The 72,089-nt window shown below is 47.0% G+C and overlaps 1 protein-coding gene and 1 long non-coding RNA gene across 2 annotated transcripts in view; both read right to left on the minus strand.

The window, feature by feature from the left end:
• Positions 1-5,287: 5,287 nt before the first annotated feature.
• On the minus strand, positions 5,288-33,021 carry LOC138371357 (uncharacterized). Its single transcript, XM_069336142.1, has 3 exons — positions 32,879-33,021; positions 6,404-6,619; positions 5,288-6,287 (listed from the first exon to the last, which is right to left on the minus strand). Exons 1-3 carry the CDS (start codon positions 32,993-32,995, stop codon positions 5,901-5,903), a joined length of 720 nt encoding a protein of 239 aa, XP_069192243.1. The 5' UTR covers positions 32,996-33,021; the 3' UTR covers positions 5,288-5,900.
• A 13,822-nt stretch (positions 33,022-46,843) lies between these two features.
• Positions 46,844-72,089, minus strand: part of LOC138371358 (uncharacterized) — a 50,342-nt gene continuing 25,096 nt past the window's right edge. Inside the window, exons 2-3 of the long non-coding RNA XR_011230411.1 lie at positions 65,859-65,928; positions 46,844-47,924 (exon numbers count right to left, since the gene is read on the minus strand). This is a non-coding gene — a long non-coding RNA (uncharacterized lncRNA). The remainder of the gene's footprint in view (positions 47,925-65,858; positions 65,929-72,089) is intronic.

The following is a 72,089-nucleotide window of genomic DNA, read 5'->3' on the forward strand; positions in this document are numbered from 1 at the left end:
TGTAGAGGAGACGGGTGTAGAGGAGGAGGGTGTAGGTGTGGAAGAGACAGGTGTAGGTGAAGAAGAGAGAGGTGTAGGTGTAGAAGAGACAGGTGGTGTAGAGGAGGGTGTAGGTGTAGAGGAGACGGGTGTAGGTGTAGAGGAGGAAGGTGTAGGTGTAGAGGAGACGGGTGTAGGTGTAGAGGAGACGGGTGTTGGTTTAGAGGAGACGGGTGTAGGTGTAGAGGAGACAGGTGTAGGTGTAGAGGAGACGGGTGTAGGTGTAGAGGAGACGGGTGTAGGTGTAGAGGAGACGGGTGTAGGTGTAGAGGAGACGGGTGTAGGTGTAGAGGAGACGGGTGTAGGTGTAGAGGAGACGGGTGTAGGTGTAGAGGAGACGGGTGTAGGTGTAGAGGAGACTGGTGTAGGTGTTGAGGAGGTGGGTGTAGGTGTTGAGGAGACGGGTGTAGGTGTAGAGGAGACGGGTGTAGGTGTAGAGGAGACGGTAGTAGGTGTAGAGGAGACGGGTGTAGGTGTAGAGGAGGTGGGTGTAGATGTAGAGGAGGAGGGAGTAGATGTAGAGGAGACTGGTGTAGGTGTAGAGGAGACGGGTGAAGGTGTAGAGGAGGAGAGTGTAGGTGTAGAGGAGATGGGTGTAGGTGTAGAGGAGGAGGGTATAGGTGTAGAAGATAAAGGTGTAGGTGTGGAAGAGACAGGTGTAGGTGTAGAGGAGATGGGTGTAGGTGTAGAGGAGGAGGATGTAGGTGTAGATTGGTGTAGGTGTAGAGGAGACGGGTGAAGGTGTAGAGGAGGAGGGGTGTAGGTGTAGAGGAGACGGGTGTAGAGGAGGAGGGTGTAGGTGTTGAGGAGACGGGTGTAAGTGTGGAAGAGACAGGTGTAGGTGTAGAAGAGACAGGTGTAGGTGTAGAGGTGGGTGTAGGTGAAGAGGGTATAGGTGTAGAAGAGACAGGTGTAGGTGTAGAGGAGATGGGTGAAGGTGTAGAGGAGGAGAGTGTAGGTGTAGAGGAGATGGGTGTAGGTGTAGAGGAGGGTATAGGTGTAGAAGAGACAGGTGTAGGTGTGGAAGAGACAGGTGTAGGTGTAGAGGAGACGGGTATAGGTGTAGAGGAGGAGGGTGTAGGTGTTGAGGAGACTGGTGTAGGTGTAGAGGAGACAGGTGAAAGTGTAGAGGAAGAGGGTGTAGGTGTAGAGGAGACGGGTGTAGAGGAGACGGGTGTAGAGGAGGAGGGTGTAGGTGTGGAAGAGACAGGTGCAGGTGTAGAAGAGACAGGTGTAGGTGTAGAAGAGACAGGTGTAGGTGTAGAAGAGACAGGTGTAGGTGTAGAAGAGACAGGTGTAGGTGTAGAGGAGGGTGTAGGTGTAGAGGAGACGGGTGTAGGTGTAGAGGAGACGGGTGTAGGTGTAGAGGAGACGGGTGTAGGTGTAGAGGAGACGGGTGTAGGTGTAGAGGAGACGGGTGTAGGTGTAGAGGAGACGGGTGTACGTGTAGAGAAGACGGGTGTAGGTGTAGAGGAGACGGGTGTAGGTGTTGAGGAGCTGGGTGTAGGTGGTGTAGGTGTAGAGGAGACGGGTGTAGGTGTAGAGGAGACGGGTGTAGGTGTAGAAGAGAAGGTTGTAGGTGTAGAGGAGACGGGTGTAGGTGTAGAGGAGACGGGTGTGGGTGTAGAGAAGGGTGTAGATGTAGAGGAGGAGGGTGTTGGTGTAGAGGAGGAGGGTGTAGGTGTAGGAGACGGGTGTAGGTGTAGGGGAGACGGGTGTAGGTGTAGAGGAGGTGGGTGTAGGTGGAGAGGAGACAGGTGAAGGTGTAGAGCAGGAGGGTGTAGGTGTAGAGGAGAAATGTGTAGGTGTTGTGGAGACGTGTAGGTGTAGAAGAGACAGGTGTAGAGGTGGGTGTAGGTGGTGAGGAGGAGGGTGTAGGTGTAGAAGAGACAGGTGTAGGTGTAGAAGAGACAGGTGTAGGTGTAGAGGTGGGTGTAGGTGGTGAAGAGGGTGTAGGTGTAGAAGAGACAGGTGTAGGTGTAGAGGTGGGTGTAGCTGTAGAAGAGACAGGTGTAGGTGTAGAGGAGATGGGTGTAGGTGTGGAGGAGACGGGTGTAGGTGTGGAGGAGACGGGTGTAGGTGTGGAGGAGACGGGTGTAGGTGTAGAGACGGGTGTAGGTGTAGAGGAGACGGGTGTAGGTGTAGAGGAGACGGGTGTAGGTGTAGAGACGGATGTAGGTGTAGACGAGACGGGTGTAGGTGTAGAGGAGGTGGGTGTAGGTGTAGAGGAGGAGGGTGTAGGTGTAGAGGAGATGGGTGTAGGTGTAGAGGAGGAGGGTGTAGGTGTAGAGGAGGTGGGTGTAGGTGTAGGGGAGACGGGTGTAGGTGTAGAGGAGACAGGTGTAGGTGTGGAGGAGACGGGTGTAGGTGTAGAGGAGACGGGTGTAGGTGTGGAGACGGGTGTAGGTGTAGAGGAGACGGGTGTAGGTGTAGAGACGGGTGTAGGTGTAGAGTAGGTGGGTGTAGGTGTAGAGGAGGAGGGTGTAGGTGTAGAGGAGATGGGTGTAGAGGAGGAGGGTGTAGGTGTAAAGGAGGTGGGTGTAGGTGTAGAGAAGATAGGTGTAGGTGTGGAGGAGACGGGTGTGGGTGTAGAGGAGACGGGTGTGGGTGTAGAGGAGGCGGGTGCATGTGTAGAGAAGACGGGTGTAGGTGTAGAGGAGACGGGTGTAGGTGTAGAGGAGACGGGTGTAGGTGGACAGGGAGGCAAGGAAGGGCCTTCAGGCCATTATACATAAGTATACATGAATACAATATAAAGTATATATATATACAACATGTGTATCAAAACTATGTCTATGTGGTATACATCTCACAATCCCATAATCTAATTTAATGTTAGAGGACAATGTAATGAACAATAATGAAAGGGAAATTATACAGTATACATGACAGTAATACATCTGAGACCTAAATTTATACATTCTCCATCATAGTTCACATAATATTTCCTATACAGCATTATGTAGCATTCCATAATATAAGCATATACAGATGTTTTTCGAGCTACATGACATTAGGCTACTGCTATTCACTAGACTTCTAATATATATCCACAAATACATGGCAAGGACTTATGGTACAGATATATAATATACATAGATATATGTGGAATACATTGGCAATACACAATTATTTCTAGTGTGTTGACGAAAAAAGAATAACTACATAAATTAATATTCGTGATACTAGGCTAATCAGCCAAGACATCACTATACAGTTTGAGCACATCATACACCAGCTACAGTATGATCATACTGGTGTATGTGTGGTCATAACACCACCTCACACCCATATGGTAATATCACAACACACCATGGACCAGTATGGTAATATCACAACACACCATGGACCAGTATGGTAATATCACAACACACCATGGACCAGTATGGTAATATCACAACACACCATGGTCCAGTATGGTAATATCACAACACATCAGGGTCCAGTATGGTAATATCACAACACACCATGGACCAGTATGGTAATATCACAACACACCATGGACCAGTATGGTAATATCACAACACACCATGGTCCAGTATGGTAATATCACAACACACCATGGTCCAGTATGGTAATATCACAACACACCATGGTCCAGTATGGTAATATCACAACACACCATGGTCCAGTATGGTAATATCACAACACACCATGGTCCAGTATGGTAATATCACAACACACCATGGACCAGTATGGTAATATCACAACACACCATGGACCAGTATGGTAATATCACAACACACCATGGTCCAGTATGGTAATATCACAACACACCATGGTCCAGTATGGTAATATCACAACACACCATGGACCAGTATGGTAATATCACAACACACCATGGACCAGTATGGTAATATCACAACACACCATGGACCAGTATGGTAATATCACAACACACCATGGTCCAGTATGGTAATATCACAACACACAATGGACCAGTATGGTAATATCACAACACGCCATGGACCAGTATGGTAATATCACAACACACCATGGTCCAGTATGGTGATATATATGAGCAGTGATAGTGATATATCAGTAAATGTAAGGAGGAAAAATATCAGTGAGGTGATAATGCAGTAAAAGTGAAATGATGTTGGTGTAGCAGTGATAGTGTTATGTGATAGTGAGCTGTTGGTGATATAACAGTGACAACAGCTGTCATATAGTGACACCAACAATTTGTTACTCAACATGGTCAGTATATGACCCCAAGTGTGGGGCCTGAGGTGATGGTGATATATAGAGGTGATAGTGAAGCTATAGTGATACAGCAATGATAGGTTACAGTACTGAGAAGATATAGCATTGATGGTGATACAGCCGTGATTGTCAGGTATATGATACCAAAGAATAAATATCAAAGATAGTGATGTTATGATGATATAGTGATAAAAGTCTGTCCTTAAATTACATTGGAATCAAAACACGCAGTCCATGGTGACGCAAGAGTGATGGTGGTGTTGTTACAGTGAACTAGAGTGGTAGCACAACACCACAGTAGTGATGGTGGTGGTACAGTGAACTAGAGTGGCAGCACAACACCACAGTAGTGATGGTGATGGTACAGGGAACTAGAGTGGCAGCACAACACCACAGTAGTGATGGTGGTGGTACAGTGAACTAGAGTGGCAGCACAACACCACAGTAGTGATGGTGATGGTACAGTGAACTAGAGTGGCAACACTATAGTAGTGATGGTGATGGTACAGTGAACTAGAGTGGCAACACAACACCACAGTAGTGATGGTGGTGGTACAGTGAACTAGAGTGGCAGCACAACACCACAGTAGTGATGGTGGAGGTACAGTGAACTAGAGTGGCAGCACAACACCACAGTAGTGATGGTGGTGGTACAGTGAACTAGAGTGGCAGCACAACACCACAGTAGTGATGGTGGTGGTACAGTGAACTAGAGTGGCAGCACAACACCACAGTAGTGATGGTGATGGTACAGTGAACTAGAGTGGCAGCACAACACCACAGTAGTGATGGTTATGGTACAGTGAACTAGAGTGGCAGCATAACACCACAGCAGTGATAGTGATGGTACAGTGAACTAGAGTGGCAGCATAACACCACAGTAGTGATGGTGGTGGTACAGTGAACTAGAGAGGCAGCACAACACCACAGTAGTGGTGGTACAGTGAACTAGAGTGGCAGCACAACACCACAGTAGTGATGGTGGTGGTACAGTGAACTAGAGTGGCAGCACAACACCACAGTAGTGATGGTGGTGGTACAGTGAACTAGAGTGGCAGCACAACACCACAGTAGTGATGGTGATGGTACAGTGAACTAGAGTGGCAACACTATAGTAGTGATGGTGATGGTACAGTGAACTAGAGTGGCAACACAACACCACAGTAGTGATGGTGGTGGTACAGTGAACTAGAGTGGCAGCACAACACCACAGTAGTGATGGTGCTGGTACAGTGAACTAGAGTGGCAGCACAACACCACCGTTGTGATGGTGATGGTACAGTGAACTAGAGTGGCAGCACAACACCACAGTAGTGATGGTACAGTGAACTAGAGTGGCAGCACAACACCACAGTGATGATGGTGATGGTACAGTGAACTAGAGTGGCAGCACAACACCACAGTAGTAATGGTGGTGGTACAGTGAACTAGAGTGGCAGCACAACACCACAGTGATGATGGTGATGGTACAGTGAACTAGAGTGGCAGCACAACACCACAGTAGTGGTGATAGTGAACTAGAGTGGCAGCACAACACCACAGTAGTGATGGTGGTGGTACAGTGAACTAGAGTGGCAGCACAACACCACAGTCCACCACAGTCACCTCCGTAATGTCACTGTGGTTGACTGCTGCCCTCACCACATCCAGGCCGCTCACCACGTCACCGAAGACATGTGACCACAGGTAACCATCCTGGCGGTCCCTGGTGGTGATGAAGAACTGACAGCTCCTGCCCGGCGTGACCCCCGGTACTGCCCCTGGAGGTCAGGCAGCAGTGGGGCTCCTCCCGCACCATCATTACTCTCGTAGTCTCCGCCCTTCACCCACTCCCCCGGCTGACCCTTGCCCCCCACCCACAACAGTTTAGTGTTGCGGTAGGTGTGGCCCCGCTGGCCCGTACACAACAACACAAACTGTCTGGCCAGCGGAGTGTCAGGGGTCAGCCGGATGGTGACCCGCCCTCTTGTTGACCCCGCCCACCCGAGGTCAAGGAACGCCAGGGTGCAGGAGGGCTCCAGCACGCCCACAACCTCACTCTCCTGCAGGAAATCAAATAAATCATGCTGATAACTGTATATCAAAATGTTATCATATTAGTTATCAAAACTTAGTAAGTCAGTAATGTCAGTAAGACTAGTGGGTGAAATAAAGTTACCTGGAGGGTATGGGCGTGGGCGGGCGTGGGCTGACGCAGGAGTGGGTGGAGGTACAGCTGTCCGTCTTGTAGAATTATCCTGGCGGAGCGGCGGCCATCTTGGTCTTCCTGGACGGCCAACACCCGGCCAGCCTCCACCAGCCTCTTGACGGCCAACACCCGGCCAGCCTCCACCAGCCTCTTGACGGGCTCACTAATCCTGCGGACGTCCTCAACCTGTGGACAGTGTCAGCCCCATTATCATCTGTTGTCAGTGTCAGCCCCATTATCACCTGTGGTCAGTGTCAGTCCCATTATCACCTGTGGTCAGTGTCAGCCCCATTATCATCTGTAGACAATGTCAGCCCCATTATCACCTTTAGTCAGTGAGAGACCCATTATCAGTCAATCACACCTACAAAATTCACCACAATCAGCACATTACACTACACATAAACTGAAGCCAGTCAAGGAAAGCACCTACTGGCAAAGGGTTGTTGCTGGACCTGTAGCTCCAGCCCCCCCCCCCTCTACTGGCAGGGGGTTGTTGCTGGACCTGTAGATCCAGCCCCCCCCTCTACTGGCAGGGGGTTGTTGCTGGACCTGTAGCTCCAGCCCCCCTCTACTGGCAGGGGGTTGGTGCTGGACCTGTAGCTCCAGCCCCCCTCTACTGGCAGGGGGTTGGTGCTGGACCTGTAGCTCCAGTCCCCCTCTACTGGCAGGGAGTTGGTACTGGACTAGTAGCCCCGCCCCCCCCCCTCTACTGGCAGGAAGTTGGTGCTAGAAATGTAGCAACAGCACCCCCTCTACTGGCAAAGGGTTGGTGTTGGACCTGTAGCTGCAGCCCCCCCCCCCTCCACCTCTACTGGCAGGGGGTTAGTGCTGGACCTGTAGCTCCAGCCCCCTCTACTGGCAGAGGGTAGGTGCTGGACCTGTAGCTCCAGCCCCCTCTACTGGCAGGGGGTTGATGCTGGACCTGTAGCTCCAGCCCTCTCTACTGGCAGGGGGTTGATGCTGGACCTGTAGCTCCAGCCCCCCTTCTACTGGCAGGGGGTTGGTGCTGGACCAGTAGTTCCAGACCCCCCTCTACTGGCAGGGGGTTGGTGCTGGACCTGTAGCCCCAGCCCCCCCTCTACTGGCATGGGGTTGGTGCTGGATCTGTAGCTCCAGCCCCCCTTCTACTGGCAGGGGGTTGGTGCTGGACCAGTAGTTCCAGACCCCCCTCTACTGGCAGGGGGTTGGTGCTGGACCTGTAGCTCCAGCCCCCCCTCTACTGGCATAGGGTTGGTGCTGGACCTGTAGCTCCAGCCCCCCTCTATTGGCAGGGGGTTGGTGCTGGACCTGTAGTTCCAGCCCCCTCTACTGGCAGGTGGCTAGTGCTGGACCTGTAGCTCCAGCCCCCCTCTATTGGCAGGGGGTTGGTGCTGGACCTGTAGTTCCAGCCCCCTCTACTGGCAGGTGGTTAGTGCTGGACCTGTAGCTCCAGCCCCCCTCTACTGGCAGGGGGTTGGTGCTGGACCTGTAGCTCCAGCGCTCCTCTACTGGCAGAGGGTAGGTGGTAGGCCTGTAGCTCCAGCCCCCCTCTACTGGCAGGGGGTTGGTGCTGGACCTGTAGCTCCAGCCCCCTCTAATGGCATGGGGGGGGGGGGGGGTGCTGGACCTGTAGCTCCAGCTCGCCTCTACTGGCAGGGGGTTGGTGCTGTATCTGTAGCTCCAGCCCACCTCTACTTACAGGGGGTTGGTGCTGGAAATGTAGCTCCAGCCCCCCTCTACTGGCAGGGGGTTGGTCCTGGACCTGTATCTCCAGCCCCCTCTACTGGCAAGGGGTTGGTGCTGGAAATGTAGCTCCAGCGCCCCCTCTTCTGGCAGGGAGGTTGGTGCTGGACCTATAGCTTCAGCCCTCCTATACTGGCAGGGGGTTGGTGCTGGACCTTTAGCTCCAGCCCACCTCTACTGGCAGGGGGTTGGTGCTGGACCTGTAGCTCATGCCCACCTCTACTGGAAGAGGGTTGGTTCTGTACCTGTAGCTCCTGCCCACCTCTACTGGAAGGGGGTTGGTGCTGGATCTGTAGCTCCAGCTGTAACAAACTAGGCTGTTGTAAGAATTATTCCAGAAGGTTCCAGAAGTTCGAGTAGGGACCTGACCTCTCAACAACGCCCAGTCCCCTGGGAATTAGCAGGTCTGAGTCACAAATGGCGGGCATCTTTGTTCATAGCTGCGTATAATGAATCATCCTATAGTATTCAGTAATTTAGAGAAAATTAGCCTTTATTCATTTTGCATTAAAATTGTATTGTATAATAGTACTGGATACAATATCAAGAGTATTCTAATTATTGAGTTTAAGTCACCATCAGTGACGTCACGAATCAGATCTAACTTTTAAGGCGGAGTGACCGGCGGTCATAGGTCAGCAGGGTTGACATGTCTAGTATTTCTCAAAGTTCAATTAACCATTTTGGGGATCGGGAACAGCTTTGCCGTTAGATGTTTGTGTAACTTAATTTAAGTAAAATAATTCAACCAGTCTGGATCAATTCAGTACAAACAGAGGTTAATTGTTATAACTTAACCTTGCTAAAGTAACTGGGTAAGCGATGCGGAACAATACAATGTTCTAGTCTGGGCGAGATCAGACGAGGACAGATCAGTGTGAATACGGGAGCAGCTGGGAGAGGTCAACCATCTTACCTCTCCCCAAGACCAGCACAACAGCTAGAGCTGGTCGCCCAAGGTATAGTTGCTATTGTTAATTATAGGGATAGTCTTCTCATTTGCCATTCAGGTCAAGTAGGGAGTGTTAAAGTGATAGGGAGTGAACATATTTAGATTTTGTTTTAGTTTTCTTTTAATAAATTAAATTTGTTATTAATTTGCATTTTATTGTTTCCATTTGGTTATGTGTATACTTGTCCTGGTCACGTGGTCCACACGAGGCAGAGTTGGATTGGGCGCCGATTCTAACATCGAATCATTCCCGTGTAATTAATTCCACACTCAAGTTTCCGAGGTTATAAACTACTAGTGGGGATCAAGCCCCAAGGCTGATTAATTAGCGTGATCGATCCAGACCTCGATCATTGCTCTGTAGAGCTGGTCTGGTGGTGGCAGCAGAGGTGACTCTAGGGTTTTGCTCAGAGCTTAGGTCACGTCATACTGGGTGTAGAATCCTAAGTCGGTCAATCGTCTTAGGACCACGTGGCGTGGAGTTGGCTTTGGTAAAAGTTTTGGAGTCCCTTGGTAGAGAATAAAAAGTAAGAATACGGGTAGAGGGAGTAGAAGGTAGAGAAGTAGAGAGAGGAACCCAAACCCGTGTTACACAGCCCCCCTCTACTGGCAGGGGGTTGATGCTGGACCTGTAGCTCCAGCCCCCCTCTACTGGCATGGGGTTAGTGTTAGACATGTAGCTCCAGTCCCCCTCTACTGGCAGGGGGTTGGAGCTAGACCAATAGCTCAAACCCCTCTTCTACTGGCAGGGGGTTGATGCTGGACCTGTAGCTGCACCCCCTTCTTTAGTGGCAGAGGGTAGGTCCTTGACCTGTAGCTCCAGCCCCCTCCTGAAACTGGCAGGGGGTTGATGTTGGACCTGTAGCTCCAGCTCCTCTCTACTTGCATAGGGTTGGTGCTGGACCTGTAGCTCCTGCGCTTCTCTAATGGCAGGGGGTTGATGCTGGACCTGTAGCTGCAGCACCCCCCTCTAATGACAGGGGGTAGGTCCTTGACCTGTAGCTCCAGCCCCCCTATACTGGAAGGAGGTTGGCGATTGACCTGTAGCTCCTGTCTCCCTCTACTGGCAGGGGATTGGTGCTGGACCTGTAGCTACAGCCCCCCCCTCTACTGACAGGGGGTTGGTGCTGGACCTGTAGCTCCTGTCCCCCTCTACAGGAAGGGGATTGGTGCTGGACCTGTAGCTGCAGCCCCCCCTCTACTGGCAGGGGGTTGATGTTGAACATGTAGCTCCAGCCCTCCTCTACTGGCAGAGGGGTTGGTGCTGGACCTGTAGCTCCAGCCCCCTGCCCCCTCTACTGGCAGGGGGGATGGTGCTGGATCTGTAGCTACAGCCCAGCTCTACTGGCAGGGGGTTGGTCCTGGACCGGTATCTCCAGCCCCCCTCTACTGGCAGGAGAGTGGGGGTTGGTGCAGGAAATGTTGCTCCAGCGTTCCCCTCTACTGGCAGGGGGTTGGTGCTGGATCTGTAGCTACAGCCCCCCTTTACTTCCAGGGGGTTGGTCCTGGACCTGTTTCTCCAGCCCCCCTCTACTGGCAGAGGGTTGGTGCTGGATCGGTAGCTATAGCCCCCCCTCTACTGGCAGGGGGTTGGTCCTGGACCTGTATCTCCAGCTCCCCTATACTGGCAGGGGGTTGGTGCTGGATCGGTAGCTATAGCCCCCCCCCTCTACTGGCAGGGGGTTGGTTCTGGACCTGTATCTCCAGCTCCCCTCTACTGGCAGGGGGTTGGTGCTGGATCGGTAGCTATAACCCCCCCTCTACTGGCAGGGGGTTGGTCCTGGACCTGTATCTTCAGCCCCCCTCTACTGGCAAGGGGTTGGTGCTGAAAATGTAGCTCCAGCCCACCTTTACTGGCAGGGGGTTGGTGCTGAACCTGTAGCTCCATCCCCCCTCTACTGGCAGGGGGTTGGTGTTGGACCTGTAGCTCCAGGCCCCCTCTACTGGAAGGGGGTTGGTACTAGACCAATAGCTCCAGCCCCCCCTCTTCTGGCAGGGAGGTTGGGGCTGGACCAGTAGCTCCAGCCCCCTCTACTGGCAGGGGGTTGGTGCTGGAAATGTAGCTCCAGCCCCCACTCTACTGGCAGGGGGTTGCTGCTGGACATGTAGCTCCAGCCCCCTCTATTGGCAGGGGGTTGGTGCTGGAACTGTAGCTCCAGCCCCGCTTTACTGGCAGGGGGTTGATGCTGGAACTGTAGCTTCAGCCCCTTTCTACTGGCAGGGGGTTGTGCTGGACCTGTAGCTCCAGCCGTCTTCTACTGGCAGGGGGTTGGTGCTGAACCTGTAGCTCCATCCCCCCTCTACTGGCAGGGGGTTGGTGCTGAACCTGTAGCTCCATCCCCCCTCTACTGGCAGGGGGTTGGTGCTGAACCTGTAGCTCCATCCCCCCTCTACTGGCAGGGGGTTGGTGTTGGACCTGTAGCTCCAGCCCCCCTTTACTGGCAGGGGGTTGGTGTTGGACCTGTAGCTCCAGCCCCCTTCTACTGGCAGGGAGTTGGTGCTGGACCTGTAGCTCCAGCCCCCCTCTACTGACAGGGGATTGGTGCTGGACCTGTAGCTGCAGACCCCTTCTACTGGCAGGGGGTTGGTGCTGGACCTGTAGTTCCAGCTCCCTTCTACTGACAGGGGGTTGGTGCTGGACCTGTAGCACCAGCCCCCCCCTCTACTAGCAGAGTGTTGGTGCTAGACCTGTAGCTCCAGCCCACCTCTACTGGCAGGGGGTTGGTGCTGGACCTGAAGCTCCAGTCCCCCTCAACTGGCAGAGTGTTGGTGCTAGACCTGTAGCTCCAGCCCACCTCTACTGGCAGGGGGTTGGTGCTGGACCTGTAGCTCCAGCCCTCCTCAACTGGGAGGGGGGGGGGGTTCTGGACCTGTAGCTCCAGCCCCCCCTCTACTGGCAGGGGGTTGGTGCTGGACCTGTAGCTCCAGCCCCCATCTACTGGCAGGGGGTTGGTGCTGGATGTGTAGCCACCCCCCCCTCTCCTGGCAGGGTGTTGGTGCTGGACATGTAGCTTCAGCCGCCTGCCCCCTCTAATGGAAGGGGGTTGTTGCTGGATGTGTAGCTCCAGCCCACATCTACTGGCAGGGGGTTGGCGCTGGACCAGTAGCTTCAGCCCCCCTCTACTGGCAGGGGGTTGGAGTTGGACCTGTAGCCCCAGCCCCCTTCTAATGGCAGGGGGTTGGTGCTGGACCTGTAGCTCCAGCCCCCATCTACTGGCAGGGGGTTGGTGCTGGATGTGTAGCCACCCCCCCCTCTCCTGGCAGGGGGTTGGTGCTGGACCTGTAGCTCCAGCCCCCCCTCTACTGGCAGGGGGTTGTTGAAGGACCTGTAGCTCCAGCCCCCCCCCTCTACTGGAAGGGGGTTGGTGCTGGACCTGTAGCTACAGCCCCCCTCTACTGGCAGGGGGTTGGAGCTGGACCTGTAGCTACAGCCCCCCTCTCCTGGCAGGGGGTTGGTGCTGGACCTTTAGCTCCAGCCCACCGGTACTGGCAGGGGGTTGGTGCTGGACCTGTAGCTCCAGCCCACCTCTACTGGCAGGGGGTTGGTGCTGGACCTTTAGCTCCAGCCCACCTCTACTGGCAGGGGGTTGGTGCTGGACCTGTAGCTCCAGCCCACCTCTACTGGCAGGGGGTTGGTGCTGGACCTGTAGCTCCAGCCCACCTCTACTGGCAGGGGGTTGGTGCTGGACCTTTAGCTCCAGCCCACCTCTACTGGCAGGGGGTTGGTGCTGGACCTGTAGCTCCAGCCCACCTCTACTGGCAGGGGGTTGGTGCTGGACCTGTAGCTCCAGCCCACCTCTACTGGCAGGGGGTTGGTGCTGGACCTTTAGCTCCAGCCCACCTCTACTGGCAGGGGGTTGGTGCTGGACCTGTAGCTCCAGCCCACCTCTGCTGGCAGGGGGTTGGTGCTGGACCTTTAGCTCCAGCCCAACTCTACTGGCAGGGGTTTGGTTCAGGACCTGTAGTTGCAGCCCACTCTCTTCTGGCAGGGGGTTTGTCCTGAACCTGTAGCTCCAGCCCGCCTCTACTTGCAGGGGGTTGGTATTGGACCTGTAGCTCCACCCCCCCCCTCTCTACTGGCAGGGGGTTGGTGCTGGACGTGTTGCTTAGCCCACCTTTACTGGCAGGGAGTTGGTTCTGGACCTGAAGCTCCAGCCCCTCTGTCTCTACTGGCAGGGGGTTGGTTCTGGACCTGTAGCTCAAGCCCACATCTACTGGCAGGGGGTTGGTGCTGGACCTGTTGCTCCAGCCCCCCTCTACTGGCAGGGGGATGGTGCTGGACCTGTAGCTCCAGCCCACCTTTACTGGCAGGGTATTGGTGCCGGACCTGTAGCTCCAGCCCCCCTACTACTGGCAGGGTGGATGGTGCTGGACCTGTAGCCCCAGCCCCCCTCTACTGGCAGGGGGTTGGTGCTGGACCTGTAGCTTCAGCCTCCCTCTACTGGCTGGGGGTTTGTGCGGGACCTGTAGATCCAGCCCCCCCTCTACTGGCAGGGGGTTGGTGCTGGACCTGTAGCTCCAGCCCTCCTCTTCTGGCAGGAGGTTGGTGCCAGACCTGTACCTGGTGATGAGGTTCTGGGAGTTCTTCTACTCCCCAAGCCCGGCCCGAGGCCAGGCTCGACTTGTGAGAGTTTGGTCCACCAGGCTGTTGCTTGGAGCGGTTCGCAGGGCCACATACCCACCACAGCCGGAACTTCTCTTAGAAAACAGTCCAGTTTTCTCTTGAAGATGTCCACGATTGTTCCGGCAATATTTCTTATAGTCGCTGGGAGGACGTTGAACAACCGCGGACCTCTGATGTTTATACAGTGCTCTCTGATTGTGCCTATGGCACCTCTGCTCTTCACGGGTTCAATCTTGCATTTTCTTCCATATTGTTTACTCCAGTACGTTGTTATTTTACTGTGTAGATTTGGGACCTGACCCTCCAGTATTTTCCATGTGTATATTATGTGGTATCTCTCTCGTCTTCTTTCTAGTGAGTACATTTGGAGAGCTTTGAGACGATCCCAATAATTTAGGTGTTTTATGTCGTCTATGTGTGCCTTATATGTTCTCTGTATTCCCTCTAATTCAGCAATCTCTCCTGCTCTGAAAAGGGAAGTGAGAACTGAGCAGTACTCGAGACGGGACAACACAAGTGACTTCAAGAGTACAACCATTGTGATGGGATCCCTAGATTTGAAAGTTCTCGTAATCCATCCGATCATTTTTCTGGCTGACGCCTTATTTACTTGGTTATGCTCCCTAAACGTTAGATCGTCGGACATCATTATTCCCAAATCCTTGACATGCTGTTTTTCTACTATGGGAAGATTCGATTGTGTTTTGTACCCTGTATTATGTTTCAGATCCTCATTTTTCCGAACCTGAGTACCTGAAATTTATCACTGTTAAACATCATGTTATTTTCTGCTGCCCAATTGAAAACTTTGTTGACATCTGCTTGTAGTTTTTCAATGTCTTCAGCAGAGGTAATTTTCATGCTGATTTTTGTGTCATCTGCAAAGGACGACTCGAAGCTGTGACTTGTATTTTTGTCTTTATCAGATGTGAGAATAAGGAACAGTAGCGGTGCAAGAACTGTACCTTGAGGTACAGAGCTTTTAACATCGCTTGGACTCGATTTTATCTGATTGACTGTTACTCTTTGTGTTCTGTTCGACAGGAAATTGAGTATCCAGCGTCCTACTTTTCCAGTTATTGCTATTGACCTCATTTTGTGAGCTATCACCCCATGGTCAAATTTGATGAACCCCTTTGCAAAGTATAACATCAAAGTACCCCTTTACAACATCTGTATACAACATCATACAACGTATACAACGTATACAGCAGTATACAACATCTGCATTTTGCTTTTCTTCTAGATCTTCTGGGATTTTGTCATAGAGGTTGAGAAACTGTGACAGACAAGATCTTCCCGCTCTAAATCCATGTTGTCCTGGATTGTGCAATTCATTGTTTTCCATAAAACTAGAAATTTGATTCCTAATCACTTTTTCAAACACTTTTATTATGTGTGATGTTAGTGCAACTGGCAAGTAATTTTTTGCCAAGGCTTTAATTCCCCCCCCCCCCCCTTGTGCAACGGAGCTATATCTGCAGATTTAAGTGCTGCTGGTATCTCCCCTGTATCCAGGCTCTTTCTCCATATTACGCTGTGCTCTCGCTACTGGTACTTTACATTTCTTTATGAGTATTGAATTCCATGAGTCAGGCCCAGAAGCTGAGTGCATAGGCATATTGTCAATTTCTCTTTCAAAGTCTTCCGAGTTTGTGGTAATATCCGGTATATTATCTGCAGCTTGAATGTCATTCATAAAGAAGCTGTCTGGGTCATCAACTTTCATGTTGTTTATTGGTGTGCTAAACATAGCCTCATACTGGCTTCTTAGAATTTCACTAATCTCTTTGTTATCCTCTGTGTACGTACCTTCATTTGTAATTAACGGTCCAATACTGGTCGAGGTTTTGGATTTTGATTTTGCGTATGTGAAAAAATATTTCGGATTTTTCCTTATCTCTTGTATAGCTTTCTGTTCCAATTCCATTTCCTCAGACTCATATGATCGCTTCAACGTTTGTTCTATTTCTTTGATCTCCCTGCTTAGGCTTATTTCCTTGCTTGTGATAGTTGTGTCTGCCGAAGCATTTCCGTTATTTTTCTCCTGTACAGTTAACAGCGTTCTCTTTCTAGAGTGGTCCTCTTTCTGTCCCTCCTCACTGGCACGTGCTTCAAGCAGACCTTGTAAGCTTCAGCTGTCAGTTGAGCTATTCCCTGTGTGGGAGTTTTGTCGCTTAAGACCGTCTCCCATTGAATGGTTGCAAGGTCTACATTTATTTTTTCCCAGTCAATCCTCTTATTGTTGAAATTGAATTGATTGAATATTCCTTCTCGCTTGTTGGGTCTCTTAGACCTACTATCGTTATTTATGCTAGTTCACACTTCATTGAGCTCATGGTCTGAGTATGAAGTATCTGAGATTGTTATGTCTCTGATTAGTTCATCATTGTTTGTGAATAACAAGTCTAGTGTGTTTTCGTTCCTAGTTGGTTCTGTAATCTGTTGATTGAGCGAGAATTTGTCACAGAATCTCAAAAGTTCTCTGACTTGTGGTTAGTTACTTCCCGGGTCATTCCCTGCTATGATATTTGTGTTTGCCACTCTCCATCTTAGACTCGGTAAATTGAAATCTCCGAGGAAGATAATATCTGGAGCTGGGTTTGCTAGGTTATCAAGTATGTTCTCTATCTATTGGTGCTGGACCTGTAGCTTCAGCCTCCCCACCACTGGCAGGGGGTTGGTGCTGGACCTGTAGCTCCAGCCCCCCCTCTACTGGCAGGGGGTTGGTGCTGGACCTGTAGCTCCAGACCTCACCCTCTACTGGCAGGGTGTTAGTGCTGGACCTGTAGCTCCAGCCCCCCCACCACTGGCAGGAGGTTGGTGCTGGACATGTAGCCCCAGCCCCCCCACCACTGGCAGGGGGTTGGTGCTGGACCTGTAGCTCCAGCCCCCCCTCTACTGGCAGGCGGGTTGGTGCTGGACCTGTAGCTCCAGCCTCCCTCTACTGGCAGGAGGTTGGTGCTGGACCTGTAGCTCCAGCCCCCTCTACTGGCAGGGGGGTGGTGCTGGACCTGTAGCTCCAGCCTCCCTCTACTGGCAGGGTGTTAGTGCTGAACCTGTAGCTCTAGCCCCCTCCACTGGCAGGGAGTTGGTGCTGGACTTGTAGCTCCAGCCCCCTCTACTGGTAGGGGGTTGGTGCTGGACGTGTAGGTCCAGGCCCCCCTCTACTGGCAGGAGGATGGTGCTGGACCTGTAGCTCCAGTCCACCCTCTACTGGCAGGGGGTTGGTGCTGGACCTGTAGCTCCAGCCCTCTTCTACTGGCAGGGGGTTGGTGCTGGACCTGTACGTCCAACCCCCTCTCTATTGGCAGGGGGTTGGTGCTGGACCTGTACTTCCAGCCCTCCCTCTACTGCCAGGGGGGTTGGTGCTGGACCTGTAGCTCCAGCTCCATCTAATGGCAGGGGGTTGGTGCTGGACCTGTAGCTCCAGTATCCCTCTACTGGCAGGGGGTTGGTGTTGGACCTGTAGCTCCAGCCCCCCTCTACTGGCAGGGGGTTGGTGCTGGACCTGTAGCTCCAGCACCCTCTACTGGCAGAGGGTTTATGCTGGACCTGTAGGTCTAGCCCTCTTCTACTGGCAGGGGGTTGGTGCTGGACCTGTAGCTCCAACCCCCCCCTCTACTGGCAGGGGGGTTGGTGCTGGACCTGTAGCTTCAGCCCCCCTCTACTGGCAAGGAGTTGGTGCTGGACCTATAGCTCCATCCCTCCTCTAATGCCAAGAGGTTTGTGATGGATCTGTAGCTCCATCCACCCTCTATTGGCAGGGGGTTGGTGTTGGACCTGTAGATCCAGCTTCCCTCAACTGGCAGGGGGTTGGTGCTGGACCTGTAGCTCCAGCCGCCCTCTACTGGCAGGGAGTTTGTGCTGGACCTGTAGCTTCAGCACCCCTCTACTGGCAGCAGGTTGGTGCTGGACCTGTAGTTCCAGCCTCCCTCTACTGCCAGGAAGTTGGTGCTGGACCTGTAGCTCCAGCCCACCTCTACTGGCATGGGGTTGGTGTTGGACCTGTAGCTCCAGCCCCCCTCTACTGGCAGGGGGTTGGTGTTGGACCTGTAGCTCCAGCCCCCCTCTACTAGCAGAGGGTTGGTGCTGGACCTGTAGCTCCAGCCCATCTCTACTGGCAGGGGGGTTAGTGCTGGACCTGTAGCTCCAGCCCCCCTCTACTGGCAGGGGGTTGGTGCTGGACCTGTAGCTCCGGCCCCTCTCTACTGGCTGGGGGGAGGGGTTGGTGCTGGACCTGTAGCTCCAGCTCCCCCTTCTACTGGCAGGGGGTTGGTGCTGGATTTGTTGCTCCAGTCCCCCCTCTACTAGCAGGGGGTTGGTGCTGGACCTGTAGCTCCAGCCCCCTCTACTGGCAGGGGGGTGGGGCTGGACCTGTAGCTCCAGCCCCCCCTCTACTGGAAGGGGATTGGTCCTGGACCTGTAGCTCCAGCCCCCCCTCTACTGGCAGGGGGTTGGTGCTGGACTTGTAGCTTCAGCCTCCCTCTACTGGCAGGGGGTTGGTGCTGGACCTGTAGCTCCAGCCCCCTTCTACTGGCAGGGGGGTGGGGCTGGACCTGTAGCTCCAGCCCCCCCTCTACTGGAAGGGGATTGGTCCTGGACCTGTAGCTCCAGCCCCCCCTCTACTGGCAGGGGGTTGGTGCTGGACCTGTAGCTCCAACCCCCCCCCTCTCCTGGCAGGGGGTTGGTGCTGGACCTTTAGCTTCAGCCCAGCCTCTACTGCCAGGGGGTTGGTGCTGAACCTGTAGCTCCAGCACCCCCCACTCTACTGGCAGGGGGTTGGTTCTGGACCTGAAGCTCCAGCCCACCACTACTGGCAGGGGTTTGGTGCTGGAAATGTACCTCCATCCCCCCTCTACTGGCAGGGGGTTGATTCTGGACCTGTAGCTCCAGCCCCCCCCCCCTCTACTGGAAGGGGGTTGGTGCTGGACCTGTAGCTCCAGCCCCCCTCTACTGGCAGGGGGTTGGTGCTGGACCTGTAGCTCCAGCCCACCTCTACTGGCAGGGGGTTGGTGCTGGACCTGTAGCTCCAGCCCACCTCTACTGGCAGGGGGTTGGTGCTGGACCTTTAGCTCCAGCCCACCTCTACTGGCAGGGGGTTGGTGCTGGACCTGTAGCTCCAGCCCACCTCTGCTGGCAGGGGGTTGGTGCTGGACCTTTAGCTCCAGCCCAACTCTACTGGCAGGGGTTTGGTTCAGGACCTGTAGTTCCAGCCCACTCTCTTCTGGCAGGGGGTTTGTCCTGAACCTGTAGCTCCAGCCCGCCTCTACTTGCAGGGGGTTGGTATTGGACCTGTAGCTCCACCCCCCCCCCTCTCTACTGGCAGGGGGTTGGTGCTGGACGTGTTGCTTAGCCCACCTTTACTGGCAGGGAGTTGGTTCTGGACCTGAAGCTCCAGCCCCTCTGTCTCTACTGGCAGGGGGTTGGTTCTGGACCTGTAGCTCAAGCCCACATCTACTGGCAGGGGGTTGGTGCTGGACCTGTTGCTCCAGCCCCCCTCTACTGGCAGGGGGATGGTGCTGGACCTGTAGCTCCAGCCCACCTTTACTGGCAGGGTATTGGTGCCGGACCTGTAGCTCCAGCCCCCCCACTACTGGCAGGGTGGATGGTGCTGGACCTGTAGCCCCAGCCCCCCTCTACTGGCAGGGGGTTGGTGCTGGACCTGTAGCTTCAGCCTCCCTCTACTGGCTGGGGGTTTGTGCGGGACCTGTAGATCCAGCCCCCCCTCTACTGGCAGGGGGTTGGTGCTGGACCTGTAGCTCCAGCCCTCCTCTTCTGGCAGGAGGTTGGTGCCAGACCTGTACCTGGTGATGAGGTTCTGGGAGTTCTTCTACTCCCCAAGCCCGGCCCGAGGCCAGGCTCGACTTGTGAGAGTTTGGTCCACCAGGCTGTTGCTTGGAGCGGTCCGCAGGGCCACATACCCACCACAGCCGGAACTTCTCTTAGAAAACAGTCCAGTTTTCTCTTGAAGATGTCCACGATTGTTCCGGCAATATTTCTTATAGTCGCTGGGAGGACGTTGAACAACCGCGGACCTCTGATGTTTATACAGTGCTCTCTGATTGTGCCTATGGCACCTCTGCTCTTCACGGGTTCAATCTTGCATTTTCTTCCATATTGTTTACTCCAGTACGTTGTTATTTTACTGTGTAGATTTGGGACCTGACCCTCCAGTATTTTCCATGTGTATATTATGTGGTATCTCTCTCGTCTTCTTTCTAGTGAGTACATTTGGAGAGCTTTGAGACGATCCCAATAATTTAGGTGTTTTATGTCGTCTATGTGTGCCTTATATGTTCTCTGTATTCCCTCTAATACAGCAATCTCTCCTGCTCTGAAAAGGGAAGTGAGTACTGAGCAGTACTCGAGACGGGACAACACAAGTGACTTCAAGAGTACAACCATTGTGATGGGATCCCTGGATTTGAAAGTTCTCGTAATCCATCCGATCATTTTTCTGGCTGACGCCTTATTTACTTGGTTATGCTCCCTAAACGTTAGATCGTCGGACATCATTATTCCCAAATCCTTGACATGCTGTTTTTCTACTATGGGAAGATTCGATTGTGTTTTGTACCCTGTATTATGTTTCAGATCCTCATTTTTTCCGAACCTGAGTACCTGAAATTTATCACTGTTAAACATCATGTTATTTTCTGCTGCCCAATTGAAAACTTTGTTGACATCTGCTTGTAGTTTTTCAATGTCTTCAGCAGAGGTAATTTTCATGCTGATTTTTGTGTCATCTGCAAAGGACGACTCGAAGCTGTGACTTGTATTTTTGTCTATATCAGATGTGAGAATAAGGAACAGTAGCGGTGCAAGAACTGTACCTTGAGGTACAGAGCTTTTAACATCGCTTGGACTCGATTTTATCTGATTGACTGTTACTCTTTGTGTTCTGTTCGACAGGAAATTGAGTATCCAGCGTCCTACTTTTCCAGTTATTCCTATTGACCTCATTTTGTGAGCTATCACCCCATGGTCAAATTTGATGAACCCCTTTGCAAAGTATAACATCAAAGTACCCCTTTACAACATCTGTATACAACATCATACAACGTATACAACGTATACAGCAGTATACAACATCTGCATTTTGCTTTTCTTCTAGATCTTCTGGGATTTTGTCATAGAGGTTGAGAAACTGTGACAGACAAGATCTTCCCGCTCTAAATCCATGTTGTCCTGGATTGTGCAATTCATTGTTTTCCATAAAACTAGAAATTTGATTCCTAATCACTTTTTCAAACACTTTTATTATGTGTGATGTTAGTGCAACTGGCAAGTAATTTTTTGCCAAGGCTTTAATTCCCCCCCCCTTGTGCAACGGAGCTATATCTGCAGATTTAAGTGCTGCTGGTATCTCCCCTGTATCCAGGCTCTTTCTCCATATTACGCTGTGCTCTCGCTACTGGTACTTTACATTTCTTTATGAGTATTGAATTCCATGAGTCAGGCCCAGGAGCTGAGTGCATAGGCATATTGTCAATTTCTCTTTCAAAGTCTTCCGAGTTTGTGGTAATATCCGGTATATTATCTGCAGCTTGAATGTCATTCATAAAGAAGCTGTCTGGGTCATCAACTTTCATGTTGTTTATTGGTGTGCTAAACATAGCCTCATACTGGCTTCTTAGAATTTCACTAATCTCTTTGTTATCCTCTGTGTACGTACCTTCATTTGTAATTAACGGTCCAATACTGGTCGAGGTTTTGGATTTTGATTTTGCGTATGTGAAAAAATATTTCGGATTTTTCCTTATCTCTTGTATAGCTTTCTGTTCCAATTCCATTTCCTCAGACTCATATGATTGCTTCAACGTTTGTTCTATTTCTTTGATCTCCCTGCTTAGGCTTATTTCCTTGCTTGTGATAGTTGTGTCTGCCGAAGCATTTCCGTTATTTTTCTCCTGTACAGTTGTCAGCGTTCTCTTTCTAGAGTGGTCCTCTTTCTGTCCCTCCTCACTGGCACGTGCTTCAAGCAGACCTTGTAAGCTTCAGCTGTCAGTTGAGCTATTCCCTGTGTGGAAGTTTTGTCGCTTAAGACCGTCTCCCATTGAATGGTTGCAAGGTCTACATTTATTTTTTCCCAGTCAATCCTCTTATTGTTGAAATTGAATTGATTGAATATTCCTTCTCGCTTGTTGGGTCTCTTAGACCTACTATCGTTATTTATGCTAGTTCACACTTCAATGAGCTCATGGTCTGAGTATGAAGTATCTGAGATTGTTATGTCTCTGATTAGTTCATCATTGTTTGTGAATAACAAGTCTAGTGTGTTTTCGTTCCTAGTTGGTTCTGTAATCTGTTGATTGAGCTAGAATTTGTCACAGAATCTCAAAAGTTCTCTGACTTGTGGTTAGTTACTTCCCGGGTCATTCCCTGCTATGATATTTGTGTTTGCCACTCTCCATCTTAGACTCGGTAAATTGAAATCTCTGAGGAAGATAATATCTGGAGCTGGGTTTGCTAGGTTATCAAGTATGTTCTCTATCTATTGGTGCTGGACCTGTAGCTTCAGCCCCCCCACCACTGGCAGGGGGTTGGTGCTGGACCTGTAGCTCCAGCCCCCCCTCTACTGGCAGGGGGTTGGTGCTGGACCTGTAGCTCAAGACCTCACCCTCTACTGGCAGGGTGTTGGTGCTGGACCTGTAGCTCCAGCCCCCTCTACTGGCAGGGGGGTGGTGCTGGACCTGTAGCACTAGCCCCCCTCTACTGGCAGGGTGTTAGTGCTGAACCTGTAGCTCTAGCCCCCTCCACTGGCAGGGAGTTGGTGCTGGACCTGTAGCTCCAGCCTCCCTCTACTGGCAGGGGGTTGGTGCTGGACCTGTAGCTTCAGCCCTCACCCTCTACTGGCAGGTGGTTTGTGCTGGACCTGTAGCTTCAGCCCCCCTCTACTGGCAGAGGGTTGGTGCTGCACCTGATGCTTCAGCACCACCCTTCTACTGGCAGGGGGTTGGTGCTGGACCTGAAGCTCCAGCCCCCCCTCTACTGGCAGGGGGTTGGTGCTGGACCTGTAGCTCCAGCCCCTTTCTACTGGCAGGGGGTTGGTCCTGTAGCTCCAGCCTCCTCTACTGGCAGGGGGTTGGTGCTGGACCTGTAGCTCCATCCCTCCTCTAATGCCAAGGGGTTGGTGCTGGACGTGTAGGTCCAGGCCCCCCTCTACTGGCAGGAGGATGGTGCTGGACCTGTAGCTCCAGTCCACCCTCTACTGGCAGGGGGTTGGTGCTGGACCTGTAGCTCCAGCCCTCTTCTACTGGCAGGGGGTTGGTGCTGGACCTGTACGTCCAACCCCCTCTCTATTGGCAGGGGGTTGGTGCTGGACCTGTACTTCCAGCCCTCCCTCTACTGCCAGGGGGGTTGGTGCTGGACCTGTAGCTCCAGCTCCATCTAATGGCAGGGGGTTGGTGCTGGACCTGTAGCTCCAGCCCCCCTCTACTGGCAGGGGGTTGGTGCTGGGCCTGTAGCTCCAGCACCCTCTACTGGCAGAGGGTTTATGCTGGACCTGTAGCTCCAGCCCTCTTCTACTGGCAGGGGGTTGGTGCTGGACCTGTAGCTCCAACCCCCCCTCTACTGGCAGGGGGGTTGGTGCTGGACCTGTAGCTTCAGCCCCCCTCTACTGGCAAGGAGTTGGTGCTGGACCTATAGCTCCATCCCTCCTCTAATGCCAAGGGGTTTGTGATGGATCTGAAGCTCCATCCACCCTCTATTGGCAGGGGGTTGGTGTTGGACTTGTAGATCCAGCTTCCCTCAACTGGCAGGGGGTTGGTGCTGGACCTGTAACTCCAGCCGCCCTCTACTGGCAGGGAGTTTTGTGCTGGACCTGTAGCTTCAGCCCCCCTCTACTGGCAGCAGGTTGGTGCTGGACCTGTAGTTCCAGCCTCCCTCTACTGCCAGGAAGTTGGTGCTGGACCTGTAGCTCCAGCCCACCTCTACAGGCATGGGGTTGGTGTTGGACCTGTAGCTCCAGCCCCCCTCTACTGGCAGGGGGTTGGTGTTGGACCTGTAGCTCCAGCCCCCCTCTACTGGCAGAGGGTTGGTTCTGGACCTGTAGCTCCAGCCCATCTCTACTGGCAGGGGGGGTTAGTGCTGGACCTGTAGCTCCAGCCCCCCTCTACTGGCAGGGGGTTGGTGCTGGACCTGTAGCTCCAGCTCCCCCTTCTACTGGCAGGGGGTTGGTGCTGGATTTGTTGCTCCAGTCCCCCCTCTACTAGCAGGGGGTTGGTGCTGGACCTGTAGCTCCAGCCCCCTCTACTGGCAGGGGGTTGGTGCTGGACTTGTAGCTTCAGCCTCCCTCTACTGGCAGGGGGTTGGTGCTGGACCTGTAGCTCCAGCCCCCTTCTACTGGCAGGGGGGTGGGGCTGGACCTGTAGCTCCAGCCCCCCCCTCTACTGGAAGGGGATTGGTCCTGGACCTGTAGCTCCAGCCCCCCCTCTACTGGCAGGGGGTTGGTGCTGGACCTGTAGCTCCAACCCCCCCCTCTCCTGGCAGGGGGTTGGTGCTGGACCTTTAGCTTCAGCCCTGCCTCTACTGCCAGGGGGTTGGTGCTGAACCTGTAGCTCCAGCCCCCCCCCCCTCTACTGGCAGGGGGTTGGTTCTGGACCTGAAGCTCCAGCCCACCACTACTGGCAGGGGTTTGGTGCTGGAAATGTACCTCCATCCCCCCTCTACTGGCAGGGGGTTGATTCTGGACCTGTACCTAAAGCCCACCCATCTAGTGGCAGGGGGTTTGGCGTTGGATGTATAGCTCCAGACCCCATCTACGGGCAGGGGGTTGGTGCTGGACCTGAAGCTCCAGCCCTCCTCTACTAGCAGGGGGATGGTGCTGGACCTGTAGCTCCAACCCCCCCCCCCCCTGTACTGGCTGGGGGTTGGTTCTGGACCTGTAGCTCCAGCCCACCTCTACTGGCAGGGGGATGGTGCATGCATTACCTGTAGGTCCAACCCCCTCTACTGGCAGGGGATTGGTGCTGGACTAGTAGCTGCAGACCCCTTCTACTGGCAGGGGGTTGGTGCTGGATCGCTGGACCTGTAGCTCCAGCCCCACTCTACTGGCAGGGTGGATTGGTGCTGGACCTGTAGCCCCAGCCCCCTTCTATTGGCAAGGGGTTGGTGCTGGACCTGTAGCTCCAGACTACCTCTATTCGGCAGGGGGACTGGTGCTGCGACCTGTAGCTCAGCCCCCTCTTACTGGCAGGGGGTTGGGCTGGACCTGTAGCTCCAGCCTCCTATCTACTGGCTGTGGAGGTTGGTGCTGGACCTGTAGCTCCACCCCCCCCCCCTCTACTGGCAGGAGGTTGGTGTTGGACATGTAGCTCCTGCTTACCTCTACTGGCAGGTGGATGGTGCTGACCTGTAGCCCCAGCCCTCTCTACTCAGGGGGTTGGTTCTGAACCTGTAGCTCTGGCCCCCCTCTACTGGCAGGGGGTTGGTGCTGGACCTGTACCTTCAGCCCCCTCTACTCAGGGGGTTGGTTCTGGACCTGTAGCTCTAGCCCCCCTCTCCTGGCAAGGGGTTGGTGCTGTACCTGTAGCTTCAGCGCCCCTCTCCTGACAGTTGGATGGTGCTGGACCTGTAGCTTCAGCCCCCCTCTACTGGCAGAGGGTTGGTGCTGCACCTGATGCTTCAGCACCACCCTTCTACTGGCAGGGGGTTGGTGCTGGACCTGAAGCTCCAGCCCCCCTCTACTGGCAGGGGGTTGGTGCTGGACCTGTAGCTCCAGCCCCTTTCTACTGGCAGGGGGTTGGTCCTGTAGCTCCAGCCTCCTCTACTGGCAGGGGGTTGGTGCTGGACCTGTAGCTCCATCCCTCCTCTAATGCCAAGGGGTTGGTGCTGGACCTGTAGCTCCAGCCCCCTCTACTGGCAGGGGGTTGGTGCTGGACGTGTAGGTCCAGGCCCCCCTCTACTGGCAGGAGGATGGTGCTGGACCTGTAGCTCCAGTCCACCCTCTACTGGCAGGGGGTTGGTGCTGGACCTGTAGCTCCAGCCCTCTTCTACTGGCAGGGGTTGGTGCTGGACCTGTACGTCCAACCCCCTCTCTATTGGCAGGGGGTTGGTGCTGGACCTGTACTTCCAGCCCTCCCTCTACTGCCAGGGGGGTTGGTGCTGGACCTGTAGCTTCAGCTCCATCTAATGGCAGGGGGTTGGTGCTGGACCTGTAGCTCCAGCCCCCCTCTACTGGCAGGGGGTTGGTGCTGGACCTGTAGCTCCAGCACCCTCTACTGGCAGAGGGTTTATGCTGGACCTGTAGCTCCAGCCCTCTTCTACTGGCAGGGGGTTGGTGCTGGACCTGTAGCTCCAACCCCCCTCTACTGGCAGGGGGGTTGGTGCTGGACCTGTAGCTTCAGCCCCCCTCTACTGGCAAGGAGTTGGTGCTGGACCGATAGCTCCATCCCTCCTCTAATGCCAAGGGGTTTGTGATGGATCTGAAGCTCCATCCACCCTCTATTGGCAGGGGGTTGGTGTTGGACTTGTAGATCCAGCTTCCCTCAACTAGCAGGGGGTTGGTGCTGGACCTGTAGCTCCAGCCCCCTCTACTGGCAGGGGGTTGGTGCTGGACTTGTAGCTTCAGCCTCCCTCTACTGGCAGGGGGTTGGTGCTGGACCTGTAGCTCCAGCCCCCTTCTACTGGCAGGGGGGTGGGGCTGGACCTGTAGCTCCAGCCCCCCCCTCTACTGGAAGGGGATTGGTCCTGGACCTGTAGCTCCAGCCCCCCCTCTACTGGCAGGGGGTTGGTGCTGGACCTGTAGCTCCAACCCCCCCCTCTCCTGGCAGGGGGTTGGTGCTGGACCTTTAGCTTCAGCCCTGCCTCTACTGCCAGGGGGTTGGTGCTGAACCTGTAGCTCCAGCCCCCCCCCCCTCTACTGGCAGGGGGTTGGTTCTGGACCTGAAGCTCCACCCCACCACTACTGGCAGGGGTTTGGTGCTGGAAATGTACCTCCATCCCCCCTCTACTGGCAGGGGGTTGATTCTGGACCTGTACCTAAAGCCCCACCCATCTAGTGGCAGGGGGTTTGGCGTTGGACGTATAGCTCCAGACCCCATCTACGGGCAGGGGGTTGGTGCTGGACCTGAAGCTCCAGCCCTCCTCTACTAGCAGGGGGATGGTGCTGGACCTGTAGCTCCAACCCCCCCCCCCTGTACTGGCTGGGGGTTGGTTCTGGACTGTAGCTCCAGCCCACCTCTACTGGCAGGGGGATGGTGCATTACCTGTAGGTCCAACCCCCTCTACTGGCAGGGGATTGGTGCTGGACTAGTAGCTGCAGACCCCTTCTACTGGCAGGGGGTTGGTGCTGGATCGCTGGACCTGTAGCTCCAGCCCCACTCTACTGGCAGGGTGGATGGTGCTGGACCTGTAGCCCCAGCCCCTTTCTATTGGCAAGGGGTTGGTGCTGGACCTGTAGCTCCAGACCACCTCTATTGGCAGGGGGCTGGTGCTGCGACCTGTAGCTCCAGCCCCTCTCTACTGGCAGGGGATTGGTGCTGGACCTGTAGCTCCAGCCTCCTATCTACTGGCTGTGGAGGTTGGTGCTGGACCTGTAGCTCCACCCCCCCCCCCTCTACTGGCAGGAGGTTGGTGTTGGACATGTAGCTCCTGCTTACCTCTACTGGCAGGTGGAATGGTGCTGGACCTGTAGCCCCAGCCCTCTCTACTCAGGGGGTTGGTTCTGAACCTGTAGCTCTGGCCCCCCTCTACTGGCAGGGGGTTGGTGCTGGACCTGTACCTTCAGCCCCCTCTACTCAGGGGGTTGGTTCTGGACCTGTAGCTCTAGCCCCCCTCTCCTGGCAAGGGGTTGGTGCTGTACCTGTAGCTTCAGCGCCCCCTCTCCTGACAGTTGGATGGTGCTGGACCTGTAGCTTCAGCCCCCCTCTACTGGCAGAGGGTTGGTGCTGCACCTGATGCTTCAGCACCACCCTTCTACTGGCAGGGGGTTGGTGCTGGACCTGAAGCTCCAGCCCCCCTCTACTGGCAGGGGGTTGGTGCTGGACCTGTAGCTCCAGCCCCTTTCTACTGGCAGGGGGTTGGTCCTGTAGCTCCAGCCTCCTCTACTGGCAGGGGGTTGGTGCTGGACCTGTAGCTCCATCCCTCCTCTAATGCCAAGGGGTTGGTGCGGACCTGTAGCTCCAGCCCCCTCTACTGGCAGGGGGTTGGTGCTGGACGTGTAGGTCCAGGCCCCCCTCTACTGGCAGGAGGATGGTGCTGGACCTGTAGCTCCAGTCCACCCTCTACTGGCAGGGGGTTGGTGCTGGACCTGTAGCTCCAGCCCTCTTCTACTGGCAGGGGGTTGGTGCTGGACCTGTACGTCCAACCCCCTCTCTATTGGCAGGGGGTTGGTGCTGGACCTGTACTTCCAGCCCTCCCTCTACTGCCAGGGGGGTTGGTGCTGGACCTGTAGCTCCAGCTCCATCTAATGGCAGGGGGTTGGTGCTGGACCTGTAGCTCCAGCCCCCCTCTACTGGCAGGGGGTTGGTGCTGGACCTGTAGCTCCAGCACCCTCTACTGGCAGAGGGTTTATGCTGGACCTGTAGCTCCAGCCCTCTTCTACTGGCAGGGGGTTGGTGCTGGACCTGTAGCTCCAACCCCCCCTCTACTGGCAGGGGGTGTTGGTGCTGGACCTGTAGCTTCAGCCCCCTCTACTGGCAAGGAGTTGGTGCTGGACCGATAGCTCCATCCCTCCTCTAATGCCAAGGGTTTGTGATGGATCTGAAGCTCCATCCACCCTCTATTGGCAGGGGGTTGGTGTTGGACTTGTAGATCCAGCTTCCCTCAACTGGCAGGGGGTTGGTGCTGGACCTGTAACTCCAGCCGCCCTCTACTGGCAGGGAGTTTGTGCTGGACCTGTAGCTTCAGCCCCCCTCTACTGGCAGCAGGTTGGTGCTGGACCTGTAGTTTCCAGCCTCCCTCTACTGCCAGGAAGTTGGTGCTGGACCTGTAGCTCCAGCCCACCTCTACAGGCATGGGGTTGGTGTTGGACCTGTAGCTCCAGCCCCCTCTACTGGCAGGGGGTTGGTGTTGGACCTGTAGCTCCAGCCCCCCTCTACTGGCAGAGGGTTGGTTCTGGACCTGTAGCTCCAGCCCATCTCTACTGGCAGGGGGGGTTAGTGCTGGACCTGTAGCTCCAGCCCCCCTCTACTGGCAGGGGGTTGGTGCTGGACCTGTAGCTCCAGCTCCCCCTTCTACTGGCAGGGGGTTGGTGCTGGATTTGTTGCTCCAGTCCCCCCTCTACTAGCAGGGGGTTGGTGCTGGACCTGTAGCTCCAGCCCCTCTACTGGCAGGGGGTTGGTGCTGGACTTGTAGCTTCAGCCTCCCTCTACTGGCAGGGGGTTGGTGCTGGACCTGTAGCTCCAGCCCCCTTCTACTGGCAGGGGGGGGGCTGGACCTGTAGCTCCAGCCCCCCCCCCTCTACTGGAAGGGGATTGGTCCTGGACCTGTAGCTCCAGCCCCCCCTTACTGGCAGGGGGTTGGTGCTGGACCTGTAGCTCCAACCCCCCCCTCTCCTGGCAGGGGGTTGGTGCTGGACCTTTAGCTTCAGCCCTGCCTCTACTGCCAGGGGGTTGGTGCTGAACCTGTAGCTCCAGCCCCCCCCCCCCTCTACTGGCAGGGGGTTGGTTCAGGACCTGAAGCTCCACCCCACCACTACTGGCAGGGGTTTGGTGCTGGAAATGTACCTCCATCCCCCCTCTACTGGCAGGGGGTTGATTCTGGACCTGTACCTAAAGCCCCACCCATCTAGTGGCAGGGGGTTTGGCGTTGGACGTATAGCTCCAGACCCCATCTACGGGCAGGGGGTTGGTGCTGGACCTGAAGCTCCAGCCCTCCTCTACTAGCAGGGGGATGGTGCTGGACCTGTAGCTCCAACTCCCCCCCCCTGTACTGGCTGGGGGGTTGGTTCTGGACCTGTAGCTCCAGCCCACCTCTACTGCAGGGGGATGGTGCATTACCTGTAGGTCCAACCCCCTCTACTGGCAGGGGATTGGTGCTGGACTAGTAGCTGCAGACCCCTTCTACTGGCAGGGGGTTGGTGCTGGATCGCTGGACCTGTAGCTCCAGCCCCACTCTACTGGCAGGGTGGATGGTGCTGGACCTGTAGCCCCAGCCCCTTTCTATTGGCAAGGGGTTGGTGCTGGACCTGTAGCTCCAGACCACCTCTATTGGCAGGGGGCTGGTGCTGCGACCTGTAGCTCCAGCCCTCTCTACTGGCAGGGGTTGGTGCTGGACCTGTAGCTCCAGCCTCCTATCTACTGGCTGTGGAGGTTGGTGCTGGACCTGTAGCTCCACCCCCCCCCCCCTCTACTGGCAGGAGGTTGGTGTTGGACATGTAGCTCCTGCTTACCTCTACTGGCAGGTGGAATGGTGCTGGACCTGTAGCCCCAGCCCTCTCTACTCAGGGGGTTGGTTCTGAACCTGTAGCTCTGGCCCCCCTCTACTGGCAGGGGGTTGGTGCTGGACCTGTACCTTCAGCCCCCTCTACTCGGGGGTTGGTTCTGGACCTGTAGCTCTAGCCCCCCTCTCCTGGCAAGGGGTTGGTGCTGTACCTGTAGCTTCAGCGCCCCCTCTCCTGACAGTTGGATGGTGCTGGACCTGTAGTTCCAGCCCCCCTCAAGTGCCAGGAATTTGGTGCTAGACCTGTAGCGCCAGCCCCCTCCCCCCTCTACTGGCAGAGGGTTGGTTCTGGACCTGTAGCTCCAGTCCCCTCTCCTGGAATTTGGGAATGGTGCTGGACCTGTAACTCAAGCCCCTTTCTACTGGCAGGGGGTTGGTGCTGGACCTATAGCTCCAGCCCTCCCCCCCCCCCCCCGTCTACTGGCAGGGGGGGATGGTGCTGGATCTGTAGCCCCAGCCCCTTTCTACTGGCAGAGGTTTGGTGCTGGACCTGTAGCTCCAGCCTCCCCTCTCTTGGCAGGGGGTTGGTGCTGGACCTGTAGCTACAGCCCCCCCTCTAATGGTAGGGGCTTGGTCCTGGACCTGTAGCTCTAGCCCCCCCCCTCTACTGGCAGGGGGTTGATTCTGGGCCTGTAGCTCCAGCCCACCACTATACTGGCAGGGGGTTGGTGTGGGAAATGTAGCTCCAGCCCCCTCCTGTACTGGCAGGAGGTTGGTGCTAGACCTGTACCTTCAGCCCCCCTCTACTGGCAGGGGGTTGGTTCTAGACCTGTAGCTCCAGCCCACCTCTACTGGCAGGGGGCTGGTGCTGGACCTAAAGCTCCAGCCCCTCTCTACTGGCAGGGGGTTGGTTCTGGATCTGTAGCTTTAGCCCACCTCTACTGCATGTCAAGGATTTGGGAATAATGATGTCCGACGATGTAACGTTTAGGGAGCATAACCAAGCAAATATCGCATCAGCCAGAAAAATGATCGGATGGATTACGAGAAACTTTCAAATCCAGGGATCCCATCACAATGGTTGTAATCTTCAAGTCACTTGTGTTGTTCCATCTCGAGTACTGTTCAGTACTCAGTCCCCCCGTTTAGAGCAGGAGCGATTGCTGAATAGAGGGAATACTGAGAACATATACGGCACGCATAGACGAGATAAAACACCTAAATTATTGGGATCGTCTCAAAGCTCTTTAAATGTACTCTCTAGAAAGGAGACGAGAGAGATACCAAATAATATACACATTGAAAATACTGAAGGGTCAGGTCCAAAATGTACACAGTAAAATAACAACGTACTGGATTGAACGATATAGAAGAAAATGCATGATTGAACCAGTGAAGAGCAGGGGTGCCATAGGCACAATCAGAGAGCACTGTATAAACATCAGAGGTCAGCGCTTGTTCAACGTCCTCCTAGGGACTATAAGAAATATTGCCGGAACAACCGTGGACATCTTCAAGAGAAAACTGGACGGTTTTCTAAGAGAAGTTCCGGGTCAGCCGGGCTGTGGTGGGTATGTGGCCCTGCGGGCCGCTCCAAGCAAACAGCCTGGTGGACCAGACTCTCACAAGTCGAGCCTGGGCCTCGGGCCGGGCTTGGGGAGTAGAAGAACTCCCAGAACTCCATCAACCAGGTACTGGCAGGGGGTTGGTGCTGGACCGCTGACCTGTAGCTCCAGCCTCACTCTACTGGCAGGGGGTTGGTGCTGGACCTGTAGCTTCAGCCCCCTCTACTGGCAGGAGGTTGGTGCTGGACCTGTAGCTTCAGCCCCCACCTACTGGCAGGGGGGTTGGTGCTGGACCTGTAGCTTCAGCCCCCACCTACTGGCAGGAGGGTTGGTACTGGTCCTGTAGCTCCAGCCACCCTCTACTGGCAGGGGGGTTGGTGCTGGACCTGTATCTCCAGCCCCCCCTGTACTGGCAGGGGGTTGGTGTTTGGACCTGTAATTCCAGCCCCCCTCTACTGGCAGGGGGGGTTGGTGCTGGACCTGTAGCTTCAGCCCCTACCTACTGGCAGGAGGTTGGTGCTGGACCTGTAGCTTCAGCCCCCACCTACTGGCAGGGGGGTTGGTGCTGGACCTGTAGCTTCAGCCCCCACCTACTGGCAGGAGGGTTGGTACTGGTCCTGTAGCTCCAGCCACCCTCTACTGGCAGGGGGGTTGGTGCTGGACCTGTAGCTTCAGCCCCCACCTACTGGCAGGAGGGTTGGTACTGGTCCTGTAGCTCCAGCCACCCTCTACTGGCAGGGGGGTTGGTGCTGGACCTGTATCTCCAGCCCCCCCTGTACTGGCAGGGGGTTGGTGTTGGACCTGTAATTCCAGCCCCCCTCTACTGGCAGGGAAGTTTATGCTGGCATTGTCTGGGCGTTTGTTGGCAGTTCTAAGGCTTCAGTCTCTTCGAACCCATCAGTGGTCTGTTTTGGTTCACTGTCTTCCTGAATGCTTTCCCGGTTGGTTGGTGTAGTGTCACCCACTCTTTGTGCCTCTGTGAGGGGAGCCAGGATCCCGGGTTCAATAGAGGATCACAGGTTCAATCACCATGCAGGACAGAAATGGTTCACATGCTTCCTTTCACCTGTTAGGTCTGTTCACCTACCAGTAAATATTTATCCCAGGGGTAGGAAACTATTGTAAATTATAAGTCATGGAAAGTCAGTAGTTGACCTTGGGGAACCTCGATAAACCTAAGAACAGGCTTCCTCTCCACAAAATGCAACTCAATATCTTGTGATATGACCTATGAGAGAAAATAAAAAACTTACTGTTAACTGCTTCTGGGGGATCTGTCCAGTGATTTCTTGAACTTTATTCATGATGCTGGAGGCTGAGTCTCCCAGGTGTACGGGGTCAGCTGTGGCACCTGTCTCTGTGGTCATCATCTCCAGGGCCTCCCTGATGGTCTCCTGCACCTGTCATTATTAACACAAACATTAATGGTGGAGGCTGAGTCTCCCAGGTGTATGGGGTCAGCTGTGGCACCTGTCTCTGTGGTCATCATCTCCAGAGCCTCCCTGATGGTCTCCTGCACCTGTCATTAGCAACACAAACATTAATGGAGGAGGCTGAGTCTCCCAGGTGTACGGGGGTCAGCTGTGGCACCTGTCGCTGTGGTCATCATCTCCAGGGCCTCCCTGATGGTCTCCTGCACCTGTCATTACCAACACAAACATTAATGGAGGAGGCTGAGTCTCCCAGGTGTACGGGGTCAGCTGTGGCACCTGTCGCTGTGGTCATCATCTCCAGGGCCTCCCTGATGGTCTCCTGCACCTGTCATTACCAACACAAACATTAATGGTGGAGGCTGAGTCTCTCAGGTGTACGGGGTCAGCTGTGGCACCTGTCTCTGTGGTCATCATCTCCAGGGCCTCCCTGATGGTCTCCTGCACCTGCCATTACCAACACAAACATTAATGTGGAACCTGGACTATAATGAATTATCAGGCACTGAGTAAAGTAACTGGACTATAATGAAGCATCAGGCTCTCAGTAAAGTAACTGGACTATAATGAACCATCAGGCTCTTAGTAAAGTAACTGGACTATAATGAACCATCAGGCTCTGAGTAAAGTAACTGGACTATAATGAAGCATTAGGCTCTGAATAAAGTAACTGGACTATAATGAAGCATCAGGCTCTGAATAAAGTAACTGGACTATAATGAAGCATCAGGCTCTCAGTAAAGTAACTGGACTATAATGAAGCATTAGGCTCTGAATAAAGTAACTGGACTATAATGAAGCATCAGGCACTGAGTAAAGTAACTGGACTATAATGAAGCATCAGGCTCTGATGTTTCGGTCCGTCCTGGACGATTCTCAAGTCGATCGACTTGAGAATGGTCCAGGATGGACCGAAACGTCGTCATCCCTTCAACTTCTAGTGTGTGGTCTGGTCAACATACTTCAGCCACGTTATTGTGACTCATCGCCTGCATCAGGCTCTGAGTAAAGTAACTGGACTATAATGAAGCATCAGGCACTGAGTAAAGTAACTGGACTATAATGAACCATCAGGCTCTGAGTAAAGTAACTGGACTATAATGAAGCATTAGGCTCTGAATAAAGTAACTGGACTATAATGAAGCATCAGGCACTGAGTAAAGTAACTGGACTATAATGAAGCATCAGGCTCTGAGTAAAGTAACTGGACTATAATGAAGCATCAGGCTCTGATGTTTCGGTCCGTCCTGGACCATTCTCAAGTCGATCGACTTGAGAATGGTCCAGGATGGACCGAAACGTCGTCGTCCCTTCAACTTCTAGTGTGTGGTCTGGTCAACATACTTCAGCCACGTTATTGTGACTCATCGCCTGCATCAGGCTCTGAGTAAAGTAACTGGACTATAATGAAGCATTAGGCTCTGAATAAAGTAACTGGACAATAATGAAGCATCAGGCTCTTAGTAAAGCAACTGGACTATAATGAAGCATCAGGCTCTGAGTAAAATAATTTCACAATATAAGTAATGGTGTTTCTCTACACTGACCACAGTGTAGAGAAACACCAAGATGACAGTTGACTTTATTAATACAAATGTTTCCTATATATAAAGTCAACTCTTATCTTGATGTGTCTCCATGTCAAAAGTATTTATATAGAGGCAATACTACACTCAGTTGTGTGAGAACAATGTGACCTTCAGTAGTGTACCTTCACTGAGGTGTGGACAGTCTTGACATCTGGGAAGAGTTCCTGGCACTTCCGGAGCCAATCTTCTATCTTCATGCTGCACCCATCAGCTGTGTCTATGGTTGTGCCAACCTCCTGTGGAGTGTTGACTGTGCCGAGGCTCCCCAACATGGCCTGCAGCTGAGTCTTCCCTTCCTCTCCTTGTGTTGTCATATCCACCACACTGGTATCCTCCAGTTCCAAGAGTTTCATTGCTGACTTATTCTGCTCTACCAGAGCATAGAGTCTGTCCTGGAGCTGGAGGTGATGAGTCTTCCAGTCCCCCAGCTGCCCCCGGTACTCCCCCAGCTGGGACAGTACCTCTTCACAGCTAATAATGAGGCGGCTGATGCTGCTCATCTGCTCCTGCACCATGGAGCGTAATGTCTTACTGATGCCTTTGGCAGGACCTTCATAAGGTTTTGCTGGCACTACTTCCTCAGTTGTTAGTTGGATATTTTTGAGTTTCCTAACTAAAGCCTCCACAGCATAGTTAATTGGGAACTGAGTAGAGGCTGTGGCAGCGTGCTCGGCACGGCAGCTGGGGCAGGTCAGCTGACCATTCTTGATAGCATTGTCAATACACTGGGAGCAGAATGTGTGGCCACATGGCAGTGTGCGAGGTCGTAGCCGATTTTCGGCATAATCGTTAAAAACACACTGAACATTCCTCTGGCTTGTTATCCTGTGGAAAAGAATATTTAGTTTGCTAGATGTATTTACAACTAAAACTAATATTACAGTACTTTATTTACTAATACAAATTACATAATATTGTTATACATTCTTTGCATTAACTATTTCAGAGCAGGGTTAATATTACTGACAGATTAACACATTCACAGCAAGGCCAATATTTTTTATAAACATATCCTGGAGTATGGGATAATATATTTGGTAACATATTGCAGCAGCAGGGCTGTTTGTAAGCCATACCTGAGAGTACAGATTAACAAAACCTGTCCTTACTTTATTATGAATAATGGAAGGAAATGTATGTATCGTATGTGATAATGGGGGAAGGATCAAGTATTCTTAGTCTAAGTTGGACAATAAGTGCACTGTGGGTTACATCTTAACACATGGGTTTTATTGAACAACTCTGGATTATTTTACACTTACTATGGGAACACACAATTACGTTACGGGACTGTCGAAATATCGTAAGTAGAAGCGATTTTTCCCATAAGAAATAAAGGGAATTGAATTAATCCGCTCCCCCACCCTCCAAAATATTAACATACAAATACATTTTATACTGAATACAATGTTTTTTTCTAACTACAATACAGTACCAAAGTGTCTCTTACCTTTATGGCTCTTGATGGCGTATGGAAGATGGTGATAAGGGGGGAGGAAGAGAGTTGTTCCTGTTTGGAAGGGGAGTCCCCTTCCATTATCACATCAGGCAGTGATGTTTTCTCTGGGGTACTCTCTTTCCTACGTTTTGTCTGAATACCACTAGGACCTGGTTATGATTCAGTGCTTGTTTGTCTCACTACAAATTTGTCAAGAGGCATTTGTTGTTCCCTTAATTTTAACATTTGTCTGTAATGATGCATCAGTGTCATTGAATAGGTTAAGGCAACGACCTACTGCAGCTTGATTTGGGCGAGTCGTTTCAACAAAGGTTTGCAATTCTTCCCATGCTGCACACATTTTCTTAATTGTTGAGGAAGAAACATTCTGTACTCTTGTATCTGCTATATGCTCATCCTTACATGGGTTTTCATATGTTGAGCCTTACCACTGACTTTCCTGGGACTCATGGCAAGGTATATAATAATTACTTTAATGTTCAAAATGCAAAAAATCACCACAAAAGCGGAATTTCTTATAGGCGCGATCGTCACTAAGCAGGCAGCTGTAGTAAACTGAGGCAGGTCGGCCGCGTGACTGGGAACCACTCGCTCTGTCGACCCGAACGTGTACCAACAAATATCGTAAGTCGACGACACCATCAGATGTCGAGTCGCATTTTTCGATGAAATTCACATCGTAACTCGAAATTATCGCAAGTAGGGGCAATCGTATGTCGAGGTGCCACTGTATATTTTATATATATATATATATATATATATATATATATATATATATATATATATATATATATATATATATATATATATATATATATATATATATATATATATGTTTCATTGAATATGACCGCATATTCTGTATTTATTATTTTTTGGTTTAGGGCTTCTATCCCTCTAACTATTTTCTTAGCATCAGGGCTTAATTGGAATAGGAGTTCTCCAAAACTCATTTTCGTACTTTTAAGGTGAAGAAAAGAAGTGATTTACTATAGAGTGTATTACACTTATTTGTATAATTTGCACGACGTTTCGAACCTCCATGGTTCATTCTCAAGTGAACAGATCTTACAATACTAGTTGATTTTATACCCGCATTAGGTCAGGTGATAATACAATGAAGGTGAAAAACATGGGGGGATACATAAGGGATAAACATAGGGGCTGCAGAAGGCTTATTGGCCCATACGAGGCATCTCCTATCCAAACACAAAGATTAATCCAGTGTAATTGGCCTGTTATGTTGGACATTGTCTTCTGTGCTGGAGCTGTGTCTAACATTGTCTTCTGTGTCCAACACAGAAGACAATGTCCAACATAACAGGCCAATTACATTGGATTAATCTTTGTGTTTGGATAGGAGATGCCTCGTATGGGCCAATAAGCCTTCTGCAGCCCCTATGTTTATCCCTTATGTATCCCCCCATGTTTTTCACCTTCATCGTATTATCACCTGACCTAATGCGGGTATAAAATCAACTAGTATTGTAAGATCTGTTCACTTGAGAATGAACCATGGAGGTTCGAAACGTCGTGCAAATTATACAAATAAGTGTAATACACTCTATAGTAAATCACTTCTTTTCTTCACCTTAAAAGTACGAAAATGAGTTTTGGAGAACTCCTATTCCAATTAAGCCCTGATGCTAAGAAAATAGTTAGAGGGATAGAAGCCCTAAACCAAAAAATAATAAATACAGAATATGCGGTCATATTCAATGAAACATGTTTGAAAGAAAACCTGCTGCTAGTATACACCAATATATATATATATATATATATAGCGGGCGGAGTGTATCGTGATCTGGCCTGTACTCCTCTTGACATACCAGAAAACATTCTAAGGAAACTACTCCAAGCTTGTACTAAAGAGGCATCCTTCTTGAGCCTGGATGGGCACATGTATAAGCAAGTAGATGGGGTCGCCATGGGTTCTCCCCTAGGTGTTCTGTTTGCAAACTTCTACATGGGTACCATCGAACAAAAGGTCTTCGTCGACATGAACTTGAAACCGGCCATATACTGCAGGTATGTTGACGACATTTTTACTCAGGTACCTGAGGTCAGACATCTGCAGGAGCTGAAGGAGGCATTTGAGCGGAATTCTGTGTTGCATTTCACCTACGAGATGGAGAAGGATGGGAAGCTGCCCTTTCTAGATGTAACAGTCATGGAAAGGAGCGGAGGTTTCCACACTGCAGTCTACACTAGAGAAACAAACATAGGAATGTGCCTCAATGCCAATAGTGACTGCCCAGACAGGTACAAGAGGAGTGTTGTTAACGCTTATGTCGACCGTGCTCTCAGCCACAGCTCAGGATGGAAGCAAGTCGATGAGGAACTTCGTAGGGTAAGGCAGGTCCTAGTCAACAATGGCTTCTCCAATGGTTTCATTGAAGACATCATAAGAAGGAAGGTGAAATGCCATGCAACCTCTGAAGAGACAACTAACACAACACCTGTACCCCCTATTAGACTATTTTACAGGAACTTCTTTTCCACAGCTCATAAAACGTAGGAAAGGGTCCTGAAAGATATTGTTAATAGAAACGTTACCCCTACAGACAAAAATCAGAAGATACAATTGACGATTTACTATAAAACCAAGAAAACTGCCAACCTACTCATGAGAAACTCTCCAGACACAAAGCAGAACGCTTTGAAAGAGACCAATGTCGTCTATGCCTTCAAATGCCCACTTAGGGACTGTAAGCCTCAAAGAACTCAGTATATAGGCAAGACAACAACATCTCTTTCCAGGCGATTAACGATACATAAGCAACAGGGCTCCATTAAGGAACATATAATCTCTTCCCACAACCATACCATCACCAGAGAAGTCTTAACAAAAAACACGGAAATCATCGATAGATACACCGATAGCAGGCAGCTTGATATCTGCGAGGCACTACACATTAAGAAGTCAAGACCAGCAATCAACAGCCAATTAATGCACAACTATATTCTACCCACTTCAAGACTCCGCACCAATATAGAAGCATCAAGAAATACAGTGGTACCTCGGAATGCGATTGTCCCTGTATGCGAGGTTTTCGGAAGGCGAGGTGTATTTACTCCAAAAATTTGTCTCAGAAGGCGAGGGTTACTTCGGGAGGCGAGTTTGGACGCGAGTTTGTTGATACGCGTACAGCCGACCTAGCGCGTTCGTCGCCCCTCCGCCCCGCCGCCCCTCAGTTTATTATTGTCTGGCGCTCAGTGACTACCCCCACATCAATTCTTCTCGCGGATTTTCAGTGTTTTGTTGGATTTTTGGTGATTTGTCTATACAATTTGTTATTATATATCTCACCATGGGTCCCAAGAAAGCCAGTGGTAAGGATAAAGGCCAGAAAGCTCCTGTGAGGATGACAATAGAGGAGAAACAAGAGATCATTCGGAAGCATGAGAACGGTACACGTGTTGTTGAACTTTGTAGGCAGTACAACAAAGCCACATCAACAATATGCACTATACTTAAGAAGAAAAATAAGATTATGGGTGCTAAAGTGGCAAAAGGAGTAAGAACATTAACGGCACAAAGACCACAAATACTTGAAGAAGTGGAAAAGTTGTTATTAATTTGGATACACGACAAGGAGTTGAGGGGTGATAGTGTTTCGGAGGCCATTATTTGTGAGAAAGCCAGGGTGTTGCACGAAGACCTTCTAAAGAATACCCCTGCAACGAGTGATGCAGATAAGAAAGAGTTTAAGGCAAGCAGGGGCTGGTTTGAAAAATTTAGAAAGAGAAGTGGTATCCATAGTGTTACAAGGCATGGGGTTATGTGATGTGATTATGGAAGGGGACTCCCCTTCCAAACAGTAACTCCTCTCCTCCTCCCCCCTCCTCACCATCTTCCATACGCCTACAGCACTCGACAGCAAGGTAAGTAATAACTGGAACACAGTTTTGTAGGTTTATTTAGATGAATTAGGTAAATTAGGTATAAAAATTTAGTTTGATGTGGGGTTTTTGGGGTAGTCAGGAACGGATTAATTCATTTCCCTTTATTTCTTATGGGGAAATTAACTTCGGAATGCGAGTTTTCGGAAGGCGAGGCGTCTCCAGGAACGGATTAAACTCTTATTCTGAGGTATGCCTGTATGGGCCAATAGGCCGTTTGCATTTACTTCCATTCTTCCCCTTTAACTTTACCCAATATTTCGTGTTCTATCTTGTGTTGAAAGTTTGTTTTCACCTCATCCAAAACTGTTGTAACATATCACCTCACCCAAATGCAGGTATATAAAATGAAAAGCCATTTGAATTATAGCATAGTAAGAAATCTGTTTAGTGTTTGCAGGTTATAGTTGTGTGCGTGTAAACTAAAGTCTTTGAAAATGTAATAAGTTATTACGAAACGCGTTTAAGTGTGGCATCAGACTAGAAATAAAAATGAATTTTGGAGAACTGATTTTTCAATTACCATCGACAGTGAAAAGAAACATAAGAAATATTGAGAAAATTTGTGTTAGAATTATTAATCTTATTTTTTCGGTCATATTTAACAATATATGTCTACAGGAAAGAATGCTACCAAAATATACAAATATATATATATATATATATATATATATATATATATATATATATATATATATATATATATATATATATATATATATATATATATATTAGTATATTTTGGTAGCAGTCTTTCCTGTAGACATATATTATTAAATATGACTGAAAAAGTAAGATTAATAATTCTAACACGAATTTTCTCTATCTTTCTTACATTTCTTTTTCACTGTTGATGGTAATTCAAAGATCAATTCTCCAAAATTCATTTTTATTTCTAGTCTGACGCGACACTTGAGCGCGTTTCGTAAAACTTATTACATTTTCAAAGACTTTAGTATACAAACACACAACTGAAACTGAATAGAGCTTACACATCTTCGAGGTTTATATCTACATTTGGGTGAGGTGGATGAGGTGAAAAAACGAACTTTCAACAATGGGTATTAAATTCCAACACAAGACAGAACACGAAACAATGGGTATTAAATTCAAACACAAGACAGAACACAAAACAATGGGTATTGAATGGAAGTAATTGTAGAAAGCCTATTGATCCATATTTCTTGATGCTTCTATATTGGAGCGGAGTCTTGAAGTGGGTAGAATATAGTTGTGCATTAATTGGCTGTTGATTGCTGGTATCGGCTTCTTAATGTGTAGTGCCTCGCAGATATCAGGCCGCCTGCTATCGCTGTATCTATCGATGATTTCCGTGTTTTTTGATAAGACTTCTCTGGTGATGGTCTGGTTGTGGGAAGAGATTATATGTTCCTTAATGGAGCCCTGTTGCTTATGCATCGTTAATGATGCATAAGCCATTCTATAGGCCATTGCTCCCCTTGCCTCTCTGAGGGGGCCAGGTTCTGGCCGTGGTCCCCGGTAGGCCCTAGAACTCCATACACATGACTGATGCCAAAGTCTGACATTAGCATATCAGCCTGGTAAAGCTCCGGGGAGCCTCCGGGTCTCACCCAGAAAATGGCGTTTCATTACATTCAACGCTGGTTTTTTCCAATATTTTGACTATAACACTTGTCAATGACACAGGTCTATATTTGATGGGATCTTTCCTGCTGCCACTGTTGTAGATTGCTGCTGCCTCTAATATCAACAGGGAATCTGAAATAGGTAGTACAGTGAATATCAACCTTGTAGTGCAAACATTTGTTCTGTGTTAGCCTTTTTCCACACATCTGCTAGGACTCCTGTTCACGGGGATGCCTGAAAAAATCTGTTAAGTGGAATGCTGAGCTCAAGTGCACATTCTCTCAAAACCCATGGTGAAACTCCATCTGAACCAAATGCTTTGTTCTTACTTAGCTCCTTTGGCATTTTTTTCACTTTATATTCAGACACCTCTATGAAATGTGAGAAATCTTTAAAGAATTCGGATAAAGAAAGAGATCTAGAAGTGGTTCTAGATAAAAAGCTATCACCTGAGGACCACAAAAAGAACATTGTATGAAGAGCCAATGCTACACTTTCTAACTTCAGAATTGCTTTTAAATACATGGATGGCAAAATACTAAAGAAATTATTCACAACTATTGTCAGACCAAAACTGGAATATGCAGTGGTTGTATGGTGCCCATATCTTAAGCAGCACATCAACAAACTGGAAAAGGTGCACAGACATGCAACTACTGTAATTTACTCGTGGAAAATAGTAGAGGGGCTGGTCCCAAATCTGCACACAGAAATAATATCATTTGAGACCGGAAGGTATGGCAGCATGTGTAGAATACCCCCGTTGAAGAGCAGAGGTTCAATAGGTACTCTGAGAGAACTCTGTCAACATCAGAGGCCTGATACTGTTCAACACGCTTCCACTAAATATAAGAGGCATAACTGGCCGATCCCTCACAATGTTCAAGAGAGAACTCAATAAGCACCTCCAAATGATACCTGATTAACCAGGCTGTGATTTATACGTCAGGCTGCGAGTAGCCGCATTCAACAGCCTGGTTGACCAATCCAGAAACGAGGAGGCCTGGTCGACGACCGGGCAGCGGGGACGCTAAGCCCAGAAAACACCTCAAGGTAGCCTTAAGGCAAGGCTAAAAGTTTTGTGAAGAAATGTTTGCACTGCAAGGTTGATATTCACTATGTCACCTATTTCAAACTCCCAGTTGATATTAGAGGCAGCAGCAATACAGTTGCTTTTACAAGTTTCATTGTGTAGCCTAAGGCTTATCTTCATTGTATCTAGAGGCGGTTTACCTGCTTGATGGGGTTCTGGGAGTTGTTCTACTCCTACTTCTACTCTACTGGAAGTACTTGAGGAGTACTCTCTACTCCTCAAACTCTGACTTGTGAGAGTTTGGTCCACCAGGCTGTTGCTTGGAGCGGCCCACATACCCACCACAGCCAGGTTGGTCCAGCACTCCTTGGAGAAACCTATCTAGTTTTCTCTTGAAGATGTCCATGGTTGTCCCAGCAATATTTCTTATGCTTGCCAGGAGAATGTTGAACAACCGCGGACCACTGATGTTTATACAGTGTTCTCTGTGCCTACGGCACCCCTGCTCTTCACTGGTTTTATTGTGCATTTTCTTTCATATCATTCACTCCAGTATGTTGTTATTTTACAGTGTAGATTTGGAACCTGGCCCTCTAGTATTTTCCATATGTATATTATTTGATATCTCTCTCGTCGTCTTTCTAGTGAGTACATTTGGAGGGCTTTGAGACGATCCCAATAATTTAGGTGCTTTATCGGGTCTATGTATGCCGTATATGTTCTCTGTATTCCCTCTATTTCTGCAATCTCTCCTGCTCTGAAGGGTAAAGTGAGTACTGAGCAGTACTCATGATGCGACAACACAAGTGATTTGAAGAGCACAACCATTGTGATGGGATCCCTGGATTTGAAAGTTCTCGTAATCCATCATTTTTCTGGCTGACGCAATATTTGCTTGGTTATGCTCCCTAAACATTAGGTCGTTAGACATCATTATTCCCAAATTCTTTACATGGTGCTTACCTACTATGGGCAAATTTGATTGTGTTATGTACCCTGTATTATGTTTAACCCCTGTGTGGCTCCAGGCTATTTAGCATTTGTCACCCACAGGCGCATAAAAAAAAAAATAATTTTTTCTTTTAAACCTGTTAATTTGTGTTCTCTGATCATGGGAAAAATAATAAAAAATATCGTAAGTGGCATATATTGCCCGCTATAGGGCAGGGAAGTCTGGCAAAAAACAGGCGCTGACTCAGCGTGCGTCCCAAGCGGTCTGTTGCTCGCCAGCTGTCAGGCAGGAGTGGCCACAAAGAGATAATTACCTAATTATTTCAATGTCTCTGATTGATTTTTCATAGTATTTTTGCTGTAATATTATTCAATAGTGTGTAGTGTGATATATTTATATAATAAAATGAGTGAATCATCGCTGTACTCAAAAATATGGTGTGCATATTGTTGATTCAATTATTATGTTCATCAAACAGTGAACAAATACTTTGTCGATTATTACACTATATACACAGGTTATATATAAGCATCTGCATGTTTTGTTCACCATAACGTACCATTAAGTCGTTAATATGAGTCAAAAAGCAACGAGGAGTGACCGCCACACACCAGCCAGCCACTCGCTGCCACCCACTCCCTCAACACCTCACTCGCCCACATTCTCCTCCCACCATACTGTTTTTGCTTTTATTCACTATATACAGATGTTACATATAAGTATCTACATTCGTGTTCACCATAACGAACCACTAAGTTGGCATGCTAAGTGGCAGTGGCAACCAGTGGCAGCCCGCATCTGGCTGCTACTTCCTCCCTCCCTCCTGAGTACAGCGATTCTCCTCCCACAATACTGTTTTTGCTTTTATTCACTATATACAGATGTTATATGTAAGTATCTACATGTTTTGTTCACCACAACTGTACAACTAAGTTGATATAGTTAGTTCAGGCACTAAGAGACGTCGCTACACACAGTCAGGTGGCGGCTGCTTCCTTCACACATTCAAGGTCAGACGCACTAAAGTTTCACCCCCAACAATACTGTTTGTGGTGTTATTACCCTATATACAGACGTTTTAAACACTTTTATTATGTGTGATGTTAGTGCAACTGGCCTATAATTTTTTGCCAAGGCTTTACTCCCCCCCCTTGTGCAACGGAGCTATATCTGCAGATTTAAGTGCTGCTGGTATCTCCCCTGTATCCAGGCTCTTTCTCCAAATTACGCTGAGTGCTCTCGCTACTGGTACTTTACATTTCTTTATGAATATTGAATTCCATGAGTCAGGCCCAGGAGCTGAGTGCATAGGCATATTGTCAATTTCTCTTTCAAAGTTTTCCGAGTTTGTGGTAATATCCGTTATATTATCTGCAGCTTGAATGTCATTCATAAAGAAGCTGTCTGGGTCATCAACTTTCATGTTGTTTATTGGTGTGCTAAACATAGCCTCATACTGGCTTCTTAGAATTTCACTAATCTCTTTGTTGTCCTCTGTGTACGTACCTTCATTTGTAATTAATGGTCCAATACTGGTAGAGGTTTTTGATTTTGATTTTGCGTATGTGAAAAAATATTTCGGATTTTTCCTTATCTCTTGTATAACTTTCTGTTCCAATTCCATTTCCTCAGACTCATATGATCGCTTCAACGTTTGTTCTACTTCTTCGATCTCCCTGCTTAGGCTTATTTTCCTTGCTTGTGATAGTTGTGTCTGCAGAAGCATTTCCGTTATTTTTTTCCTTCTCCTGTACAGTTGTCTGCGTTCTCTTTCTTGAGCGGTCCTCTTTCTGCCCCTCCTCACAGGCATGTGCTTCAAGCAGACCTTGTAAGCTTCAGCTGTCAGTTGAGCTATTCCCTGTGTGGGAGTTTTGTCGCTTAAGACCGTCTCCCATTGAATGGTTGCAAGGTCTACATTTATTTTTTCCCAGTCGATCCTCTTGTTGTTAAAATTGAATTGATTGAATATTCCTTCTCGCTTGTTGGGTCTCTTAGACCTACTACCGTTATTTATGCTAGTTCGCACTTCAATGAGCTTATGGACTGAGTATGAAGTATCTGAGATTGTGATGTCTCTGATTAGTTCATCATTGTTTGTGAACTAATGATGAACAAGAAAACAAGTCAAGAAAACTAGAAAACAACAAAAAAACACTAGAAAACAAGTCTAGTGTGTTTTCGTTCCTAGTTGGTTCTGTAATCTGTTGATTGAGCGAGAATTTGTCACAGAATCTCAAAAGTTCTCTGACCTGTGGTTGGTTATTTCCCGGGTCATTCCCTGCTATGATATTTGTGTTTGCCATTTTCCATCTTAGACTCGGTAAATTGAAATTTCCAAGGAAGATTAACTCTTTTGCTGGCCTGGCAAGCGACCTGGCACACACTGCAACGAAGGCTGAGCATTGGCCGTGAGCGCACAAACCACACTCAAATGTTTATACAGTGTGACCTCACTCGATCGAGGCGTAGGCGTTATATGAGGCGAGGCCGATTCGTTTCACTGCGGAATTCGTTCTACCCGTCAGCCCCAGGCTGTCCCTCCCCTTCATGTGAAAATAACAAAGGTATTACATTCACTATCATCAAAACAAAAAATCACAGAAAATCTATTTATTATGTTTTTATCATTTTGAACATGGCACATGATAGAACAATCAATTGTAAACAATTCCATATTAAAATCAAAACTATGTGACTGTTATTGGTGGCCGCAAATATGATGTAATGGCCAGGATTTCCATAAGCCAACTGTATCAGTCTATATAAATATTCATAAACAATTCATTTATTATGAAGTCTTCATTTTCACTATGGCATTTGATAGAACAATCACTTACAAACAATTTGGATTAAAAATTCTACATATATGAGCATTATTGAATCCAAAAAAGCAAAATCACATAATTTTCTCAACAAACTGAAGAGAGGAGGAGGGGTGGTTGGCGGGCCGCCGGTGGTAGGGGAAGGAGGGTCAGGGCCGGCCGCTGGTAGTCAGGTGCGGGAGGGGAGGGGGGGGGTGGTTGTAGCATGTTGGCGGTATAGGAGTGGGGGGGGGGGAAGGGTGGCAGCCAGACTGACAGGCCTTGGGCCAGACCAGGCCTCAGGCCAGGCCTCAGACCAGGCCTCAGGCCAGGCCTCAGACCAGGCCTCAGGCCAGACCTCAGGCCAGACCTTGAACCCAGACCTCGACGAAACTCGACCCAATGTTGACTGCATAGAGGCTAGCCGCCTCCTTACCCCTCCCTCCCACCCCAATACATCCCCTCACCACTGACCCCACACTTTATTATGAATTCTTCATTTTGACTACGGAATATGGTAGAGTGATGCATTACAAACCACTGAAATGGCAGTCAGCTGGCGTCTCTACTCGCCCTCCTTCTCTGACGCCTTTCCACCCCCTAATACATCCTCTCACCACTGACACCACAATTTATTATAAATTGTTCATTTTGACTATGGAATATGATAGAGCTTTGTGTTGCAAACAACTGAAATGGTAACATTTTCTCAGCTAATTTGGTGAAAAGCAGACAGTGAGTGAACTATCGAGGTGGAGCATGGAGGCGCCAGCCACGTATTGCCATTTACATGATAACTCGAGCCTGTTACGGCCCTATTGGGTCGCAACTGGGGTTCTTCTCTGATGTTATTAGAGTTTGGGTATCCGGCCCCAAGTTAGTAGTGGCTTTCAAGGGGTGTGTTCCGTAACGCAAGTAAATTAAAGGGGAAGGGATAAAAATGCACTAATTTAAATATATATATTACCACCACCAATAAATAAATATATAAACTGTCACACGGGGGGTATAAACACTATAATGTACAGAATGGTCTTCCTCTGAAGACACAGGATGCTCCACGGTGCTCAACGATGCTTAGCCCTGGTTCTCTTCTTGTGGCCTCACGATGAATCCTTCGATTCTCTAGGCGAATCTACCCTGGCCACAGGCCAGCCAAATCACAGTCCCACTGGGTGCACCGTCGTGGAGGCCTTCAACCACAAATCCAGCCTGTAGCTGGCAGGTTCCAATCAGCTCCGCTGCGTAGGCCACTCCACGACCGATACTAGGGTTGCGAACCCTAGGCAGGAGCCTCGTGTGATTCCGCTGATCACTCTCCTCTCTCAACACCCCAGTGGCGAGTCTTCTCCACCAGCCAGCCCCGGGTACGACGATTCCTAATACTGCCACGTTACAGGCAGGCTAACACTCAACAGTGTTCGTCCAGGGGGTGACTCACAGCTTCTACAGCAAACACGTGGAGAGTCTATGGCTGCCTTGGGTAGACTGCCCATCGTCCAATCCAGCAGTCCCAGGTCGACTCTGTAATCAGACACGTCATCAGTACTAGGGACACCCTAGGGCACCTCACTTACAGGCTTAGACACAAACGCCCACCTATCCACTCCATAGATGGCGTTGCTGTCTAAGCGCCACCTCACCAGAGGTCAGCAGCGGCTATGTTATGAGCTGATCAAGACGGGAAACCAGCCCCTGTGGCCGGTATATCCTGTCCTCACTAGATGGCGCTGTCCATTTGGAGGGGGTTTCGGGAGCCGACTCACAGATGGCGTGGTCATCACAGCTCCGTGTTACAACGCTGGGCTCGGTCCGTAACAGAGCCAGAGCTCTCCACTGACACAACCTGCCTCCCCTGACACCACTGTTACTCCATCTTCCCTGACAACTTCCACCACTGACACAACCAGCCTCCCCTGACACCACTATTACTCCAGCTTCCCTGACAACTTACACCACTGACAACCTGCCTTCCATGAGAATAACTTACACCACCTGCCCCCCCTAACAATAAACCCTAACTACTGACACCACTTGCTCCCCCTGACAACAACTCTCACCAATGACCCTTGATACCATTTTATCATCCTTCAACCATTTATCCCTATAAAACAATGGGTAAGCATAATAAAACACTGTATAACTGTTTACACTTCGGCGAATCATAGATGATGACAGCCACCTCCGACGCTCGGTCTCGGTGACTGCTTGGATGAACAATCCTCGCTTAATCAAACATTTGTATGTTCCACTGAACATTTAGTACCTAATTCAATTTGTTCGGATCTTCTGGGAATTCGCTAGAACGGGGTTCGTTAGTGAGGATGAACTGTACTCTTTTCAGCTTTCTAACCTCAATTTTCATGCTACGTCATTCATTTTGCTATCAAACTGTTCACAATATAAAGGGGCACATTTAAAACCAGTCCCATAATATTCGGACAATAAATGGGATTTTTAAAAATGCATTAATTGATGATGGCATTACCTTCATCAGGGACTCAGCGTGTTTTGGTTTTATGATGTCGATACCCTCATCAGGCCGCGAAACCCCTGATATTATTAGTTGGTTTTTGTTAACCCTTGGGCTGCTCTCTTGCGATTTTAGCCTGCAACACTTCTTATAAAAGTGTTCATGTGTGTTTCCTGATCATGGGAAAAAATAGAAAATAATTTGTGACATATTTTGACCACAATAGGGCGAGGAAGTCTGGCAAACGTGAGGCGTTGACAGAGTAATCATTGGAGGCAGTCAGCTCCACCCGAGCTGTCAGGCGGGAGTTGCCACAAAAATATTATTACTTAATTATTTCAATGTCTTTGATTTTTTTTCTGTTTTTTTCGAGTAATATTATTCTATAGTGTGTAGTGTGATATATTTATATAATAAAATGTGATCCATCGCTATACTCAAAAAGTATTGTGAGCATATTAGTGATTCAATTACAGTGCATCCTCACTCTAACGAACCCTACTCTAAAGCATTCCCGGATAATCCGAACAAATTGCATTTGGCACTAAATGTTCAGTAGAACATACAAAAATTCATTTGTGTTGTTCCACTGATGGTGATGACCTAGGCCGGTATGGCAGGGCTGTGAGAGCTGTGTACTGTACACACTCTCCACATCGTTCACTTCAATATCCGTATCACTAGTATCAGACATCTGTCTTAGGTCTTTTTCCAGATTTGAGTTATCAAAATCACTGGCATGCTCATCTTCAAGGAATATGCCCTGTATTTCAACATCAGAGAGTGTTTTCTCAAAAACATGGCCAACTAGAGACTGGGAGCTCAATATGGATACATACAAAATGGTTGCTACCTTGAATATGAGCTTGCCCACAACCGTGGGGAATGCTGGGAATTTTTTTCAAGCTGGCAAACACCTCAGGAATCCATCTTGTACCCAAGTTTTGAACCCTACAATATATCTATGAGTGCCTTAACCACTGTGATGCGCTGAGTTTATTGTGACATTCCCCGTGCACATGAAATCAAGTGTTCCCCCAAAAATGTTTTTTTTAACCCTGAACATGTCTATGTAAAAATAAATACAAAATTCCACTTACTTTGGCTGTGGGGACGTGGACAAGGTGCGCTGTGACGTCATCATGGCTGGTCGCCCGTACCAGAAACTCCCAGAAGCAAGTGTGCAGGCCATTCAAGCATTGTGAGTTGCCATAAATATATTTTTAATTATTTGTTCTATGTATTTTCAATGCGGTTTTATTAGTTTTTTTTTATTGTATATGATGCATATTTTTGTTATTTACAATATGTATACAACAGAACGTTCATAATGTTCCATGGAACTGTGATACTGTGTGTCAGTAATGTATCCACAATGTTTATTGTTGCAATATTACTTGCTAAAAATTCACTAAGATTACAATATGTATAGTTTCACACACTATTTACACACTAACACACTGTATTACACAATCAGTACTTCAGAAGTGAGTAATAATCAATGAAGTAGTCCATGGTACAAAGCGCGACTTCGCTCTCGTTGCACCAGGTACATAGATTTTCGCTGTTTCTTTGTTCTATGTGCTTGCAAATAACGCACTCATGTACACCCTTGGCTTTAGTACTTGTAAGTGGTATGTAGCCAAGCTTGTAATGTGTAAGGTAGTCTTGAAAATACTGCTTTGTAAGGTCCCTGACTGGAAGATTCAGTCATTTATGGCAAGTGTCAGTCAATCTGGAAGAGATTCAGCCATTCTGGAAGAGATTCAGCTAATCTTGAAAATATCTATGGAAAACACCACCATGGAAACCGCTAACACTGTTCATCTATGCTACTTGTATCAGATGCATCATCACTGAACCCAGAAAATGATTCATCTATGTATCACCTATATAAATTGTAGATGGCATAGGTGGGCATGGGTGGCGTTCACAGCTACAACTGGATACGCTTGCTGTGTCGTCCTAATAGGTGCGGTATCACTTGCATCCGACCTTTGTGTTAGGTCCTTATTGCTTCATCAATATCATGACCTAGCTTCATCAATATCATGACCCTTATGTTCTTCAAGCTATAAGGTCTGAATTTCACCGACAGAGAGCAATCTTTCAACACTGCGTCGGACAGGTGTTTGGGAGCCAGAGGCACGTGCACCACCCCATGGTTACTCACTCAATACTAACCCAGCCAGCAGCCCTAGGACATTCTGGGAATTTTTTTCAAAGAAAGCTGCCTCTCACTGGAGGTCCCAAGAGTTCATTTTGTATCCAACCTACCGCGAGCGTGTTTTGACCGAGTACGAAAAAAAAAAACTTTTGTCGGTGGGGACAGTTAATGGCGAAAAGCATTTGTCGTTTGGCACAGTGCAGTGGTTAAGGTGTTATGTGCACCGCTTGACTGAGCGAAATTAGGCGCTAATGCATTTCAGAGGGTTAATACACTCAACAAAACTGGTTATTAATACCATGACTAATACAATCAACATCACTGGGTAATGCCAATATGATGAATACACTCACCATCACTGGGTAATGAAAACACCAAGAATAACCCTTGTGTGGCTCCGGGCTATTTAGCATTTGTTACCCACAGGTGCATACCAAAAAAAAAAAAATTATTTTTTCTTCCTAACCTGTTAAGTCGTGTTCCCTGACCACGAGAAAAAAAAATTAAATTGAACTTACCGACGACGTAATTGAGCCGACAAGATGGGCGATGACATCACACCCCAACCCGTTCTCACACAAGACAGCACATATATGACTTAATGCTTAAAGTCAATATGTTGAATATGAATTAGTATATATGTGATATATTCCCAGTTACTTTTTTTCTAAGGCCCAAACTCTTCCTCACGTACCAATTTACGTCTCACAGTATCCATCCGTCAACCTAGATAGCAGAATAGTCGTGATTGGTTCAATTATAAGGAAAATTGTAGTTTTCAGATCCCACATGGGTTGTGAAATTTACCTACTATTGTCCATGCTCTTAGAATATTACAGATCAGCTACTTCCTATTGAAGGCTCGTAGTTTTGTTTTGAGAAATATTAGTTGTTCTTAGTAAATTATAATAAGCACTAAAAATTATTACATAGAATAACAGTCCTTCGTCAATCAATATTATATACCATAGTTTGTGCTTTACAAATCTTTAAAGGATGTTTTGTAGGAACGCTAACAGAAAACGATGTTACGTTGGAATGTCTATGGGGTAAACTACTGCAAACAGGATATTATTGTGTCTACTATACCAACTATAGCTAGGATGGGTATATTGTCCACTACCACCTGTTAGATGGGTAAGGGGTCCAATACCACCCACAGGATGGGTATGAGGGTCACATCCACCCACAGGATGAGTATGGGGACCACATCCACCCACAGGAAGGGTATGGGGTCCAATACCACCCACAGGATGAGTATGGCGTCCACTACAACCCACAGGATGGGTATGGGGCTCCAACCACCCATAGAATGAGTATGGGGCTCCAACCATCCATAGAATGGGTATGGGGTCCAATAACACCCACTGGATGTGTTTGGCGTCCATTGTCGCGCGTCGAGCTCGAAAACTGCAGCATTCATCTCAGAACCATGCCTATTTCACGCAGATTTCTTAATAAACGTAAGAGTTTTATATGTCACAAGAAAGATAGAAATATAAGCTTCATTCTAAATACCTTACCATGGGCATATTTAAATTTAAAGCGAAGATACGTGTATTTTTATAATAGCCGAGCTCCGACCCCGGACAGATCGATCGACCGAGCAACTCTTTATTTATTTATTTATTTATTTATGCATATAGAAGAATGTACATTGGGAATGTGAGGATACATACTATGGTAATTACAGTCTTGTATAGCCACTAGTACGCGCAGCGTTTCGGGCAGGTCCTTAATCTAAGAAAATTTTAAGAAGGTAAATGCTTGCAAAATTTATAGACAAAAAAAATGATAACAGTTACGTGGAATGAAAAAAATAAGATGAGAGAAAATTGTAGGTACAGTATATTAAAGCACATAGGTAGCTAAGATTGATTGCAATGACAGCTTGAATGGTAGTTGACAAAAATTGGTAGGCACAATACAGCAGGAACAATATAAGATTGATTGCAATGACAGCTTGAATGGTAGTTGACAAAAATTGGTAGTCACAATCCAGCATATGGCTAGCACATAAAAGAAGACAGCAATGAACACAATGATAAGGTTGTTTGATACTACATAAAAATTAGGAGACTGGGTAACACTAGGTACAGAGCAAATTTAAAGCTCAGTGTAGGAAACTAAGAAGATGAAATTAGGTACTTTTTGGTTTTGCTTTTAAATAAGGCAAATATTTTACAGTTTTTCAATTCACTAGGGAGTGAGTTCCATAGACTAGGTCCCTTAATTTGCATAGAGTGTTTACACAGATTAAGTTTGACCCTGGGGATATCAAAGAGATATTTATTTCTGGTGTGGTGATAATGGGTCCTATTACATCTGTCCAGGGAGAGTTTCAGAGCATGGTCTGCATTTAAGAACAGGATTTTGTAAGTGTAGTTGACACAAGAGAATGTGTGGAGGGAGTTAATATTTAGCAAGTTTAGGGATTTAAACAAGGGAGCTGAGTGTTGTCTGAAAGCAGAGTTAATTATTATTCTGATAGCAGATTTTTGCTGTGTGATGATGGGCTTAAGGTGGTTTGCAGTGGTAGACCCCCATGCACAGATACCATAATTAAGATAGGGGTAGATTAGTGCATAATATTGTGAGAGGAGAGCAGAGTTAGGAACATAATATCTGATTTTGGAGAGTATACCAACTGTCTTAGAGACTTTCTTAGTTATGTGTTGAATGTGGGTGCTGTAGTTGAGTCTCTTGTCTAGGAATAGGCCAAGAAACTTGCCATCATTTTTATTACTGATGTTAATGTTGTCTATCTGTAGCTGAATTGCATTTGATGATTTGCTTTCTCTCAGAACAATGTTTATTTCACGTGAATTCGTTAATAAACATATATGTTTTATATGTCTCAAGAAAGGCAGACATATAAGCTTCACTTTAAACACTTTACCATAGACATATTTAAAGTTCTAATGAAGATACATGTATTTTAAAAATTACGGAGCTCCCACCCCGTACAGACTGAACGACAGAGCAACTCTCTCTCAGATCAATGTTTATTTCACGTAAATTCGTTAATAAACACAAATGTTTTATATGTCTTAAGCAAGATAGAAATAAGAGCTCCATTTTAAATACATTACAATAGACATATTTATAGCTCAAGTGAAGATACATATGTTTTTATAGTAGCGCTCAGTAGCTTGTCGGGCATGGAGTGCAGACGCCTACGCACTTGCTGATTTTTTTTTTTTTTTTTTTTTTTTGTGATATATACAAGAGTTGTTACATTCTTGTACAGCCACTAGTACGCGTAGCGTTTCGGGCAAGTCCTTAATCCTACGGTCCCTGGAATACTATCCCCTGCCGCGAAGAATCGTTTTTTCATCCAAGTACACATTTTACTGTTGCGTTAAACAGAGGCTACAGTTAAGGAATTGCGCCCAGTAAATCCTCCCCGGCCAGGATACGAACCCATGACATAGCGCTCGCGGAACGCCAGGCGAGTGTCTTACCACTACACCACGGAGACTGCGTGGACTAATTATATATTGTATAATTAACAAAGATACGCTAATAAAGCCTAAAATCTTATATGCCTCCAGAAAGACCGAGATATGAACATTATTATGATTGCACCAAATGAAATATATCATGTTCGAGAACAAAGATATATCAATTTTAAATTAAGTTTCGACTCTTGCTCGGGCGAGAGAGATGGGGCGACTCTCGCCTCATCTATTGGGGATTCTGTCCACTAAAGACCCAAAGCTACTCAAACCCTCCTAGCATTATTTAGGTAATGAAGTAATATGGTATATATACTCACTATAATGTGGGTGTTGAATGCAGAACATGAGAAAACATATATTTACTCCAAACTAATGTAATTTCATTATGAAATAAATAAATAAGTAGCATCAAAGGAAGTCGACGGTCCAAGCGTCAATGTTGTGGAGCGACTTATCCAAGATATATCGTTGTTTGGAAAGTGTTTGTTGGCATATCCAGTTGTCGCACTTCTCTGCACAAATTATCACAAATTTAAATTATAATGTTAACAAGTAGAATACATATTTTTAATAAAATCTAACATAACTAGCCAGAAAACATTTAACATTTATTAAAAATATATGTTTGGAAGTTAAATCGACTTCATAGGACAATAGTTTTGTTATATTACAAAAAAAAAAAATATATATATACTCGTTATTCGTTGACATGCGTTCGTTACCTAAACTACCATGTACTGTACTTATGTAAAATCTCCCATGTCTCTTCGCTCATCTCACCAAACCCTACAGACTCTGTGATATATTGTTTAATTAATTGAGATTCACAAATAAAGCTTATAATTGTATATGTTATCAAAAAGGCAGAGCTTAGTTTAGTTCATTTATTATGCACCCCATACCCATCCTATGGGCGATAGTGGAGTGTTACAGAGGCACATAATGGGCTCAGGGACTGAGCCCCACAATTCATATAGCCAAGCAAGTTATAATCTTGATAAGCTAGTTACAAAAGTCAATGCACATTGTCACATCAACAATGGGCTCGAGACCGACCACAAGTACAGTTTATAATTTAAGCAACTGACATATATGGAGGGCTAGTGTCACAATTGATATGTTTATCCTACACATAACCCCCTCTCCCCCATCAAATGGGCAGCGGTGGATAGGTTACAATCAAGTCGTTTTTTGCGTTTTATTCAGAGATTAGATCTTATTGGGTGAGGAAAGATATTCATATTTTAAAGAAGGCTTCTTGGCTGATGCTCTCCATTGATGAAAAATATACAACCTTTTGAAAATCAATGTTAGTTTGATCTAGATATTGTAATTAACGAAAGTATTTGTCATCAGAAAGGTAGACATATAGGCTACATTTAAAATCCTTTGTCATAAATATAACTGAAGTGAAAACGAAGATATATGCGTTTTGATAGTTACTTGATGGCTAGCTCTGAGAGTGTGAAGCCCTGCACACCAGCCAATAAATTGTATAATTAGTTTCCATATATTTTAATTAATCTTAAAAATCTATATGTCAGAAGAAAGGAAGATGTAGCCGTTAATGTGACAACATTTAAAAATATATATCTCTTAAGTTAAATAAATAATACCACCTTATCGCCTGTGTCTGGACACATGAAAACTACCTAGGTATCAGTATCCAGCCAGGCGGGGATCACAGGCTGCACAATACTGATAAATTATGTAATGCACTACTTGTGGTCGATCTCAAACCCATTTATGATGTGACGACTTATAGTGAATTTTGTAACTAGCTCATCAAGATTGTAACTTGCTTAGCTAAATGAATTGTGGGGTTCGGTCCATTCATTTTCTTTTTTTATTATGCACCCCATAATACCCATTCCGTGGGGGGTGATGTAAAGGATTACAGAGGCACATAATCGGTTCAGGAACTGAACCCTCTAGTTCGTTTAGCTAAGCAAATAACAATCTTTTGACGCTAGTTACAAAATTATTAATGTACACATACATGTACATATACATACGTATACATATATACATACACATACATATTTAATCAACCAAACAAATACACACATCAGTAATCTTTTGTCACAAGTAATTCAACAAAAGGCTCACAACAGTCACTATAAAAGGCACTTTACGTCTATGAGGAGTCGCAGTTACTAGTCTTGCTCCACACCCACCCAACTGGGCGGCAGCTTTACAGTCATTTGCTGCATACTTACCCAACTGGGCGGCAGCTTTACAGTCATGTGCTGCACACATACCCAACTGGGTGGCAGCTTTACAGTCATGTGCTGCACACCCACCCAACTGGGCGGCAGCTTTACAGTCATTTGCTGCATACTTACCCAACTAGGCGACAGCTTTACAGTCATGTGCTCCACACCCACCCAACTGGGCGGCAGCTTTACAGTCATGTGCATGCATTACCTACAGTAAGCAAATTTTGGATACTTCGCTAAGATTTCGGGCAGCACATCATTATGAATGAAGTACTTATACACATTTCATGGACACTATTGATGTTGTTATCTTTAAATTCCGCGATTTTTTCGCATTCCATCATATAATGACGCAAAGTATGCGAATAGTTCTGCTGACAGAGTATACATTTAGTCAAATCTACATCATCAGATGTTACAAATTCCCAGAGGTACTTGTAGCCGAGCCTAAACTTAGCAGTGGTAACATCTAGAAGTCTGCTAGCATTATTGGATGACCCATAGACGTGCGATTCATCAAAGTTTATACAATATTGTGAAATTGAGAGTCAGTGTTGTAACATAAATTGGTAAATCATAAATATTGTAAGTTAAGAATCTGATGCATGTGTGTGTGTTGGGGGGGGGGGGGGGATATACCCTTGGTAAGCGAGAGTGAAAAGTAACCTTACACGTTCTGCGGTCAATGTGGGGGGCGAGGGAGGGTGGGAGAGTCAAATCCACCCTCCAACATCTGGGCATAGTACCACCAGCCTCCACAACACTCCATCAGCCTCCAGCTGATGCTTGTAGATGCCTCATCTAACCTCACCTATGTCACACATTAACCTACAGTTCCTGTGATAATTAAACTCATCACAGTGGCGTCTCGCCAATATAAACTGTATTGGATTTTGTCCCGAAATAGCTATATGCTGACTGGACGTGTATGTATGTATGTATGTATGTATGTATGTATGTATGTATGTATGTATGTATGTATGTATGTATGTATGTATGTACGCATGTATGTATGTATGTATGTATGTATGTATGTATGTATGTATGTATGTATGTATGTATGTATGTATGTATGTGTGTATGTATTCCCAATCACGTTAAAGACTCCTCCTCTATCATCCAATTAAAAAGAAAAACAACTATGTACTAAATAATCAACTCCTTGTAACTTTAATTATGCTGACCTTCCTATCTGCATTCAGACTGAGCCTACCATCATTATAGGTGATTATAACGCTAGGCATAGGAATATTGGTAATTCGCAGTTCAATAATCGTAACGGCAACCAACTGTTGTCACTATTAGGTAGTCACGATGATGCACAGATTGTGGGTGACCTTGAACCGACGAATATCTACGGAGGTATTCTTGATCTATGTCTCGGTTTCAACGTCGCCCACACCGTGTGCGCCTCGTCAATAGTGCCAGATATGGCGTCTGATCATCTGGCCATATTAGCCACTGTAAGCATTGGCAGCTCTATCCTCCCTGGTGGAGTGTTCAAGCGGAAGAGGCTGGCTCTGCCCATCGATCAACGAGACAATCTTGTTGCTCATGTGTCAGAATGGTGCAGTCATCTGAGCCTTCATCAGTTGAAGATTTTAACAATAAGCTCACTGGTACTATCGACCAGTTTATAGAAACACTTGATCCATCGTCCAGGCCACGTAACCCAAATTACACTGGTCATAGCACTTATGCTTATTATAATGATTCTAAATTGCATGCACTAAAACGCACTGCCAGAATAATTGGACCAGCTTATAGAAGGACCCGCACTGCTGAAATGCTTCGGCTCTTTCAAGCGGCTCTGGCTAAGGCCAGGGAACGTATGGTGGAGCTGAGGCAGACAGACTGGGAAACTTTTGTCCGTGGTCTCAATTCTCACACGCCACTAAGTCGAGCATGGAAGGATATCAACAAGATCAAAGGGAAAAATGCTGCAGAGATCTCGTACCCTAATCCTCTGCACAGAGCAAATGAGCTTGTTGATGCTTGGGCCACGACTTCCAGCTTTGACAGTCTTCCTCTACCCTAACAGAATGAATTAAATGATAGATATACTGATAGGGCAAGGCTCCTTGACTTCATGCGTCATCAAGAGGATGACTGTGACATGCTTTTTACTGAATACAAACTAGATTCTGCTCTACATAAAGGCAAAGCTACATCACCTGGGAAGGATGGAGTTACTTACGGCATACTGCATATGCTTCTGCTAGTTCCAGGGAATCCCTTGCTTCAATTGTATAATATGAGCTATGTAACTGGGGAGCTTCCTAAGTCATGGACCAACAGTGTTATTATTCCCATTCCTAAACCTCACCAGCCGAGTGCTTTTCGCCCAATCTCCCTCACTAGTTGTCTCTATAAGTGTCTTGAGAGGATGGTTCTCAACCGTCTCCTTTACAAAATTAATAATATGTTGTCTCCCCAGATATATGGCTTTACGCATGGAAAGAGTGTACATCACTGTATTACCACATTCCTCACCCTGCATACTGATAGGTCATATACCACTTTCCTAGATCTTAAGTCAGCCTTTGACATTGCTAACCCACACGTCATTCTGCGAGAACTTGCTAAAATGAATGTTGGAATGTTAATGTTGAAAATTGTTCAAACTGAAATAAATATATAACACTGTACGGTACAGTTGTGTTTAATTATGTTTTGTATGCACAAATACCCTTGGAAAAGGTATTTGTGCACCAAGTACTACTAGGTCATTATGAGATATGCTGAATGTTGTCAATATACCATCTGAATACGCTTCACTTTGCGTTAATCATTGGACGTCCTAATGATTAAGGTCCCCAAAAGGACTTAATCAGACCTCAGTGGATAATTTTACTCTCCCTCTCTCTCTCTCTCTCAGAGCATCCCCTTATGTGTTGTATGTGGGTGCTGAAGTTCAGTCTCTTGTCTATGTATAGGTGAAGGAACTTTCCATAATTGTTATTGCTAATGTTTACTTGTAATACTGGGTATAACCCTCGACCGCGGCGAGGGTAAGCCGCGGTCGTATGGTCTGAAACCCACAAATATTTACAAGGGGGGGGGGGGATAACATTTCCTCTTCAAGCACGCGCACACAAATGAACTATGTTACTTAACTGGAAGCACTCGTACAACATAATTTACACGATTTCTCAGGATTATTATACTTCTTACCAGTATATATACACTATAGTACCTAGGAGGTTCTCTTCAATGATATTTAAGATAATTAAAAGAACCCAAGCAAACTACTGTGGAAATGTGCAGGACAAACATATCAATTGTGACACTAGCTCTCCACATATGGCATTTGCTTAATTTAGAAACTGTACTTGTGGTCGATCTCGAACCCATGTTGTTGATGTGACGATGTGTTATGAATTCTGTGGCTAGCTCCTCAAGATTGTAACTTGCTTAGATAAATAAATTGTGTGTTCAGTCCCTGAATCCATTATGTGATAAATTAACTAAACTAAAAACTATAGTCTGGCGACGAAACCTGAACTGCATAATGTAAATAGGGATTAACCAGAAAAAGATATAGGTGAAGAATAACACCAGGTAACTGCGTTAATTACAATATCTAGATCAAACTAACATTGATTTTCAAAAGGTTGTATATTTTCCATCAATGGAGAGCATCAGCCAAGAAGCCTTCTTTAAAATATGAATATCTTTCCTCACCCAATAAGATCTAATCTCTGAATAAAACGCAAAAAACGACTTGATTGTAACCTATCCACCGTTGCCCATTGGATGGGGGAGAGGGGGTTATGTGTAGGATAAACATATCAATTGTGACACTAGCCCTCCATATATGTCAGTTGCTTAAATTATAAACTGTACTTGTGGTCGGTCTCGAGCCCATTGTTGATGTGACAATGTGCATTGACTTTTGTAACTACCTTATCAAGATTATAACTTGCTTGGCTATATGAATTGTGGAGCTCAGTCCCTGAGCCCATTATGTGCCTCTGTAACACTCCACTATCGCCCATAGGATGGGTATGGGGTACATAATAAATGAACTAAACTAAGCTCTGCCTTTTTGTTAACAGATACAATTATAAGCTTTATTTGTGAATCTCAATTAATTAAACAATATATCACAGAGCCTGTAGGGTTCGGTGAGATGAGCGAAGAGACATGGGAGATTTTACGTAAGTACAGTACATGGTAGTTTAAGTAGCGAACGCATGTCAACGAATAACGAGTATATATTACAAGTGTTGTTACATTCTTGTAACAACAACTATTGTCCTATGAAGTCGATTTAACTTCCAAACATATATATTTTAATAAATGTTAAATGTTTTCTGGCTAGTTATGTTAGATTTTATTAAAAATACGTATTCTACTTGTTAACATTATATTTTAAATTTGTGATAATTTGTGCAGAGAAGTGCGACAACTGGATATGCCAACAAACACTTTCCAAACAACGATATATCTTGGATAAGTCGCTCCACAACATTGCCGCTTGGACCATCGACTTCCTTTGATGCTACTTATTTCATAATGAAATTACATTAGTTTGGAGTAAATATATGTTTTCTCATGTTCTGCATTCAGCACCAACATTATAGTGAGTAAATATATCATATTACTTCATTACTTAAATAATGCTAAGAGGGGTTGAGTAGCTTTGGGTCTTTAGTGCACAGAATCTCCAATAGATGGGGCGAGAGTCGCCCCATCTCTCTCGCCCGAGCAAGAGTCGAAACTTAATTTAAAATTGATATATCTCTGTTCTCGAACATGATATATTTCATTTGGTGCAATCATAATAATGTTCATATCTCGGTCTTTCTGGAGGCATATAAGATTTTAGGCTTTATTGGCGAATCTTTGTTAATTATACAATATATCGGCAAGTGCGTAGGCGTCTGCACTCCATGCCCGACAAGCTACTTAGCGCTACTATAAAAACATATGTATCTTCACTTGAGCTATAAATATGTATATTGTAATGTATTTAAAATGAAGCTCTTATTTCTATCTTGCTTAAGACATATAAAACATTTGTGTTTATTAACGAATTTACGTGAAATAAACATTGATCTGAGAGAGAGTTGCTCTGTCGTTCAGTCTGTACGGGGTGGGAGCTCCGTAATTTTTAAAATACATGTATCTTCATTAGAACTTTAAATATGTCTATGGTAAAGTGTTTAAAGTGAAGCTTATATGTCTGCCTTTCTTGAGACATATAAAACATATATGTTTATTAACGAATTCACGTGAAATAAACATTGTTCTGAGAGAGAGAGGCTCGGTGGATCGATCTGTCCGGGGTCGGAGCTCGGCTATTATAAAAGTACACGTATCTTCGCTTTAAATTTAAATATGCCCATGGTAAGGTATTTTGAATAAAGCTTATATTTCTATCTTTCTTGTGACATATAAAAATCTTACGTTTATTAAGGAATCTGCGTGAAATAGGCATGGTTCTGAGATGAATGCTGCGGTTTTCGAGCTCGACGCGCGGCAATGGACGCCATATACATCCAGTGGGTGTTATTGGATCCCATACCCATTCTATGGGTGGTTGGGGCCCCATACCCATTCTATGGGTGGTTGGAGCCCCATACCCATCCTGTGGGTTGTAGTGGACGCCATACTCATCCTGTGGGTGGTATTGGACCCCATACCCTTCCTGTGGGTGGATGTGATCCCCATTCTCATCCTCTGGGTGGATGTGACCCTCATACCCATCCTGTGGGTGGTATTGCACCCCTTACCCACCTAACAGGTGGTAGTGGACAATATGCCGATCCTGTAGTTGGTATAGTAGACACAATACCATCCTGTTTACAGTAGTTTACCCCATAGACATTCCAATGTACCATCGTTTTCTGTTAGCGTTCCTACAAAACATCCTTTAAAGATTTGTAAAGCACAAACTATGGTATATAATATTGATTGGTGAAGGACTGTTATTCTATGTAATCATTTTTAGTGCTTATTATAATTAACTAAGAACAACTAATATTTCTCAAAACAAAACTACGAGCCTTCAATAGAAAGTAGCTGATCTATAATATTCTAAGAGCATGGACAATAGTAGGTAAATTTCACAACCCATGTGGGACCTGAAAAGTACAATTTTCCTTATAATTGAACCAATCACGACTATTCTGCTATCTAGGTTGACGGACGGGTACTGTGAGACGTAAATTGGTACGTGAGGAAGAGTTTGGGCCTTGGAAAAAAAAGTAACTGGGAATATGTCACATATTTACTAATTCATATTCAACATATTGACTTTAAGCATTAAGTCATATATGTGCTGTCTTGTGTGAGAACGGGTTGCACACCCTGCATGATCGCTCATGCACGGTGTGTCCCAGAGGCGTCGCGTGCGGTCTTCAAGCAACCAGAGTTGCCACAAATTTATTTTTGCGTCATTATTTACAGTGTCTAGGCCTATTTTATTAGCAATATTAGTCACTAATTGTGTTGCACATAATGTTACATCACAGTCATTGTCAATAAATGTTACATACATCGAGTATACACATGTGCACACAAATGTTTTCCATTACGCCATTATATTATGTAATCACAATGTTCATTATTATATGTACACACAAGCATGCACTATGTACAGGTTTTTGCACTATTATTGCACATTTAGAAATCTTGGAGAGAGTGGTAGTCGTTGAAGCAGTCGACAGCACACAATGGCACTGCACACGCTTCACACGATGTTTGCACCACTTTACGTTTCTGTTCTCTCCTTTTTGTTGTTTTTACATACTAGGCATTCACGTTGGCCTATTGCACGCTTTCCAGCTGGTGGCAAATGTTTTAGTCTGTGTTGCTGAAAGGCCTCCATGTGAGCAAGCCTGGGTGTTGCAGCATGCTGCAACACTGGGTTCATGATTGGTCTTTGTATGCCAGGGACATCTTGACCAAACTTTGCTAATAACTGTGTTGCAAGTGTAAAAGCAAATGCATAGAAACTAGGTTTATGTCCAGTTTTCCCCAGATACATATTATAGCAGTTCAACATGCTCATGTCAACAAGATGGAAAAACACTTTTTTCGTCCATTTCAATGTTTTCTGCACACACTCGATCATGCCAACCATCATGTTAGCCTTATCAATCAAACGCATGTTGATATTATAGTCAAGAACACAATCTGGCTTATATACTGGTTCTTTCGTTACACAGTTCACCTTGCCACTATTCACCATTGTACCCTCATGAATGGTTGTCAGCATGTTCACTTCTCTCTTGTCTTTCCACCGAACCGAGAGTATTTGATCACATTTCTGTAGCTGGCACTCACCAACTGCAAGTCTACCGTCAAACACTGGCATTTCCCTCCTTCGTGCCTTTACTGTGCCAACCAATCCAGTTCTATTTTCAACCAAAAACGTAGTTAGCAATAGACTAGTATAGTAATTATCTGTGTATAAGATGTGGCCCTTGTTCGTCCATGGTGCCATCAGTGACTTCACCACACTACCCGAGACACCATGTTCGTTGTTACCGGGAATGTCTACATCGCTACCTGAATACAGAATCATGTATAACACGTATCCTGTTTCACAGTCATACAGTACAAAGAATTTCAATCCAAATCTGTTTCGTTTGGAGGGAATATACTGCTTGAATGAAACATATCCTTTGAAAAGCACAAGAGATTTATCAATCACCAGCTTCTGTGCTGGTACGTAAAAATCTCTGAACTTATCAATCACTTCATTCATATAGTCTCACTCGCCAAAGTCTATCATCCTCTGCCCGGTCCTCATTACATGCAAAATGCAGATGCCTGAGGAGTATCTGAAACCTATCTCGGGATATATATTTCCCTAAGAAAGGTGTTGGAATAGTCAGATCTTTGCTCCAGTAATCTGTGATAGCGTGTTTGACACAGTGCTTCATCAACATACATATTGCTAAAAACACATACATTTCACCTACATTGGTGGTTTTCCAATGTTGCAATCGTGAAAATTCTGTTATCTCTCTTCTAATGAGATGAGCCGCATGAAGGTTCGTTTGGTGTACAATATATTCCATGAGCGGCTCATCATAGAATGCTGTAAAATAATCTAATTTACTCATATCCTCTCCATTATCAGGGAAAAGCTCGGTAATCCCATCTTTATTGTCAAAGGCAGGAATTCGAGGAATAAAACCAGCACCATCACTCCACACTAGTACACCTGGTGTCCTGCGAGACGCAACAGGGGCACGACGGCGAGGAAGCGATGTACACCGTGGACCAGGAGCTGAAGCCCATCTACGCACAGTACGGCCACTACGTGCACATAAGGTGGAAGCACGTGAACATCACCATCACTACACTACTCTTGGTGCCTCATGTTGTTCCATGCGGTGGCGCTTGGCTGGGCGAGACGCTGCTGACGCGACAAATTCTTGCCCAGTAACACCACTGGTACTGGCACCAGGCCCAGTAACACTATGTTCTGATTCCACTTCACTAAAACCAGAAAATGAGTCACCTTCCTCTGACTCGTCACCGAAAATATCCTCAGACTCTAAATAAGCACATGAACTGTGTGGTCGAGGGTGAATTGGAGTAGACACTGGGCTAAGTGGTATTGGTGAGCATATAGGCCTCGCCATGGGAGGCGGCTGTATCTCATTTTCACTGTCAGTGCTACTATCATCGGTCAATTGTGTGTAGTCTTTATCAATATTAGTTATCAAAATCACTTTCCTCACCATCAGAAAATAATTCACTGGTTATTTGCTCTTGGGCGAGTGATTGCGTGGTGCGCGCCCGATAAGCGTTCGGCCGTGCGCTCGACATGGTGGCTGCTGGGTAACTGATGCCTCCCACGCGATGGTAGCGTGAGCTGGATTTTTTTTTACAAAATGGTGTCTGTTTACTATAACCCCTAAGCAGCGTATGGGAGTCCCCTCTACTCGCGGGCCTTTCAAATCTTGCGCGGTACTCCAATGCATCATATGATGTGGAGCGCAAGTTACTGCAAGTCACTCAACCCATCATATGATGAGTTGCGCACTTAAAGGGTTAATACACTCAGCATCACTAGTTAATGACAACATAATAAATATACTTACCATCACTAGTTAATAACAATATGATACACACACACACACACTGGTAGTACAGTAAGAATAAAATTGTCCTTACCATCATTAATGGGCAGAAGTTGTGTTTGCTATCGTCCTTGGGAGCCGAGCAGAGATGGAAGCAGTATTACCTATTAGGCAAAATAAAACAAATTTAAGGTTTCTATGACTAAATTTTTCCCACCAAAACATAGTAAATTTTTTGAAAAATTTAATAATATTTTTTAGGTATTGTACTTTGAGCAAAAGTAAGGAGGGTGGCCAGTAGTAAGGAGGGTAGGCCAGAAAAAGGAGGGTGGGTAGGAGTAAGGAGGGTGGGTAGGAGTAAGGAGGGTGGGCAGGAGTAAGGAGGGTGGGCAGGAGTAAGGAGGGTGGGCAGGAGTATGGAGGGTGGGCAGGAGTAAGGAGGGTGGGCAGGAGTAAGGAGGGTGGGCAGGAGTAAGGAGGGTGGGCAGGAGTATGGAGGGTGGGCAGGAGTAAGGAGGGGGGGCAGGAGTAAGGAGGGTAGGCAGGAGTAAGGAGGGTAGGCAGGAGTAAGGAGGGTGGGCAGGAGTAAGGAGGGTGGACAGGAGTAAAGAGGGTGGGCAGGAGTATGGAGGGTGGGCAGGAGTAAGGAGGGGGGGCAGGAGTAAGGAGGGTAGGCAGGAGTAAGGAGGGTAGGCAGGAGTAAGGAGGGTGGGCAGGAGTAAGGAGGGTGGACAGGAGTAAAGAGGGTGGACAGGAGTATGGAGGGTGGACAGGAGTAAGGAGGGTGGGGCAGGAAAGGGGAAGGGGTATGGGCGGGTTCTCGGCTGCCTCCCCTCCCTCTCTAACAGCCTACGTAATACAAACCATGTGCATTAACCTGTAAATGCTGTAAATGGGGGCTGGGCCAAAAATATTTGAATTATGTGAAAATTAATATTAAATGTTAGACAAATCTCCAACTTATTGGCATAAGCGTCATGCAAATTTCATCCTAATATTTTCAAAAATATATTTTAGACAATTTTTTTTAAAAAGGAGAACATTTTGTTGATAAGGAGAACAGCTCCTATTAACTGGAACTGAGGGATAATGCAGTAATAAAGATGTGCAAGCACTTGTACAATGTACAAAGAAGAAGAATAGTAGCAAGAAGTATCGACAAAGTGGATATGCAGCTGGTGCCTGTATAGCATTGCTGAGTAATACATCATAATACCAATAATAATGAGTATGTTATCATGCTCTATTTTGTTAAATATCATAAAAATGTATTGCCTAATGTTAATATCTGTTACTGTCACCAATATCCAAAAAATATATATATTTTTTATCTCCTTTGTTTATTATCTCATTTTGATGTAACCTCTACATCCTGGAGAGTGCATACCCATCCCTAACAATGTCAAGATAGAATGAAATTGGTCACCCAATAAATCAGTCACAACTGGCAGAACTTGGGACTTTGAATTTTTTTTGACTGAGTTTTTCACAGATTTCAAATTCTATTTTCTTTGTCTCTTTAGGCGGTTTTGATGATCAGGGCTTTATCACTTTTATAAAGTACAGTAGCACCTCGATTAACGAGCGACTGTATCTAAGATCATTTTGAGTAACGAGTGAGCCACTCACAGCAAATTTGTCTCTATTGACGAGCTTCACCTCTATTAACGAGCAAAACCACATGGTGCTTCCTAGCGTCTCGCGGGTTCTCACAAATTCTCGGACGCCTCCGACACCAGTGTTGTTGTTGTATCGCGCATGACAAGCATCCCTCTGCATTTATTTGCGCTTTTCTTTCGGTATTTTGTGGTTTTGTGAACAATTTGTAACGCAAGATGTCGCCAAAGAAGCTGCTTGTTAAAGATAGTCTTGTCAAGAGGAAGAAACACACAATTACTATGGATTTGAAGAAGGAAATTATAGCAAAGCATGAGCGTGGTGTCTGTGTGGCTGATCTCACAAGGGAGTATGGCAGATCCTCATCAACAATTTGCACCATTAGTAAGGGGATGAGGAGGTAAGGGAGGATGCTGCCTCTTCCAGTGAGATCAGTGAAGTGTTGGGAATGTTTGAAAAGGTAACCGCATTCTTGGAAAAGCTGCCCTGATAAAGCAGTGACAACCTTGTGTGTGAACATGTTTAATGATAATTTGCTGACTCGTTTTAGGAACATCCTAAAACAAAGACGAGCAATTGTCAATAGATACGTTCTTTGGAAAAGTAGAGAAAAGAAGAGCCAGTGATAGTGAACCACAATCCGGTCCCAGTGGGGAGAAATTCCCGAGAGAGCCCCCCTGATTCAGAGGTGGATTCTCCTGCCACACCATAACCCCTCTCCTCCTTCCCACCTCCCCATCGTCTCATTCAAGCAAGCAACGACTCTTCATAAGGTAAACATGAAAATAGTACAACAAAACATTCATAAATACATGTGCAGTATTATATTTACATTATAAAATGTCATACAAGTATGGATATTTTTGTGAGTGGAACGGATTAAATTTATTTCCTTTATTTTATATGGGGAAATTTGTTTCTAAAGACGAGTTTCCAAATAATGAGCTCGGTGCCAGAAAGGGTTAAACTCGTTAATCGAGGTGCCACTATATACATTTTTATCCCCTAAATCATTATAATTTTCCCTATACAGTATTTAGCTGTTTTTTTTTTGGGGGGGGGGTATTTTTTCTTGACATCATTCCAACACATATTGACCTACAACTTTCACATATTCGAGTACGAATGCCAAACAACGTTTATTAAAACATATAAGTAAATTAATGAATTAGAACTACCTTATTCATTGTCGATAACTTTAACTTCAGTTATCTCTAAAACTTTGAGTCAGCTTCAAAAAATTCCGTTTCTGACCAATTCTCACCATTTTTACAAATAATGTGCACAGTTGTCTGTTCTACAATCCTATTAGAATAATATTTTAAATAAAACAAATTGTAACAGTCATTTGATAACTTGTAACATGTACATTAAATTTTGAGTATGCCTATAAAATAAGCACAGGTCATGTCAACGCATTGGGCCTGGATGAGATGGCTGGCACCATGTGCTTCTCCTCTTCCTGGGGTAAAAACGTCGGGTTCACGCGCGATGGATTTTCGTGATAAATTTGAACAATTTTTACTGTTTGAACTCATTTAACCCTTAAATGGCGCATAGCTATATACCATTTGACACCCACAGGCGCATACCAAAAAAAAAAAAAAAATTATTTATTCTTCCTAACCTGTTAATTTGTGTTCACTGATCACGGTAAAAATAAAAAAAAAATTGTAAGTGGCATATATTGCCCACTATAGGGCGGGGAAGTGTGGCAAAAATCAGGCGCTGACTGAGCGTGCGTCCCAGGCGGTCTGTTGATCGCCAGCTGTCAGGCCAGAGTTTCCACAAAGAGATAATTACCTAATTATTTCAATGTCTCTGATTGATTTTTTGTAATTTTTTTGCTGTAATATTATTCAATAGTGTGTAGTGTGATATATTTATATAATAAAATGAGTGAATCATCGCTGTACTCAAAAATATGGTGTGCATATTGTTGACTCAATTAGGTTCATCAAACAGTGAACAAATACTTTGTCGGTTATTACACTATATACACAGGTTATATATAAGTATCTGCATGTTTTGTTCACCATGACAAACCACTAAGTTGGTATGCTGAGTGGCAGTGGCAGGCAGTGACTGGCTGCCACTCCCTCCCTCACCTCACCTCACCTGACTTGCCACCATTCTCCACCCACCATACTGTTTTTGCTTTTATATACAGACGTTATATATAAGTATTTACATGTTTTGTTCACCATAACTGTACATCTAAGTTTGTATGGTGAGTAAAGTCACAGAGACATAGCTTCTCACACAGTCAGCTGGTGGCGGCCGCCCTCAAGGCCAGACGCACTAATATTTCTCCTACAACAATACTGTGTGGTGTTATTACGCTATATATACACACATTATATATAAATATCTACCAGTTTTATTCACCATACTTGTACAAGTAAACTGGTATGGTGCCCAAAGACCATCGTGGTCATCAGTAAACAACATGATAAGTCCTGCAGACGACGCTCCACCCTCACCAAAATGGCGGCTCCCAACCTCCTACTCTCGCTGTTATCTCACACTATACACACGTTACATATAAGTATCTACATTTGTGGTCATAGCGAACCACTAAGCTGGTATGGTGAGTGCAGTCAATAAAAGGTGGCCACACACACTCAAAAGACAACGCCACCATCCTCCCTCCCACAGCATTACTCCTCCCTCCATGGCGCACAGCGCCAAATATCACCACAATCTTGCTATTATCAGAACCCTGGTCAGTTTTAACACTGTCTGGGGTCTTCTGTAATATCATCGCTACATAATAGCATGAACAAGTATATTATGGCATTTTTAGGCGATGCTGTGGTCACAAGCTGAACAGCAGTGTTGTGAGTTCATGCTGCGTGCGTCAGGCTTGGTAGCTGACTCAATACTGAGGCCCCTAACACCCGGGAGTTTGGCCCACGATTTTTTTTAAAAATGGCGTCTGTTTACAAGAGCCCTGATGAAGGTCTGGTGAACCCCGTGTATCCGCGGGCCGTTTAAATCTTGCGTAGTACTCCAAAGCATCACATGATGCGATGCGCAATTTACTGCAAGTCGGTCAAAGCATCATATGATGCGATGCGCAATTGAAGGGTTAATCTGTCAAGATGTCTCAGAGCAGCATTCATGGTATTAAAGGTATAAAACAAAAGAGAAAATATTTGTCAATTGATTAGAAAGTTGACTTGATAGAGAAAGTAGAGCATGGATACTCTGTCACTCGACTCGCCCAAGAATTCAACATCGGTAAAGCTACAGTTTGTGATATAAAAAAGCAGAAGGATAATATTAAGAAATTCTTTGCTCAAACTGATACAATAGGCAACAGAAAAAATTGAGGCCTGCTAAGTATACGGATTTGGACTCGTCTGTATTTAAATGGTTTACACAGCATGGTACGAAAGGAATTGCTGTTTCAGTTGATTCTATTAGAAATGCAGCTGAAAGACTTGCTGTAAAGTTAAACATAGACAATTTCAAGGCTAGCATTGAATAAGTATGTCGATTTAAAGAGAGGTATGGCATCATTAACAAGAAAATTTGTGGCGATGCATTAAGTGCAGATGTTGGAAGTGCTAATGCATATAAGCATAAACTTTCTCAGCACATGATATCTAATAATCTAAGCTGGTTTTAAGTGTACAATGCAGATGTAACAGGCTTTAACTGGAAATGACTTCAAAGAAACACTTTGGCCTTCAGGCTTGAGAAGAGTATTCCTGGTTGCAAGATAAAGAAGGAAAGAATTTCAGCATTATTGTGCTCTAACGCAGATGGCAGTCACCAAACAAAGTACGCAATTGTTGGGAAATCTGCCAACCTCAGAGCACTGAAAAACTGCATGAACAGATTACCTGTCATCTACTACAACACAAAAAATGCCTGGTTCACACAGATTATTTTTGAAGATTGGTTCCAGAATCACTTGTAAAGAAGTAAAAAAAGCAGCAGATGTAGAATTCATCCTACTGAGGTAAAGGTAATGCTGTTGACTGATAATGCCCCAGCTCACCCCATTGCTAAATTAACATCGCCTGATGGCAAAATAACATGTATGGCTTTACCACCAAACACTACATCTGTAATACAGCCCATGGATTAAGGGCTTATCAATGCTCTCAAAAGGCTTTATAAAAGAGCTATGAATTCAGATATGGAAGTTCTGCTCTCTGAGGAAGACGAGATGCTTAACCACTGCACTGCGCAACGCGCTTGTAGGCGCTCGACGGGTGGTGCGTAACACACCTCAGGGATCTTATAGGTATAGCGTATGATTCAAAACTCCCACGGATACATGGGGGTCACATCAGCTTCCTCAGGGCTCTTTTGTAAACAGATGCCATTTAAAAAAAAAATCGTGGGCAACATTCCTGGGTGTAAGAGCCTCAGTATTGAGTGAGCAACCAAGGCTGGCGCACGCAGCATGAGCTCACAGCACTGCTGTTCAGCTTGTGACCACAGCATCGCCGAATAATGTCAAAATATATATGTAACTGGTATTATTTAGCCATGATAGTATTACAGAAGAGCCTGAGTGTGATAATGACTGTGTACAATGTTCAAATGTAAGTGAATCAATGCTCTTCAAGATGTTCACAGCGCTAGCCACAGCACCACAGCATTATTTCGTCCATCTAGGAATCTTCAAACGACTTCATACGTTCCTTTACAAAATAAATGTGTGATCGATTATTCATTTACAGGATTTAGT

The sequence above is a fragment of the Procambarus clarkii genome, chromosome 35, assembly GCF_040958095.1.
Source record: "Procambarus clarkii isolate CNS0578487 chromosome 35, FALCON_Pclarkii_2.0, whole genome shotgun sequence".
In the NCBI taxonomy this organism is placed as follows: domain Eukaryota; kingdom Metazoa; phylum Arthropoda; class Malacostraca; order Decapoda; family Cambaridae; genus Procambarus; species Procambarus clarkii.

What these genes read in the sequence shown, in the direction of transcription:
- LOC138371357 (XM_069336142.1), bottom strand. Translation starts at nt 32,995, where the DNA reads ATGATGACCACAGAGACAGGTGCCACAGCTGACCCCGTACACCTGGGA. An exon ending in TCCCCCAGAAGCAGTTAACA is followed by an intron (nt 6,620 to 32,878) that starts GTAAGTTTTTTA and finishes CACTGTCCACAG; the next exon opens with GTTGAGGACGTCCGCAGGAT. An exon ending in CCCACGCCCATACCCTCCAG is followed by an intron (nt 6,288 to 6,403) that starts GTAACTTTATTT and finishes GATTTCCTGCAG; the next exon opens with GAGAGTGAGGTTGTGGGCGT.